Raw genomic sequence first — 71,552 nt, 5'->3', positions numbered from 1 at the left:
AGTCACTTAACACAATCTTCTATCCAGGATGGTTCAAATATTTCTGCTACCATAGAATTTATCACCTTATAAAATGGCCCATTCCACTTTTGGAAAACTTCATACTAGAGATTTCTTTCTTAAATGGGGTCAAAATCCATATCCCTGTAACTTCTGCCCTCCCTATATGTGTACACATGATGAACATCACAGTTCTACCACCAGGAACTTCATCTGAGTGTCCATACCAGCTACTTTGTTTCCACTTAGACTTCTCTTTCCCACTAACCTGAGCACAGGCGAGGGGCCTGGGGCCTACAAGAGTTCACAGTCCTGCCTGGAGATTCTGTGACACAGCTAAGGCTGAGCCAGGCCTTCCTGTTGAGGTGTTCCAGTCAAGACTTCCTGTGTTCAAGTCTGGCAACTGATTCCTTAAAAATGTGCACACATCAGTTTGCAGAAGAGAGGTCCTTGGTCTTTTTATTTGCATTTTGTTGTTGTCTCATTGCTTTATTCTATTTTTGCACTGCATGCTTCCCAAGAGATTCTAGACTATTTCTTCCCCAGCAGAGCAGAGATTACTCAGACTCTGCACAAATGGTTCAGAACATAAAAAAATTGCCCTCACCCATACCCCCAAATAACCCCAAGTTCCAATGATAGAAATCCCCAAATGGCTTACTTTAGTTGACCCTTCAAAAGCAGTTGAGTAAAAGAGGAACCTAGAAGCACTAAAAATCAAAGAAGTCCTCCCAAATGGTCTAGAAGAGAGGATGCTGTTAACATATTCAGTAAGAGGGCCGGCACTGTGGCTCACTCCACCTGCGGCGCCACCGGCATCCCATATGGGCGCCAGTTATAGTCCCGGTTGCTCCTCTTGCAGTCCAGCTCTCTGTTGTGGCCCAGGAGAGCAGTGGAGGATGGCCCAAGTGCTTGGGCCCTGCGCTCGCATGGAAGACCAGGAGGAAGCACCTGGTTCCTGGCTTCGAATTGGCACAGCGCTGGCCGTAGCAGCCATTAGGGGAGTGAACCAATGAAAGAAAGACCTTTCTCTCTTCTCTGTCTCTCTCTCTCACTGTCTATAACTCTACCTGCCAAAAAAAAAAAAAAACAAACATATTCAGTAAAAAAGTGCATCTAGCTCTCCACATGGGCTAGTGGAGACTTCCCAGGCGAGACATTAAGTGCTAGTTACAGCTCCAGGACTGTCCAACAAGTGCTCACTGAAGGGTGGAGTTGGTGCTGGGGCAACAAAGGTGCTTGAAGCATAGTGTTTACCCTCCAGCCACTGGCAGGGAGGCACATATGAATTAATAGTCAATGCTGATTTCATCATCATTTAAAAAATCATCTATTATTTTTCACTTTATGTTTCTGTGTGGGAGCAAACTGTTGAAATCTTTACTTAATGTATGCTAAACTGATCTTCTGTATATAAAGAGAATAGAAAATGAATCCTCATGTGAATGGAAGGGGAGAGGGAGTGGGAAAGGGGAGGGTTGTGGGTGGGAGGGATGTTATGGGGGGGAAGCCATTGTCATCCATAACAGTACTTTGGAAATTTATATTCATTAAATAAAAGTTAAAAAAAAAAAAAAAAGAAATTAACAGTCAATTACTAACATCCCTAGAGGGCTCCACTGAGCACTACAGTGGGTGTGTTTCAAAGGAACCAGCAGATCAGTCTTGGAGATGGAGCGGCGACAGCAAAGCAACTCCTGAGTAACTAAATAAGGGGAGCCAGGCTTCCTTGGGTTGGGGATGGGGAGGATTCTTACCAAACTAGCCTGGGTCCAGCAGGGTATCTGGTATTGTGTGAACAGTTATCTTCTCTACCAGCAACAAATCTGGCACTCGATTCATTTCATCAACTTTAGCATACAGTCAGAAATAATGCTCCCACTGGTGCAGAACTGTCTTCCTTTCACACAATCACCAGCCTGTACCTTTACCAGCAACTCCCCTTTACATCCAGTACAGTGCTGGAGCTACGGTTGGCTGTACCTACACATGCACAACACATATTTATTTAGAATTACTTTAAGCACATATGTTTATGCAAATATACATTGGTATGATATTATGTATATTTTACATGTTAATATTCGAAAATACATAAATATACATTTATATAAGGCATATTGCTAGTTGTGTATACTTACATAATATTTTGTGTAACAATGCTTGTATATTTGTATAAATATTTATGGGTGTGTGTGTGTGTGTGTGTATATATATATATAGTGACATTTCTGGAAGGATACATACCAATTTTTTGCCTTGGGAGGGTACTAATGGAGACCTTGCAACTAATGTAGAGAAGAACACATGTATTTCATTTTATAGCCATTATATATTTTAAATTTTACTCTATTGCTTTTAGAACAACAAAGCATTTTTATAAATAACTGGTTATACTAAGGACACCAACATCTATCTTCCCTTTCTAGGTGAGCTCCAAAGGGCAAACAGAGTTAAAAGACCTTGTTCCAATCTGGGCTCATTTGGGTCCCTTACCTTAGACTGTTCAAGTTAATGTGGTTTTTCCACAGTTACTGATAGGAGTTAACTCATCCCAAATGAGATGATGTGTGTGACTATGTGGCCGTGCTTTGTAGACTCAAACTCCTACCTGTAGGTACATAGCACAGGCTTGTTGGAGAGTGCTCATAACTGCCCAACCTGACTCAAGTCACCTGGATCCTGGTCCACTTCACTAGTCTTTTATTGAAAAGAAATGAGAGGAGATTGCAGTACAGCCTAAGGTAGGAGAAAGTAGGGCAGGAAGCCTCTGGAATCTGGGTCTCCTGTGGAGAGAGGCTTCTCTCTGCCATGAGACCTGAGCTGCCATAACTTTCCTCTGTTCTTAGCTGATGAATGAATAGTGGCATAGCGGGTAAAGGCACTGCCTGAGATGCTGGCATCCCATATGGGCACCAGTTCAAGTACTTGCTGCTCCACTTCCAATCCAGCTCCCTGCTAATGTACCTAGGAAAGCAGTGGAGAATGGCCCAAATGCTTGGGCCCCTGCCCTCACGTGGGAGACCCAGATGAACTCCTGGCTCCTGGCTCCTGGCTTCAGCCTGGCCCAGCCCCTGCTTTTGCAGCCTTTTGGGGAGTGAACCAGCAGATGTAAGATCTTTATGTATTTCTTTCTGTCTCTGTCTCTGTCTGTCTCTCTCTGTCTCTCCGTAACTCTGCCTTTCAAATAAATAAAAAATCTTATCTTTTTTTTAAAAAAATGAATAAAAAATAGAACTGCTGGGCAAGGTCCAGTTATAAATGGCATTGTGGAGTGAGCCAAGGATTGTAGAATCTGCCCAGTGACCTGTAAGGGGCAAGGGAAGATGAGAATGAGTTCTTTTGATTTTCTATTTCTTGTGAAGGAAAAGGTGTAGGGTATGGTTGCTTACTTTTAATGGGTTAATAATTTATTCATAATAAGAACCTTTATTGCCTACTTACTTCATTGTGAAATAGAATTTGCCATTTATATTCTATTTTTTGAAAATAATTGATTGGTCACTCATTGTAATTAGGCATAAAATAAGGAAATAAACAGATTTACTTGCAATCAAAATCCCAAGTGTGATAAGCTGGTGAAAGCTATTGATTTCTCTCCTATAAAATTATAAATACAGGGATAGGCATTTAAATGCTACTTGGGTTAAAATCCTGCTTGGGATGCCTGAATCTCATATCAGAGTGCCTGATTGGAGTCCTGGCTATGCCACTTCTGATCTAGCTTCCTGCTAATGTGTGCTTTGGAGGACAGTGGATGATTGCTGAAGTACTTGGATTCCTGCCAAAAATATTTGTGGGAGACTCTCATGGAGTTCCAGGCTCTTGGCTTTGGCCTGGCCAGTCCCTGGCTGTTGCAAGCATTTGGGAAGTAAACAGCAGATGGAAGATCTCTGCCTATCTCTCTGCTTTTCAAACAAAATGAAAAATAAATTAATAATTTTAAAATATAGAAATACAAAGAGGCCAGCGCCGTGGCTCACTAGGCTAATCCTCTGCCTTGTGGCGCTGGCACACCGGGTTCTAGTCCCGGTCGGGGCGCAGGATTCTGTCCCAGTTGCCCCTCTTCCAGGCCAGCTCTCTGCTGTGGCCAGGGAGTGCAGTGGAGGATGGCCAAGTACTTGGGCCCTGCACCCCATGGGAGACCAGGATAAGTACCTGGCTCCTGCCATTGGATCAGCGCGGTGCGCCGCAGCGCACCGGCCGTGGCGGCTATTGGAGGGTGAACCAACGGCAAAGGAAGACCTTTCTCTCTGTCTCTCTCTCTCTCACTGTCCACTCTGCCTGTAAAAAAGAAAGAAAGAAAGAAAGAAAGAAAGAAAGAAAGAAAGAAAGAAAGAAAGAAAGAAAGAAAGAAAGAAAGAAAGAAAGAAAGACAAAATATTGCATATAACTTGTAGAACTCTAACAAATTCCTGAGTTCAAAGGCTATATAGACATTCGAATGACAGTTTTGTTTTGACAGTTTTGGGGGTTTTCAAGGAAATTATGTGCAGTCATTGGGATTCACCTAAAACCTTATATCAAGGTCAAAAGAATGAATTCAAAATCTTATTTCAAAGTCTGAGATCATCTCCCTAATGCAGAGTGAAATTTTGAGTTGTCACAAAGTCTTCTTGAGCAAAAGAAATCTATGGCGAAGTAGAGTGGACCTTATTTAATCTAGGTCATTAAACTAGTTTAGGATACCCAAATAGGAAGTAAAAGAAGAGAATAATCCTATAAAATAAAGTGAAAACAATTCCACCAAATGTCAAATTTTCAAAGACTTTTCCCACTGCTGCCACAGTAAATGTTGAAATGAGTCCATACATAGAGACGTCTCCATTTTTAAGGCTTGCCAGCTTTCAGAGTATAGTGTGGTGCCTTTATTGGTTTATTAGCCTAAGAAACTCTGAAATTGATCCTTTCACACATGGAATGGGTATAAAACCTTTTAGAAATGCATTCACTATGCTTTCTTACGTGACCCTCAGGAGGTGGAGGGAGTAGCTTGGAACTTTTTGTGCAGGAGAGGAAAGAAAAAAATTCGTTGTCAGCGTCTGAAAAACCAAAATCAAAACAGGAATTTGTTGTTATTGAGGTGATGCGACCTGGTTTCAGTGAAAACTAAAACAGTTTTCCTAAACACCGTTACCCTGTTTGCACCGGAAGAGTCCGCTCTGTGACTTGATCAGGAAGCCTGGAGCAAAAGAAGGAGAATTCATTAGAAAGTTGGAGGAATGTGGAAAGAAGTTGTGAAATGGTGTGAACGGAGGAGGAGAGGCTGGGGTCCCAGAGGGGCCCCGTGTGCTAGATGACCTGAGCATCCCCCACCTGTCTGTGACCATGGGTGGAGACGGGCTTGCAGTACACGCTGAGCTACTGAGCGCTGAGGCAGACAGTCTGAGCTAACCCTCTTCAGCTGCCCTTGGCAGGCTGACAGCACAGTGCTCAGAAGCTCCCACTGGCAGGCAAAGGGCTGCACAAAAAGATGCTGATGGCATTGACTGTCCAACTGGGCAGAAACTGCTGGACTGGAGCAAAAATGCTCTGAAGCCAAGTTGCAGGCAACCTTCAGAGGCCAAGCCCCCAGGGAGAAGCCGTGCCATCAGACCACCAGGAGAGAGCACACACCAGCCCCAGCAGCCTCGGACCTCAGGAGCAGGCACCAACGACATACCTCCAGCAGCAGCAGCATAGCCAGATCTCAGAGGACACCAGCCGGGTTCATGGCCAGGGGTGCCCTGTCTGCCCGTCACTGTATCACCAGAGCATCTCTCTCATGCAACCCAAAAAGGAGAGAATTCTGAGAGTCTGAGCATTTCCCCAAGGACTGAATCACACAAAGAAACCCTTAAATGAGCTCAGATTAATGATATGATATTTAAACAGATTGAATCTTAAACCAAAAGGATGCTTTTTTTTTTTTTTTTTTGTTAGGCAGAGTGGACAGTGAGAGAGAGAGACAGAGAGAAAGGTCTTCCTGTGCCCTTGGTTCACCCTCCAATGGCCGCCGCGGTCCGATGGCAGGAGCCAGGTGCTTCTCCTGGTCTCCCATGGGGTGCAGGGCCCAAGCACCTGGGCCATCCTCCACTGCACTCCCTGGCCACAGCAGAGAGCTCTTTTTTTTTTAAGATTTTATTTATTTATTTGAGAAGTAGAGCTACAGAGAGGGAGAGACAGAGAGAAAAGTATTCCACCTGCTGGTTTAATCCCAAAGTGGTCCCAATGGCTGGAGCTGAGCTAATCTGAAGCCAGGAGCCAGGAGCTTCCTCTGGGCCACCCATGCGGGTGCAGGGGCCCAAGGACTTAGGCCATCTTCCACTGCTTTCCCAGGCCATAGCAGAGAGCTGGATCAGAAGAACAGCAGAACACAAACCAGAGCCTGTATGGGATGCTGACCCCATAAGGAGAGGCTTAGCCCACTACGCCAAAAGGATACTCTTAAAATAACGAGTTATTCTTTGATGCGTCTAAATGTCCCCTCCCTTCCTGCAGAATGGGGACTCGCCAGGAGGAGGGTGAAATCTGCAGTAAGAAACAAAGAAGCTACATTTTCTTTGCACGTGTAAGTGTACCATAAGTGAACTGGGCACCCTGCTATATTTTTTGTTACACAATTCTACCACAAATTTCAAATTGCATCTTTTTTTTTTTTTTTTTTTTTTTTTTTGACAGGCAGAGTTAGACAGTGAGAGAGAGACAGAGAGAAAGGTCTTCCTTCCATTGGTTCACCCTCCAATGGCCGGCACGGCCAGTGCACTGTGCCAATCCGAAGCCAGGAGCCAGGTGCCTCCTCCTGGTCTCTCATGCAGGTACAGGGCCCAAGGACTTGGGCCATCCTCCACTGCACTCCCGGGCCACAGCAGAGAGCTGGACTGGAAGAGGAGCAACCGGGACAGAATCCGGCGCCCCGACCAGGACTAGAACCCAGGGTGCCGGCGCCACAGGTGGAGGATTAGCCTAGTGAGCCGCGGCGCCAGCCCAAATTAAATTTTTTAAAAATTTGTTTATATGCGAGGCAGACAGACAAGGGGCCGAAGCCAGGAGCTGAGAAGTCACCACTGCCTCTCAGCGTGTGCATCAGCCGGAAGCTGTTGTAGGGAGCCAGAGCCGGGAATCTCACCCAGGCACTCCATGATGAGATGCATGGGTCTTCACTGCTAAGCTAAATGCCTTCCCGCAAAATCCAGCTCTAAACTGGCAAGGTTTATAATTTTAAATAAAATGGGAAAATGTCATTTTTAATGTTTACTAAATCGTTGACCTTTTTATTATCACATATGTTGTGTGTGGGAATATGTGGGTGACACACATGGATGTGTGTATGTGTGTGATATACACATGGATACATCTTAATATTTTCTATTTCCTTTTTTTGTTACATTTCCTGTGTGCTGAGTAGGCTATTTATTCTTCTTAGTGATGCAATGGGTTAACAAGATAATGTATCAGGAAGGAAATCTTTTAAGGTAGAGGGACCTTGACACTACCTTTTGTTTCAGTTTGATTAAACAGATGGAATTCCACGCAGTGGAAAGTTGTGAAGGCGGCCACCTGTAGCACATGCACCAGCAGTGAGCAAAGTGGTGGGAAGTCAGTGAAGAGAGAGGCGGCAGGATGACTTCTAGCTTCTAACCCTGGACCAACAATCTGTGCTGTGAGGAGCCTTCCTGTTCAAAATCCAGGTTCTTACCCCTCAGAACAAGTGCCATTTTCTCTTGTGACATGCTAAGGTTCCTAACCATCAGAGAAAGGAGTGGGTGAGTGCCTGGAAAACGACTCCTACACCCCCTGAGCATTTTTCTCAAACAGTAACTATTTTGTGAAGGTGAAGCAAGCACTGGGAACCTACAGTAAATGTAGGGGCTTTTTTTCTGAATAAAAGCGCCTGAAGTGCTTGATAAAGATTATTCTTCATTTTGTACAGAAACATTATGGAGATATCAAAAGTCAACCAAAAAATTTAAGCGTAATATTTTGGAAAGTTTGGCATGACCTAATTTGAGTTAACTGGAAATATTTCTAATTAAAGATAAATATGTTTGAAATGACAGATTGCTTCCAGGACACTTTCTTTCCAACTAAATCTTGTAATGTTGAAACGAGAATTAATGAAAAACAGTAATATGAAGATCCAAATTTAACTTGTGTCTTCACTTATGAAAAGGATGCAAATCTTGCCAGTTTAACCAGAATTTATTTTTTTCTGCTCTATTGTATTTTTATATTACACAGAATTGGAGAAATTACCAGAGTTACAGTAAATATTCTAACATCACATTAGGTTTAAATACATTATTTCAAGTGAGGGAAAAAGTCCCATTCAGTGAACAGGAAACAGGCTTAGCATGTGAAATGTGTTCCATTTACACATGAAACAGTCAAGAAGAGCATCCACCTCAAGTACAATGCAAAATTTTGATTTGGGGGCACTGAAAGCTTGTACCTCTATTGTTGTCTTTGACTCCCTATTGTTTCTTTTATTTGGAGGCCCAAGTAGCTGCAGCCATAGGAAAGGCTTGATGAGTGCCATCACACATCTCACCAGAATCAGCAAGCTATCAGCAACGGCAACCACTCACAAGGAAACCACTTCAAAAACATAGGTCAGTGCTCGCCAGGGGGCAGGCTGACAGCAAAGCACCAGGTAGAAGAAAAATCACTTCCAAATAGGGCGATGCTTAGGAAAAAATGCTGTCAAGGAAGGGAAGCCAAAAAACTCTATGGTCTGGGGGAAATGCAGAATTTATAGAACTGGCCACCTAGGTTCCAATCCCAGCTGGGGAAAGGCAGTTCTCTGCACCTCTGTCCTCTGGAGAAAGTGACAATATAGGTATATGTAGCTTATAAGATTGTTATGTGTATTAAGTAAAAAGAGGCGAGTTCTAAGACTTTAGGGAGACCAGTTAAATCCCTACTTAAAAGTGAGGAATACACACAAGCTGTTCTAATGCTTTGACATAGTCATCTGCTTGGCTCCAAGTGCACACATGATGTCCATGGGCCTCCCAGGCTGGGTGAGCATGCACCTGTACAGCCATTTAGTCCCCATCTCAGACAGTTTCTAGAAGCCTCTCATCTCTAGGTATTCTTACCCCACCCCTCATGATAATTCAGATAATCCAGATGAATCCTCTGAGCTGTGTCCATTTATGGTTATGTTCTGCTCATCCAGAGAAAACCAAATGTTTTTGAATCATTTCTAGATTTAGATTCAACAATAATTTCAGAATCCTCATGTTCCAGACTTTAATTCTCCTCACCTCCTTTTCACACTTAATAACCACAGAACAGTAAATACAGTAACTGTGAAAGGTTGCTATATACCAAGCACTGTGCTAGGCCCTTATGTATAATATCCTTCCAACAACTCAGAGACATGTGCATTTATTTCTTTGTAGCAAGAACCATCTCTTCTGAGACAGTGTCCTTAAAGAACTGGGACTCCTGTAGAAGTGGGCTTCCTGTATGTTCCTGTTCTGCAGGCCTGGAGCTTCCCCGCTGCAGGGTCCACTTAGGCCTTCACCTTCAGAACCCCATGAGTTATTCTGTTCCCCATGTACTATGGCTGTACTTTCCATGCATCTCCCCAAAGTCTGGCATGACAGAATCCCGTTGGCCCAATTCCAGGCCTTCCTGTCATCACAGAGGGTCATCTGACCCCTCTTAGCCAAGAGCTCCTAGGCAAGGCCTTGCAAAATCCTCTTGACTCTCTTATCCCTAACCATGCATTTTTCATTCAAATGACATTATTGATTACACACCTCTCTACCACAGTTGAATCTCTCTCTCTACCAAATCCTTCACATAAAATAATCTCTCTCAAGCTCATCCCAATGTTTAGATATCATGGTCGAGGTGTTGACTGAGGTTCAGAGATGTCAAAGAGCTTTACCTAAGATGATTCAGCTAGTTAAAGCTGGGAAAAGGACCTAGATCTTCTGACTTCAAGTTCATAACTTGCTATGATGTTCTGCTGCCTAATCTTGTCAATTCTTAATTCCTCATTCATTTCTAGGAATGACAGAAAGTGTCCTTTCTTATCTCATTTAAATACTTACTTAGGTGCAGGCTAAACGCCTCATATCAGAGCAACTAGATTTGCTAACTGGTTTGCTGCAACTTCCTAACCTCCTGCTAATGCAGTCCTAAGAGGCAGCAGGTGATGGCTCAAGGAGCTGGCTTCCTGCCTCCCAAGTAGCAGACTCAAACTGAGTCCCTGGTTTCCAGCTTCAGCCCTGTTCCAGTCCTGTTGTGGGCATTTGGGGAGTGAACCAATGGATAAGTGCTTTCTCTTTTTGCTCCTTTCTCCCCATCCCCCTCCATCACTTTGCCTCTCAAAAGAATAAATGGAATTTTTCTTTCACAAAAATTAATTAATGGGGGCCAGCACTGTGGTGTAGCAGATTAAGCACTGCCTGCATCCCCAGCATCCCATGTGGGCACCAGTTTGAGTCTCAGCTGCTCCTCTTCTGATCCAGCTCCCTGCTAATGCTCCTCGGGAAGCAGAGAAGGATGGCTGAAGCACTTGGGCCCCTGTACCCATGTGGTAGACCCAAATGAAGCTCCTGACACCTGGCTTCAGCCTGGCCCAGTCCTGGCTGTTGTGGCCATTTGGGGAGTGAACCAGTGGGTAGAAGATCTCTCTCTTTCTCTCTTTCTCTTTCTCTCTCTCTCTCTAATTCTACCTTTCAAATAAATCTTTTTTAAAAATACTAAATAAATCACTTCTGTGGAAAAATGTGTATTCATAAATAGTAACAGCAAATTTTCAAATGTTGAATGCTAAGGAACATCAAGTACTTAAAACATTTTAAAAGGAATGATTCACTATCATTACTAAGAAACTGTACAATGGGGATGATTCACTGTGGACAGTTTAAACAATACTTTGAAACAACTATGTACAAATCATAAATTGTTTTAAAAAATGAGAGAGAGAGAAAAGAAAAACCCTCTGTGGTTACTTTTCTTACAACTGAATATCATTTTACTAGAAAAGGGGTTGGCCAACAATTGATTCATCTTGGATGGATGCCATTTTTTGTTTCACATTTTTTTTTAAAAAAACCTATGGTTCATTTGAACAATTTCTTGTCCCCTTTTCCTTCTTCTCTGCTCTTTCTCATCCCTTTACTCTTTCTCTACCTCCTCCTCCCTTCTCTTATTGTTGCTTTTTTGAGGGAGTGTTAAATTTAGTTTGTACAAAGAAATCACATATTGTGCTACAAAATTAATATCAGAAAAATTTTATATTTCACTTCACTTGTTCTTTCTGCTTGCCTACAAATAGTTCCTATTATTTTTCTCCAAGGGAGATAAACATATTAGAATTATCTGCCCCTGAGGAAGAATGGGAATAGGAATGTTATGATGAGATGTCATGAACTCAGTCTTCAGGGAAATTTCCAAACTTGTGTGGGATGGCAGATTGATCAGGATTCTCCAAAGAAACAGAATCCACAGGAGACGGATGACAGATAGTTGGAGAGAGAGAGACAGAGAGAGGGAGAAGGAGAGAAAGAGTTTAAAGGGTTGACTCACACGCAATTGTAGAGGTTGGAAGGGTCAACATCTGCAAGATAGCATGAAAGCCAGACACGCAGGGAAGATGCAAGGCTGCAGTTCCAGTCTGAAGGCAGCCTACTGGCAGAATAACATCTTCTTCGGGAAAAATCGGTCTGTTTCTATTAAAGCCTTTAAGTTGATTGGATGAGGCACGCTCACGTTATTGAGGGTAATCTGTTTTACTAAAATGTTTGCTGACAAGTTTTCTTCTTAAGAGTTTTTTTTTAAACAGTATAGAAACATCTAGAATACTGTTTGAATGAAGATGTAGGTACCCTGGTCTAGCCAAATTGACACATGAAATTGACCATCATAGATGGCCAGTTAGTCCCTGTAAGAGGTCATTGCCACATATCCCATTTTCAACCTTGTCAGAATAAGTAGCCTAGTCCCATAGTAAACTGTGCCAAACACACCTCTCTCCTCTCTCTGGCTTAGCCAAGATTTTTTAAGGTCTTTTACAAACTAAAACCTAGTCCCTTACATTGGAGGGATTTAGAAAGGAAATTGTTGCCTCCCAATGGTCTCCATTGTGAAACAGTTGGTTTTGTGCTTCTTGCAATGTTAGCCACTGAAGTGCAACCAGCTTGTGTGGTTTTGTGGGTAAGGGCTGGCCCATATGCCAAAGCCCATGATTCCAATCACTGTCCGTTAGTGTCACAACTTGGCCAGAGCAGCCTTCTTGCTCTTGTCTGGGATTAACCAGTCCCCCAGCACTTTAAGCCACTCTAGTTTCAAACTGGGGCACAATAGAAATGTCCAGTCCCTAGAAATCCATAGCAAAGACCCATCTGTCCATTATACCCATAATTTTCTTGAATCACCATTACCGAGGGGCTCATGTGGCTCCTCCCTGGGTCACCTGAGAAGGTAGGTCATGCACTCTGATGTTCTTGGGTTTTCTCATCTCTGCTTTCATATTTGCGAAGTATCTACTCAGTTAGGCTTTTAAGGGAGGTACAAAGACCTGCCCATCAGTCCCATACTCATCTCTGCCCACTGCTTCTGGGCCTTCTCCTTCCCTCTGTTCCTCTAATGGAAAAAGGAGTCTTGAGCTTTTTTATATTCTCCATGACACTTTACTTAGGTGGCCCTGAATTGCACAAAATTGGAATAATTGGTTCACTGTATATTTCTTTTTTTTTTTTTTTTTTTTATTTTTTGACAGGCAGAGTGGACAGTGAGAGAGAGAGACAGAGAGAAAGGTCTTCCTTTGCCGTTGGTTCACCCTCCAATGGCCATCGCGCTGATCCGATGGCAGGAGCCAGGAGCCAGGTGCTTTTCCTGGTCTCCCATGGGGTGCAGGGCCCAAGCACCTGGGCCATCCTCCACTGCACTCCCTGGCCACAGCAGAGAGCTGGCCTGGAAGAGGGGCAACCGGGACAGAATCCGGCGCCCCAACCGGGACTAGAACCCGGTGTGCCGGCGCCGCAAGGCGGAGGATTAGCCTAGTGAGCCGCGGCACCGGCCGGTTCACTGTATATTTCATAAACTGGTTTCATGCATGTCCACCTTTTACTTTCAGTTGCTCATTTATTGAATAAGTCATAATGAGCATCACGAAACCACTACCAGACCCAGGAACTAAAACATTGCCAACGACTTACACCTACCATTGTGCTTTCCTCTATCCTGCTTCTCTCCTCTCCCCTACAGGTAATTATGATTCTGAACGTCCACTATCCTCCTTTCTCTCTCTCTCTCTCTCTCTCTCTCTCTTTCTCTTTCTCACACACACACACACACATACACATACACATACACATACACATACACACACACACAGCTTTTTCACACATATAGGCTTAGGTGTACTAAAGCCAATGCACACAAGTTCAACAAAGCCATTTCCACATTGGTGATATCATGACAGTGACTTGAAATCAGCCATGATGGGAGGCTGTACAGCAGGAAATTAGCAGGAAGTATGATACCACAGAGCCTCTCCCCCAGAGACCAGTTATTAACCATTTACCAGCACACCACTGTATGAATGTTCCTAAACAAAGCATGGTTGCCTCTTTGGTTGACCTGCTATATTCTCACTACTTAGATAATGCCCAGTGCATAGTAGACACAAATTCATTTAACATGTGAATGAATATCCTTCTGTATTCCTAGGTCAGCAAGTCCCATGACCAAATGGAAGGCATCTTCCCTGCCTCCAGAAAAAATTCTATCATTTGAAATGAAGGAAATTCCATCTCTTTCAATAAAGTCTAGGTTTAGCAATTATTGTCTGCCATCTGGAACTCACATTAGATGTTACAAGCTGAATATTAGTGCTCTGTTCTCTTTGCATTCTCACAGAAGCCATTCTTTTTTTAAAAACTTTTATTTAATAAATATAAATTTCCAAAGTACAGCTTTTGGATTACACTGGCTTTTCCCCCCATAACCTCCCTCCCACCTATAACCATCCCATCTCCCACTCCCTCTCCCATCCATTCACATCAAGATTCATTTTTTTTTTTTTTGACAGGCAGAGTGGACAGTGAGAGAGAGAGACAGAGAGAAAGGTCTTCCTTTTGCCGCTGGTTCACCCTCCAATGGCCGCCGCTGCAGCCGGCGCACCGCGCTGATCCTGGCAGGAGCCAGGATCCAGGTGCTTTTCCTGGTCTCCCATGGGGTGCAGGGCCCAAGCACCTGGGCCATCCTCCACTGCACTCCCTGGCCATAGCAGAGAGCTGGCCTGGAAGAGGGGCAACCGGGACAGAATCCGGCGCCCCAACCGGGACTAGAACCCGGTGTGCCGGCGCCGCAAGGTGGAGGATTAGCCTATTGAGCCACGGCGCCGGCTCAAGATTCATTTTCAATTATCTTTATATACAGAAGATCAATTTAGTATATACTAAGTAAAGATTTCAACAGTTTGCACCCACACAGAAACACAAAGTGTAAAGTACTGTTTGAGTACTAGTTATACCGTTAATTTGCATAGTACAACACATTAAGGACAGAGAACCTACATGGGGAGTAAGTGCACAGTGACTCCTATTGTTGATTTAACAATTGACACTCTTGTTTATGCTGCAGGAGCCATTCTAAACCTGTTCGGTGATAGATGCCTCTGGAAAAAGTAAGAAAGGAGGAGTGTACTAGAGAATGTAAAATGAAAAATATTTCAAAACTGTTTTCCAAGGGTGACTCATGCAAGCAAGTGTAGATTCAGAGGAGCCTAAGGTACAGTGAAAGAAGCCAAAGAGGAGAGAATATGTCTTGGAGTAAGGTCTTAGAGTCATTCAATTCCATAAAGGAGAGGGGTCTGTTACTGTAAGCAGGACCAGTCATACTTCTCTCCAAGTGCAAGGCCTTAGTATACTTGCAAGAGGAATTAAGAAGATGTTCTTTGAATTTTTAGCAGGTTGTCTAAAAACTCAGAACACAGATGCCACAACTGCGTCCTTATTCCTCCACCTCTCCTCACTATTTCCCAACTGGTCAGCATCCATTCTCTCTTCGTGTACTTTTTCATTCTCCCCTTTCTCCTCTGTCCTTCTCTTTTTTGGCTTCTCTCTTCTCCAGACAGTCCACATAGAATACGGCAGATTGCTGAGTGTGTAAGAAATGAAAATTAATGAAATGGACCAATGCTGCAACTCAGAGCATTTTATGACCCTAGGAGCTGAAACACTGACTCCTTTGGGTGGGCACAGCTGTGTCTATGATTCTTTGTATTTGTTTCTAGAAAATTGTATATTGGCCTTTTTTTATGGAAAAGGATGAATCCTGACATGTATGCACCTTTAAATGACTCTACAAACTTACTTTTAAAGGCCGGCGCCGCGGCTCACTAGGCTAATCCTCCGCCTAGCGGCGCCGGCACACCGGGTTCTAGTCCCGGTCGGGGCGCCGGATTCTGTCCCGGTTGCCCCTCTTCCAGGCCAGCTCTCTGCTGTGGCCAGGGAGTGCAGTGGAGGATGGCCCAGGTGCTTGGGCCCTGCACCCCATGGGAGACCAGGAAAAGCACCTGGCTCCTGGCTCCTGCCATCGGATCAGCGCGGTGCGCCGGCCGCAGCGCGCCGGCCGCGGCGGCCATTGGAGGGTGAACCAACGGCAAAGGAAGACCTTTCTCTCTGTCTCTCTCTCTCACTGTCCACTCTGCCTGTCAAAAAAAAAAAAAAAAAAACTTACTTTTAAAAAAAAAGATTTTACATATTTTTATTTGAAAAGAGAGAGGAGAGGCAGAGAGAGATTCACTCCCCCAGTTGGCCTCAACAGCCAGAGCTGTGCCGATCTAAAGTCAGGAGCTTCTTCCAGGTCTCCCACACAGGTGCAGTGGCCCAAGGACTTGGGCCATCTTCTGCTTTCCCAGGCCACATCAGAGAGCAGGATTGGAAGTGTAGCAGCCAGGACTCGAACTGGTGCCCATATGGGATACCAGCACTGCAGGCCACAGCTTTACCCACTACACCACAGCACCAGCCCCAAAACTTACTTTTTCTAATACCACCTTCCCTCTACACCCCTCCCAAGTAGCAGAAACAAATCTGTGTTTATCAAATATTATTATTTCACTTTCTTCTTCCCAGGCACTTGGAATATATGAGGGACTTCAAAAAGTTTGTGGAAATGGAATTCAATACAAAAGTATTAGTTCAATTCAATTTTAGAAACTAACCCTAGAATACCAAACCACAGTAAATTGTGTATTATAAAAATTTTAGAGAATCATGTGTTTTTGAGTTGGGAAGTCATCTGATGTGTTTGATGACAGCAGTTTCTTAAGAACAATAAATTGGGCCTGGCACTATAGTATAGAGGGTTAAGCCGCCATGTGCAATGCCAACATCCCATATGGGCACTGGTTCAAGTCCTGACTGTTCCACTTATGATCCAGCTCCCTGCTAATGGCCTGGGAAAAGCAGCAGAAGATGGCCCAAGTGCTTAGGCCCCTGCCACCCACATGGAAGGCCTGGAAAAAGCTCCTGGCTCCTGCCTTTGGGCTGGCCCAACCCTGGCCATTGTGGCCATCTCTCTCTCTTTCTTTGTCTCTCCCTCTGTCTCTGTAACTCTGTATTTCAAATAAATAAATAAATCTTTAAAAAAAGAATAATAACTCGGTAGCAGCTTGCAGAATAGTTTGATACAGGGGAAAACTGGGTATAAGAAAATTGTAATAATACAAGAATGCAATGATGAGTGATGGTGGTAGAGGTGGTAGACAGAATGAAAAGGAATTGACACATACTCAGTCACAGGAGCCAGGAAGAACTGACAGATCTACGTGTCTGATCTGATATGGGGTGATGAGGAGAAAACAAAGATGCCTTAAAGATTTGAAATTTGGCTGGTGCCGTGGCTCAATAGGCTAGTCCTCCATCTGCAGCACCGGCACACCAGGTTCTAGTCCCGGTTGGGGCACCGGTTCTGTCCCGGTTGCTCCTCTTCCAGTCCAGCTCTCTGCTATGGCCAGGGAGTGCAGTGGAGGATGGCCCAAGTGCTTGGGCCCTGCACCCCATGGGAGACCAGGAGAAGCACCTGGCTCCTGGCTTTGGATCGACATAGCTCTGACTGTAGTGGCCATTTAGGGGGTGAACCAATAAAAGGAAGACCTTTCTCTCTCTTTCTCACTGTTTAATTCTATCTGTCAAATTAAAAAAATTTCTAAAAAAAAAAAAAAGTTGTATGATCCTTTTGCCTTTTAAATTAAGAAAAACAAAGATCCAAATTACTCAACTAAGAGATCAGAATTCACATATGTCTATTCCTCAGAAATTTGTTTTCTTTCATTTGTCCTGATACACACACACACAAACACACATATGAGAGATTTTAATTTTTTCAAGTTCTCTATAAACCCTTTGGAAAAGTGAGTAAAGTGTACACACACTGTCTCATTGGTTTCTTGTTCCTTCTGGAGAGACCTGAAGGGTGGCTAGATTTTCAGCAATAATATACATCCATGAGAAGGAGGTAGGAAAACAGCACAGGGTAGCCCTGAGAGTTTCAGAACACAGAGAAGTGCAGTTTGAAAATGTCTTTGAAGTTAAAATGTTGCTCACCATGCAAAAAGGAAGACCCTGTAATCCCCAGGTGGACAGCTCAACACTTGGCCACCCTTAAATTTACAAATGTCACCATGTGTCTTCTTATGCAAAGCCAGATGTAGACTGTTAGGAAAAGAGTTGCAGATTGGTGCCTCCTTACACAGGGCACCATAAATGTTAGGGAAAGAGGCGCTGAATAGAGAGGAGGCAGTGTATGAGTTTATAGCCAGACCGAATTTATTCAGAGAAAATAAATTCGTTGAGGTGGGTGACCAACTGCCCTTTGCACATTGATGGAACACGTGGCAGAAGGCCCCGACCCCCAAGGGCCGGGCCTTTTTATGTTTTAGGAGGGCTAGGGATGGGAGTGGGGCTAGCGGGCAGCAAGTGCAGGGGAATTCCTGGAATGGTCTCTCAAGTGTTGGAGCAATTGGTCTTTCAGGTGGTGTGGAGGGTAGCGGATGGTTATGAAGGCAATAGGGTGTGAGACCCAATTGAGATTCAAAGGCAAGGTATACATTCCAGTGTTTATCTATCTCTTGGGTAATGAGCAAGAATGGCTGAGGCTTATGTCTTTGTTCCATCACAGACCACATATATTTGGTCTCTGCCCCTGGTTCCTGGCACAAAGCTTCTTAAACCCTTGTCGGGACATGTATTTGGCATGGTTGTTAGGCTGCCACTTGGGACACCCACACTTGCATCACATACTGGAGTGCCTGGTTTTGAGTCCTGCTGTACTCCCAATTCCAGCTGCCTGCTGATGTATTCTGGGAGGCAACAAGAGTTGGCTCAAGTACTTGGGTTCCTGCCATCCATGTGAGAGACCCAAACTGAGCTGTTGGCTGCTGACTTAAGCTTGGCACAGCCCTTGCTATTGTGGACATTTGTGGAATGGATCAAGTGGATGGGAAATCTGTGTCTTTCCTTTCTTTCTAATTATTTTTAAAGGCAGAGTTAAAGAGAGTAAAGGAAATGCAGAGAGGGAGAGTCAGTCTTCCATCTGCTGGTTCATTCCCCAAATGGCCACAACAGCCAGGCTGGACAAGACTGAAGCTAGGAGCCATGAGCTTCTTCTGGGTCTCCCATATGGGTACAGGGACCCAAGCACTTGGGCCATCTTGTACTGCTTTCCCAAGCACATTAGCAGGGAGCTGGATCAGAAGTGGAGCAGCCAAGTCTTGAACCAGCACCCATATGGAATGCCGGCATCACAGGAAGCAGCTTACCAGCTATGCCACAACACCAGCCCCTAAAAATCTGTCTTTTGTGTCTCTTCTCTCATTCTCTCTCTGCCTTTCAAAAGTAATTAATGATTTACTAAAACCTAGTAACTTCTTGAGTGATGAGAGTATCTTTTATGACAACATTTAGTCTTATAAGGGTCTCTTAAGAGCTTCTATAACCCTTAGAACCTCTGGAATGATAAGAGGGTTTTTGTTGTGTTGTATTGTGTTTGTTATGTTAGTGAGATGACTAGGGGCTGGAAACCTCAGGATGGGGTGGTTGCCAGAAGAAACCACCACGTGGTTAGAGGGTTGGAATTACCACTCCCTCACCACCCCCTCACTCCCACCACCACCACACACATAAACCACACCTCCAGGGAAGGGAGAAGGGGTTGATATTGGATTCATTCACCCCAGCCACGACTGAATCCACCATGCCTGCATGCTGGAGTCTCCACAGGCTCTGAGAAACAGGTTTAGAAGAGTCCTGGGTGCTGAACAACAGCAGTTCTGGGAGGCCGGCACTGTCACCACGTCTGAAGGCGGGCCAGTGCAGTGGGAGTGAGCCCTCGCCTGTGCGGTCCACCCCGTTCCAGGTGGTCAGGGTCCAGACTGCTTTGTAGAGCACCCGGTTTGGAAACTGTTGCAGAGAGAGAAAGAGGGAGAATTGGGAAATTCCTTAACATGAGGGCAAAATCCATACTTTTGACATCAGAAGAGAAGTGACAAGTAGCAGAGAACAAGTTTTCCTTTTAGTCCCTGAGTTGTGCGGATGCCCACTGCATTCAATCATGGACGTTCTTCCCAAGGTTCACAGTGAGTAGTGATGAGACATTCAAAAAGAAAGAAAGGAGAGGGGAAGGGGGAGGGGAAGGAGGGTAGGAGAGGGGAGGGGAGGGAGGAGGGAGAGAGATCCATGACCCACAGAAAGGAAGACAGAAACAGAAGGTGGGCAGTCTTTCTGGGACATTCCTGCTTATACACCATTCCCCAAATGCCAGGAGCTCCCTTGGGCGTCTCTTCCCTCTGGTTCAGTGCTAGTAGGCCTGCAGCAGGGTGCTCAAAGCTGGCTTTGCTGTTCCCTCTCTTAGGCTCTGTTAAACTGTTGCTATTAGCCTTGATTCAGAGCGATGGTACAGAGAGGGTGTGTAGTGCCCAGGCCCTGTCGGGATACAGGTTCATTCCAGCTCCCAGGCGCAGGGTTGCTCTGTGAGTGTTCGGCTTTCCCAGCCGGAAGAGTGGGAGCGGCTGGGAGCAATCGTCCTGGCTGCCACAGACAGCATGCATCCCTCATGAACCCTCACAGGCGCCACCCACTTAAGCCGCCCCCACCACGGTGCCTCGTGACTCCCCAGTCTCCTTAGCCACAGCCTGCTTTTTACACATCAGAATCCAAATCCTTGGGCCGGTCAGGGGTCAGCAGCCTTTCTTATTAACAAGAAACTGGCTGACCCTGTGGCCATCGGGGGCAAATGAGTAATGATTAGGAATACCGACCTCCTCCCTTCCTGGCTATGCTGCCATGATTTAAACCATCTAGACGCAGAGAAGAATCTAGCGCATTTGTTAAACCCTAAAGAGAAAAACTGAGTTGGAAATTCTAATTATGCCTATATTTAATAACAAATTTTGTAATATGAAAATCTCAGCTCACTGCCGAGATTACTGTACTGTAATTTTTATATCAAGAGAAAAATGTGGGTGAACTTTCTGGAAAGCCTCTGAAATAAATAATTCTTTTTTTTAACAGGCAGAGTGGACAGTGAGAGAGACAGAAAGGTCTTCCTTTTCCATTGGTTCACCCTCCAATGGCCGCTGCGGCCGGTGTGCTGCGGCCGGCGCAGTGCGCTGATCCGAAGCCAGGAGCCAGGTGCTTCTCCTGGTCGCCCATGTGGGTGCAGGGCCCAAGCACTTGGGCCATCCTCCACTGCACTCCCTGGCCACAGCAGAGAGCTGGCCTGGAAGAAGAGCAACCGGGACTAGAACCCAGGGTGCTGGCGCCGCAGGCGGAAGATTAGCCTAGTGAGCCTCAGCACCAGCCTGAAATAATTTTTAAAGACAGAGAGAGAGAGAGAGAGAGAGAGAGAGAGGGAGAGAGAGAGAGAGGGGAGCCCAGACTAGACGTGATGATGACAGACAACAGGAGAGCAGAGCCCAGCCAACAACCAAAACCAACCCTCGGAAAAGTGCTCAAGTGCCTTTGATTCGCAGGACCAGCGGAGGGACCTCTGGCTGGGTCCAGTGCAAGTTAACAACCCACAATATTGCAGACTGATAAAATGGTGGTTGTTGGAAACCGCTGTGTTTTCAGGTGGTTTCTCAACAGCAACAGATAATCAATACAAACTTAACCTGATTGTTGAGTCTAGAAAGAGGCTGAGGGTGCACAGCTGCAGTACTTCCTTTCTAGAATCTGTGCTCATTGCCTTTGCCTCCTGCAGACCATAATCTTGCAGCGTGTCTCTGTTGGTGCCTGGATATGCATCTTTTCCTGCGGTTTAAGGGCCAGGAGTCAAAGTCAATATTTAGCTGAGGTCAAGGCCAAAACCAGATGTTGCCAAAAAGAGAAAACTTCTAGGAATCAGTTATCAATCTGAGAAAGAGTAAAACTGTTTATATCATTACAATAAATTTAATTTTAGTAGTCCTATTTTGAAATTTGATTGGTGAAACTAAAACATGTTTTAAGTACTTCATTTGCTTCTAAAAATGTATTCTATTTTCCATGTCAGAATTGAAATTTATCAAGATTTTGAATGTTTTCCATGTTCTTCTCATTAAACTTTAAGATGATGACCATGATCATTTCATGCATCATGACATGATATGAAAATTTCCAAATGGGACTTTTTATTGAAAACATGTCATATCTTTGTGTGAAATTTATCCTTGACGTTTCTGTTACTCATTTTTTGTGTGTGTGAATTTAGTGTTCCTGATCATTAGAGGGAGTTTTTGTTCTAACAATGCCCATTTTTCCTATGTAGTACTTAAAAAAGGCGGGGGAGGGGGGAGGCACATTCTTCTTGCTCTGTTTTATGGCCTCCTTTTATCTGCACCTTCTCTCTAAGCCTCTGTCTCTTGTTCCTTCCTAATCAGTTCTGATGCAGCTCCCACTGTTCTGCCTGGGTGTGGGTTCCTGGTGGGTGGGAAGGTAGGAGGGTGGTGCCCTAATCTCACCTGCACCTTGAGGGCAAACTCTCCCTAGCTTTGCTGCTGCCCTAGCCTCTCCATCAGTCTCTGTTGACCATTCTGGTATCTCCTGTTGTCAGGTCATTAGCCATCCCTCTACTTTCTCTTGCACAGATGCTGATAATGGGCAGGCCTTGGGGCTCTTAGTGGTTTAGATTTTGAATTTGTTGGGTGTCTTGTCACCTAATTTTGTTGTAAATGTTACCTATTTTTCTTTGTTTTATTTTTATTTGAGAATGAGAGAGATAAAGAGACAAAGAGAGCTCTTATACATACTAGTTCACTCCCCAAATGCCTACAACATCTGGGGCTGGGCCAGGGTCAGGGCAGGAGCTCCAAACTCATCCTAGGTTTCCCATGTGAGCGGCAGGGACCCAATTACTTGAGTCTTGTTAAGTCTGCCTTAACAGAAAACTGGAATCAGGAACTGGAACTGGGAGTCGAACCGAGGCACTCAGATATAGGACAAGGGCATCTTAGCCCTCAGGCTAAATGCCCACTCCTCTGTAAGTTTTTGAGTTCCACTCTTTTTTTAATGTGGGGATAAAGGAATATCTAAAAGCTTTGCCATCTCCACCACTGAAATTTTCCTGGAATTTGAAAGGAAGTTTTAACACAAGTTCAACGTAGACAACTTGCTCATAATTTGAAAGGTCAGTGATGAATCTAAATAGCATCTTTTTCACACCTCTTCTTTGTAGGACTACTGTTGTTAAACTGATCAGCTATGATGGTAACTTGTGGTATCATGTGAAATCAGACCACTCATTGCTATAATCTGAGTGTGAATTTGGCTCCCAAACCATGCAGATGTTTAAAGCTCAAAGGTACTGAGGAAGAAAATTAATCCAATTATGATGTTCAAGAAGTGGGTTGGTGAGAAGTCCTGAGGTCGTTGGGCACTCGTCCTTGGAAGGCAATTCTTGTGAGAGAGTAGGTTCTATAAGGCTCAGTTGGGCCCAGCCATATTCTCTGTGCTTTCTGTCCTGCGTGTTCCTTGCCCCACACCTGCTCTGCCGTCCTCCAGCCTCATCAGATACCAGTTGAATGGGCTGCCCAGTGCTGTTCTGTGAACCACCGAAAGAGTGGACCAAAGTAAAAGCTCTTTAATTTATAAGCAGCATTGGCCCGATCTCTAGTTGTAGTAATGAAAAGCTGACTAATGCACCCATAAATCCCGGGATGTAGAAAGTGCTGAGGAAGTGGGTGTCTGTTAGTTACCTCCTTTGGCAAAACACCAAGGCCAAGATCAAACTTTGGTGCACTCTATAACATCAGTGATACGTGTGGTCTGATTGACCTGCTTCTAGGAGGATAAACTGAATTCTGCACTTCAGCATTAGAAAGCCTACCTGCACATAGACAGAAACCAAACTGCTGAGTTTTCTTTTAAGAAGCTCAAGTTTTACCTCCAAATGCCAGCTTACTCCTTGATATCCATTTTTTATTACTTCAGAACTTGGACTGGGAAAAATTTTGTTACTTAAAAAAAGGGGGGGGGGGCTGGCGCTGTGGCGCAGTGGGTTAATGCCCTGGCCTGAAGCGCCGGCATCCCATATGGGCGCTGCTTCTAGTCCCAGCTGCTCCTCTTCCGATCTAGCTCTCTGCTATGGCCTGGGAAAGCAGTAGAGGATGGCCCAAGTCCTTGGGCCCCTGCACCCACGTGGGAGACCCAGAAGAAGCTCCTGGCTCCTGGCTTCTGGCTTCAGATAAGCGCAGCTCAGGCTGTTGCAGCCAAATAGGGAGTGAACCATCGGATGGAAGACCTCTCTCTCTCTCTCTCTCTGCCTCTCCTCTCTCTGTGTAACTCTGACTTTCGAATAAATAAATAAATCTTTTTTTAAAAAAACTAGGTGTAAAGTATTTGGCGAGCACCTTGCACAACTGGGCGAGCTCACTTTAGCTTTGGTGGGGCATATTCAGTGTTGCAGATAGTGAATTGTGCCCCACCAAAGTGGTATGTCCTGATGCCGGCACCGCAGATAATAAGCTTATATAGAAATAGGGTTGTTGCAGACATAACTGGATAAGATGAAGTCATAAGAGCAGGGTGGAAGCCTATCCAATGTGACTCATGTCCTTATGAGAAGATGGCCATGAAGACAAGAACGGGGAGGGAACAACATGTGATGAGAAAGGCAGAGACTGGAGTTATGCAGCTGCAAGATAAGGAGTGTCACCGATGCCAGCAGATCACCAGAAGTTAAGAAGAGCGAGCAAAGATTCCTTGGCAGATGTTAGAGGGAACACTGTTCTGCTGACACCTTGATTTGGGACTTCTAGCCTCCAGAACTGTGAGAGAACTAGTTTCTGTTGCTTTAAGCAGCCCAGCTGGTGGTATTTTGTTATGGCCACCCTAGGAAACTTTTGGATGTGGTTGTGTTCTCCTGCCAAGGGTTCGTGTCATTAGAGGCTTGGTCCCCAGGGCGGTCCCCAGTAGGGAGGTTGGGGATTTGGAAGGTAGGGTGTGGGGAGGCCCTCAGCTGGTTAGCCCTCAGAAGGTAGTTCTCATGGAACACCATGGTGGTTCCCATGAGACAGAGGCTTGTAATAAAAGCCCGAGTTTGGTCCCATTCAGCGTTCTCTCTTCTCCTGATCCAAGGTGCAGCCCCGTGCATGCTTCCCCACTGCCATCCACCTTTCACCACGCACTGATAAAGCTAAATGATGGCCATCAAGCCTGCAGTGTGCTGTTGGGATTTTCAGCCTCCCAAATTGTGAGCTAAATAAGACTTTTCTGTCTCTAAAATTAGCAGCCTTGGATGTTTTGCTGTGATGACGCCAAGTTGACTAATAGACTCAGTCAGGTCTATGGGGGTGGGGGCGTATTCTGGTTAGCTCAAGCTGTCATCACCGTAGACTGGGTGACTTAACCAGCAGAAACCATATGCTGGCAGATCAGTTCCCAGCAAGGGCCCTATTCCTGGCTTTCGGTTGCCTGACCTTTCCACGTTTTCTCACAGGGCAGAGGTGTTAAGTAGGAAGTTAGAAATTCACCTCTCTGGGTGAGAGGGGCCTAAGGAAAACAGAAGACCCTCATAATGTCCTCTTAACCCAGATACTTCCCTAAAGCTCCTCTAAATACCATCGCATTGGGAATCCGGGCTTCAGCCTAAGAATTCTGAGGCGGCTGACAGTGTCTGGGATGATGTGCGCTGCAGACTGCGCATGCGCATGTTGCCTATGCTAATTAGCGCTGTAGGGAAGAAGGAAGCAGGGTAAATACACCTAGGGTTTGGTTGCTGCCTCTCCCAGCTCTTGCAGACCGAACTTTGATTTGGGTGGGGGCGAGAGGCTGGCTCCTCTTCCACCTTGACGCGTAGACTCTGATGAACCTGAACTCACTGTGGTCAGTGCATTTCCCTTCTCAATAATTGGTTTTGTAAAGGGCATGTAAACCAGTTCTGGCCAGTTAAACAAGAGCCAGAGGCCGGCGGTGGGGCTCACTAGGCTAATCCTCTGCCTGTGGCGCCAGCACACCAGGTTCTAGTCCCAGTCGGGGCGCCAGATTCTGTCCCGGTTGCCCCTCTTCCAGTCCAGCTCTCTGCTGTGGCCAGGGAGTGCAGTGGAGGATGGCCCAAGTCCTTGGGCCCTGCACCCACATGGGAGACCAGGAGAAGCACCTGGCTCCTGCCATCGGATCAGCGCAGCACCGGCCGCAGCGCGACGGCTGCAGCGGCCATTGGAGGGTGAACCAACGGAAAAGGAAGACCTTTCTCTCTCTCTCTCTCTCTCTCTTTCTCTCTCTCACTGTCCACTCTGCCTGTCAAAAAAAAAAAAAAAAAAAAAAAGAGCCAGGGAAATTCTAGGAAAAGTTACTTTCCTACTTAAAGGGGAGACAACGTGTGTTCTTCTACTTTGATGGTGTTAAATTTGGACATGACACGAGGAACAGCTTTTGCCGTCTTGTGACAGTGAGAAATACAGTCACAAGAACAGGCCAACATGTACAGGAGGATGAAAAAATGAGAACTTGGGTCCTCGACGATGTTGAAACTTTGAGTTAACCAAACTTGAAGCCATTTCACTTCTATGTTCTCTCAATATAAGGGAGTATGTTTCCCTGATTGTATAAACTAATTAAGGGTTTTTGTTTCTTGCAATAGGGAACATGCCGCATAATAAAATGGAAGTGAGTTTAAGGATAGTGTTGGAGAAATGGAAATTAAAAAGCAAGGTCTCCTGCCAACCAAGACAAATTCTTCACAAAAGTAGAATGAAAAAAAAAACCAGTTTTAATAGTGAATAAGCATTAAGCCAGATATGATTTACAACCCAGGCGATCCACCAAGAAACTGCAAAAACAAATAAATCTCACTCTTTCATTTAGCCAGGCAGGTACAACTCACTACGCACATGTTCCCAAGATAAACAAGGACTAGTGCTCAAGTAGGCAGGCTTGACAACACCATTTGTCAAACATAATTATCTGAAATTCACCTGGCATTTAGGATGAACATCTGTGTTAGCTAATTGATTTTACACCAAGGGAAAGCAAACTTATCTCTTTATGGCAGGACGCACTTTTCTGCCATTTGGAATGAGGCACTTTGGGCTAAAGTTAGGCTCCTGCTATCCCATAGGGACCAAGAGATGGAGGCTCTATCTTTCCACTGTTCTGGATGATTGCATTTCAAAAAGATGACTTCCAGGTGCCTGAAGAAGCATTCCTGGGTTGTAAAACTGGCAAGAGGCTTATTTAGCTTTTAAAAAGATTTACATATATGTCAAAAGGGGCAGAGAAGAAAGCATAGCTGTGTTTTCTTAAGTACATGCTCCAGGAAAAAGCCTGGGTGAGGATGATCTCTTTGCCTTTTCTGCACTGGGAAACATGAACTATTTTTTTCTTATTTTTAATTTGTATTCACGCTTCCAACAAACACCATGTTTGATTTTATGTTTATATTCTTGGAGTTTTTCTCTCTGAGTTTTCATGTGGATTCATGCAATGGCTACATTCAATTGAAATAACGTGAAGTCTCCTTTTAATGCTACTAGTTCCTGAAAGAGCATACAGTAAAACGGTTCACTGAGCCTGTTCTCAGGGGCTTCCAAGGGGATTTTTGAACACTGATTCCTCGTGGTTGCAAAAATGCTGTGAAAAGTAGCTAATTTCCATCACCATTCCCACACATGTATTTTGTGAAATCCTCCATCAAAGAGTTTCATGACTGTGACTCACAGCTTTCCTCTCTTCTTCCATAGAAATAGAATTTCTAAAAAGATGTATTTTTTTTTTAGGGGACAGCACTGTGGCATAGTGGGCTAAGCCTCTGCCTGCAGTGTTGGCATCCCATATGGATGCCCGTTCATGTCCTGGCTGCTCCTCTTCTGATCCAGCTCTCAACTATGGCCTGGAAAAACAGTAGATGATGGTCCAAGTGCCTGGGCCCATGCACCCACATGGGAGACCTGGCAGAAGCTCCTAGCTCTGTATCAGCCCAGCTCCTGCAGTTGCGGCCATTAGGGGAGTGAACCAGCGGATGGAAGACCTTTCTCTCTTTCTCTTCTTCTCTTTAACACTGCCTCTAAAATAAATGAATAAATAAATCTTTAAAACAACAATTTTTTTATTGAAAGAGCAAAGTGGGAGTGAAGGGTCTTCCATCTGCTGGTTCACTTCCTAAATGGCTGCAACAGCTGGGGCTGGGCCAGGCCAAAGCCAATAGCCAGGAACTCCATCTGGGTTACCCACTTAGGTGTCAGAGGCCCAAGCAGATGGGCCCTCTTCTGCTGCCTTCTGAGGTGCATTAGCAGGGAGTTGGATCAGAAGTGGAGCAACCAGGTCTCGAACTGGCACTCATATGGGATGTCTTCCATCCACTGGTTCACTCCCCTAATGGCCGCAACTGCAGGCAACAGCTTAACCTGCTGCACCACAATGCTGGCCCCAGAAACAAAACTTTTTAAAAAAGGTTTATTTTATGTATTTGAAAGGTAGAGTTACAGAGAGAGAGAGAGAGATCTTCCACCTGCTGGCCACAATGGTAGGGGCTGGGCCAGGCTGAAGCCAGGAACAAAGAGCTTCTTTCAGGTCTCCCACATGGGTGCAGGGGCCCAAGTACTCGGCCATCCTCCACTGCTTTCCCAGGCACATTAGCAGGGAGCTGGGTCAGAAGCGGAGCAGCTAGGGCTTGAACTGGTGCTCATATAGGTTGAAGGCATCATGGGTAGCAGTTTAACCCATTATGCCGCAACACCAGCCCCAGAAATAGATTTTTTAAATAAGCATGTTGCTGCACCTTTTTAGCCCTGTCTTTCAGCTAGGTATGTTCATGGGACTAAGTTCTGATCAATAGAATGCAAGCAAAAGGAATTTTGTAACTTTTAGGAAGGTCCTCGAAGAGAAATCAGATTCTTCTCTTGTCACTCCCTCCTTCCTGTTGGATAGAATGTGGATTTAAAGGCTGGACTAGAGCAACCTTGTGGGATCATGAGGTGATCCTTACAATGGAATTCTGAGTCCATGATACCCTAAAGAGCCCATGTAGCTCTGGACAATCTCTGGAGTTTAACTAAGAAATAAACTTTCATCTAGTTTAAGACATTGATAGTTTATGTTTTTCTTGTCACTCCTGGTTGATAGAATAATCAAACTCATTTGGGAAATTTTGCATATGTTATCCCCTGCACTACTTGGGAGGAAGATTTTCAGCAAAATAACCTTTTGATTTTGTTTAAGCCTGTGTTCCCACAGTGTTTTCTTTTCTAGTAATACATTATAAGGAGAGCTGATGTTTTCACGAAGAACATACAATTTCTCCCCAACCCACATGACTCTGTAGTTGGGACAGATCCCTGTAACATAAGACAGATTAACAAAATAAAAGCAATGGACCAGTGTTGTGGCACACTGGGTTAAGCTACAGCCTATGATACCAGCATCCCATGTGAGCACCAGTTTGAATCTTGGCTACTCAGATACAATTCAGCTCCCTGCAAATGTACTGGGAAACCAGCAGAAGATGGCCCAAGTGCTTGGGTCCTTGCCACCTACATGGGAGACCTGGATGAAACTCCTGGCTCCTGGCTTTAACGTTGCCTAGCCCTGGCTATTGTGGACATTTGTGTGTGTGTGTGTGTGTGTGTGTAACTTTACCTTTCAAATAAATAAATAAATCTTCAAAAAAAAAAGAGCAAAAGAAGTAAATTCATCAATGTGTGCAGTGCATATCACATGAGAGAAACTTCAGTGGAAGGTATCTCACAGTGGTGGCTTAGAACTTGACCATGAACATTTGTAGAGAAATTACAGGACAAAGGAAAGAGGCTTAATTTTCTGCTATGGGTTGGATACTAGTTTAGATATTGTATGTCCACCAAAGACCCATATGTTAAAGGCTTGATCCTTAAGTCATGTGCTAATGGTATTAAAGGGGTAGAAATTTAATCCAATGATGATATCTATAAGCAAGGTCTTTGGGAAGTAAGTAGGTTGGATTTGTCTGTTGGTCTGGAACCCCTATGATCAAATCATGGTGTCTTTACGAGGGGAGACATAGACAGACACACATTTCCTCTTGTCACGTGTGATGCTTTGTGCCCTAGCCAGATACCCAACCAAGAGGCCATGCGAGCTTAGACTGTGAAATGTCCAGAATCATGAGGCAAATTAAACCTTTTCTCTTTATAAGATTAGCTCCTCTTGGGTATTTTGTTATAGTGATAAAAAACTAATACAGCTTTCAGAGGCAGAAAACCATGGGAAGGTGGTTATATGGGAAGAAACAAATGGGGTAAGGTTTGTTGATACATTCCTTGGGTGTGATCTCTGGGCTGGAAGTCTGGATCTCTGGGCTGGAGGGTTTATCACCTGTCTTTATGCAGAAAAGCAGAGGATGGGGAGAACTTTACCTCCATTTTCTGCTTCTTAATTACCTGTAACCCAAAAAAAAAATTTCTCTGTCAAAGAGGTATATTTTGGAGTAACATATTCTAGTTCCTTTCAAAGTCCATCTTAGACACAAAGTGGAGTCCAATTGCAGACTTTCTGTAACCATACAACTTTGCTAGTGCTATAGACTGAATGTGACCATGAATATGTGAAGCACTTCCGGATAGAAAATGCTCAGGAACTGATTTTATTATCATTCCTAGCAACAGCTGATAGCCTTCCTGTAATAATCAGATGTTGTGAGTAATTGTTACACAATTTTTTAAAAGGTAAAATCATGACTTATAAACAAATATGAAATTAGTACATATCGAAAATTTATTTAACTCGTTAATAAATGAGGGAACTGGTAAGATGACACAACCAGTAAAACCACAGCACAGCAGGCTATCAGGAATGTTGAAATGAAATGAATTTGCACACAAGTGGCATGCTAGTCAGAGCCACAAGGCCTTAGCCAGTTGTATTCCATCGCTGAAAACTTAGACCCCTGTAGAGACAGACAGTTTGGAAGGGTGTGCTAGATAGAATGCCCAGTGATTTTTTTGTCATTTATGTGTCTTTCACAATTTTTCCTTATACATAGAAACAAGTTTCCTTATTAGTGGAATGAGACATTTGGGCTAATGACTTCTGAGACTCCTTCGGTTCCAACATACTATTACTGTTTCCTTGACTGTTATTGGTTTGTGTGTGCCCAAAACTCATGCCAAAGCTATTATAATCATTTTTATTAGTTGAAAACAGCCATAGCTATGAATCTTATCTTATTGCTCTCTCAGTATAAAAGTAAAATCAAAACCTCTCTTCCAGTTACTTTTCAGGTTGGCACCGGGGTAGGGGGTGTGGGTCCAAGGAGAGTGGTGCACATGCCTGTACACATGTACATGTAAGTGGAAGCAGAACCTGAGCAGAGGGACTCCACGCATATTTGTTTTCCTACCTTCAGAAGACCCTGGTAACTTGGTTACTGTGATAAGCCAGGAAAATCTGGTGCAGATTTTGTGGATGGTCCAGTTTGGGGAAGCAATGAATCAGCATTTCCTTAATTCTTCCAGACTTTTTCCTGCAGGGCAAGCACGGAAGATCTTTTCAATATTTCCTTGTGACAGTGGAAGTTGTTCTGGTAGCGTCAGTACAGGACGGTTCTCTGGGTAGCCTTGCACTGACTCAGTTCTTCCCCTTTTCTCGTAGTTCTCAAACATAACTGTAGAATGTGCTGCAAATACAACATTCTGAGCTAAGGGGGAGCTAGCCAGAACAGCTGTGTGTTCCAGTCCTCCAGAACAGGACACCCTCAATGCTTTAGCCTATGAGTCCTGTGACTTTGAGGTGTAGAACCTGGGACAAGCTGCTTTTTGGGGTCCCTCAGCAGCATTGTAAGTGGGGCACAAGCAGTTGAGACTCTATCCATCCTGGGCCACTTTCTTGGGCCTTGGGAACTAGCTTGCAATGAGTCCTCTTCTGTTGTCTCCTGCTGTCGATCTGTCACTTGTGAGGAAGGGGTGTTCTGCCTCATGGGACTCGGATAAGGGTGTAGGCAGTGCTCAGTGAAGCTGCTTCACTGTTGGGGTGTCAGAAATCGGTGCTAGAGTTATCAGGGCCAATGCTAGGTAGCAGAGAAGAATAGGAAGTAACTGAAAGGTGATTTTTAAAAGGTTTTTAAAATTTTATTTTTATTGTTTTTTTTTTTTTTTTTGAAAGGTAAAGAGAGACAAAGAGAAGGATCTCCCATCTTCTGGTTTACTCCCCAAATGCCTATAACACCCAGGACTGGGTCAAGCTGAAGCCAGGAGCCCATAAATCAATCCAGGTCCCCTACATGGATGGCAGGGAGTACTTGAGACATCACCTGCTGCTCCCAGGGGATGCATTAGCAGGAAGCTGGAATGGAGACAAGAGCCAGGATTCTAACCCAGGCACTCTGATGTGGGATGTGACTATCTCAAGTGGCGTCTTAACCACAGTGGCAAACACCTGTCCCACTGGTATTTTTGAGAATAAATATTCTGTTTGGTAGATTCTATCAGGTAAAACCCTGCTCAGTTTAGAAGTCAGCATCAAAACTTCTTTTTTATTTAAATTTGTTTATTCTCATTTGAATGATCTCATTTTAACTTAAAGGATATTCTTGATGGTAAAACATAAAAACAATCACATTTCTTTGTTTCAATACTTCTTTTCTTTCATCCTAGTCATTTCTGTAGAAACAGAGACTGAAATGACTGAGTAGTATTGGGGAGGATTTCTGGTAATCAGACACCTACACATGTGCTGCAGGAAGTACAGAGTCCATACCTGATACCCCAGTGACTTGCGACTTGATGAGTCATATAAGAATTTAGGACTATTGCTGCCGAATGCTGAAGATTTACATTCCAAATATATTTTTCTTGCACCAATATCATAGCTTATGGGTTGAAGGGGGAATATTAAAGATCTAGATTTTATATGCACACACACACACATACACACAGTTATGTCTTTCTACATAACTATGTATATGCACAAAGGTGGTTGCAAGTCAGGTGCAGGAGATGGACCTGGAGAAGGGAGGGCTTTGAGAGAACAAAGAGTGATTAAACCTCTAGGGTGGGAGCCAAGTGGCAGGCATTCACTCATCTTATCAATGAAATAACCCTGAGAAGTGGGCACTAGTGGCACCATTTTACAGATGAAGAAAATGCAATTCGATAGAAGTAGGTAGCAGAGCCCAGTTTTGAATCAAGTTAAGCCTGATTCTAAAACTAATAGGATATATTGTGTGAGTTCCCTGCTGTCTCTCGAATTGTAGCTTGGACCCCAAACTCAAGCCACAAACAAGTGAACACCCCCGTATTTAAAATCAGAGGGCCGCCAGAACCTGGAACCAGCCATATTCTCTCGGGGCATTGAGCAGCAGAGTTAATGCCCCCACAGGTCCTGTGCTTTTCCTGCCTCTGCTTCCCCTGCACTAAGAAGACTGAGTGGGAAAGAGGCACAGCCCTTTCCTCCCCAGAGCTGATGGAAAACAGACAAACAATTGAGATACTCTTGAGTTGGAGGCCAGCATTTTTATCCTCATAAGAATGGACATGTGGCTCAGCCCCCAAGTGACCTGAGCAGGGGAGAGATTTAGGGGAGAGAGGCATGATGAGGTCTCGGAACCACTCTGACCTTAACATATCAATTTCTGTTAGAAGACAGACCTCATAGACACCCACTGACCTAACCATTCACTGAAAGGTGAGGACTGGGGCTATCGCTGGGGCAGTGTCTGCAGTGTGTGTGTGTGTGTGTTTTATTGGAAACAGGGTGTTGGCAAGGAACACCAGCACTACAGGGCCATCTACAACAGATGGCCAAAGCTGCAAAGGGTAGCCAGTGCCTAAGGAGCTGCCCAGCGTATGCCCCTCCTTGGAAAAGGGAGTTGAGGCCTCTTCACCAGCCTGTGTAGACCTTGAACAGAAATGCAGTCATGGCCTGCACATCTAAAAGGGAGGAGGAGAAGATAGATACAGAGCAACACACAGCAGCCTGAGGCTGGGAACCATGTTTGATAATAAGGCTCAGTTACCAATGCTAGAATTGGATTGTTCTAATAATCACAGGAGGCTGAAAACTTGTGAACTAGTGAAGGCATTGTTAAAGAAGCCAGTACTGGAGGAAGCGGTCAGGTGGTCATCATTTAGCACAGCTACCAGGATAGTTATAGGAAAATATTGAAGTTTTCTATTTATACCCCATCAACAAAGGTAAGCATAGTCAGCAAGCCACTTACTTACATCGTTCTTTCTTTTAGGTAATCCTGACAAGATAATGAAGCAGAGGCCTATCTACAGCCCAACATGACCCTCGTTCAGGCCTTCCCGATGAACTGGGCCTCCTAAAAGCTGCTAGAAGAGAAGGGGCACCGAATTACCTCCCCAGGTGTTCCTGCTTCTGTTGTGCAGCCACGTCCCATCAACTCAACTTGCTGGGAAAGTTCCGGCTGACTCAGTCTGTCGCCTCAGTCTGAGCTGGAGAAAGAGAGCCCCAACAACTTCTGTAGCACCACTGAAAATCATCTCAGATCCAGGGGGGGCTTGAATCTGTAAGTGGCAGAGGTAAGCGTTGTGTCATTGCAAAGCATGTCACTCCAAAGCTCACCCTGTTTCTCTTACCCTGATCCCAAAGCCCACATACTCAGACACCTGAATCTACCTGAAGGAGTAGATCTAATGTAAGTTCACTGGGCCAGTAATCCCTGGGGTAGATTCTATCACTGGCTTCAATTGCAAGCCAGCCTGGAACTTGCCCATCAAGTCAGCCCCTTCCTGTGTCCTGACAGTTGTTCCCAATATTGTTATAGACCTTGCAATTCTTCCTAGTAATGGAGCAAAGCATATTTCCCCATGCCTTGACTCTTGAGTTCAACCATTGATCTTGGTCAGTAAGATGAAGTGCAAATGACCATGTACCATGATGAGTCTACACCTGAAGATGCCTTCAGTTTGCCCCTTGCCCTTTTGCACATCAGGTATCCCAATGTTGCTCCCCCTCTTCCTGGATTCTAGAATGAACAAGTGGGAAGCAAACCTGAGTCCAAGTCACTGTGATCAGTCAAACCCAGCCAGATACAGAACTAGACACAGTGCTGCCCAGGTGAGCCTGGCCTATACCAGTCAGTTCACTGATACATGAACCATACAGTGTTCAAGGTTCATAATGCACTAACTGATACAGCTATTGCTCTGGTACAGTAAATAAATGTGGTAGGAAATTTTTAAAGATTTATTTTATTTATTTGAAAGGCAGAATTAAATAGAAAGGAAGAGGTCTTCCATTCAGTGGTTCACTCCGCAAATGGCCATAACAGCAGGAGCTGGAGTTGGGCTAGGCCAAAGCCAGGAGCCAAGAGCTCCATCCAGGAATCCCACATGGAAGGCAGTGGCCCAAGTACTTTGGCCATCTTCTGCTGCAAGGAGCTAGATCAGAAACAGAGCAGCCAGAATCTGAATGGGCACTCCAGTATGGGATGTCAGCGTTGCAAGCAGCAGCTTAACCTACTGTGCCACAATGCCAGTCCCAAATGTGGTAGAATATAACTAGAACATTCAATACAATTATTTCCAGAATAATTTTCCCTTGTATTGCATTTACCAACTTAACAGGGGATGAAATTATTCCCAGTTTGTACCATTTGCTAAAATACATGCATTTCATGGCACAGAATAAAAAGAAAATGGGTCTCCCTTCTCAGTCCCTGGAGCTCTGGGAGGACCACTCATACAAATAGTGTGCTGTTCCCAGCAAACATACAAAAGCCCTTTTAACCCCGTGCTATACCTGGATGAGACCACTAATGCCACGGCGCACGAGGGAGCAGCAGCATCTGATTGGGTCTCCTTCCCCAGGAGGGCAGGATCAGTGCTCTGAAAGGCTGCAGGGACCTTCCAGGGCCTCTGAACGCCCACACACGGTTTGTCTTTATACACTTGGAGTCTATTTTGCAGTCTCTCCCTCCCCCTCCCTCCTGACTTCTAAGACATCAGTGTTTGACAGCTTTAATCAATATTATCACTTCCGATTTGCAGAGCTATCATCACACTAAACTGCCGTTAGGGTTTTAGAAGCAATCCTAGATTTAGTCTGCGTTTGTCTCTGGGGAAGAAGAATCTCACAGCTTGGCATTAGTTACTCTTCTACTAACATGTATTGTATAATATTTCTATGAAATTACAAAAGGAACTGAACGATACCATGAAGTCTCATCTATTTTGAGACAAAGAAGAAAACAATCCTTATTGCTCAACCAGCATTGCCTTACAGCAGAATTCCATGTTTGCAAAAACAGAAGGAAATCTCACCATGTTCTCATAAAATGAGTTCTTACAGAATACTGAAAATCGTATATTCTGGGATTTAAACTATGCCTTGCAGATTAATAAATCCGTGCTTAATGTCTCGTTTAGCTAGTGATACTGGATGCAGCGTTGATCAAAATGCTGGAGGCACCAGTGGTCACTGGCTTTTGGACTCCCTTCTGTTCATCATCCCTTTGTGAAAATTCTTCCTGTGCTCCAACTGAGAGAGACTGGGCACATCTTGAATACAACCTCCTTTCATGTTTTCAAGGTGAGTCTTCCTTTTCATAGTGGCTCAACTCTTGGATGAATCTAGAGATTCACAGATTCTTCACAGAGAGAAATGATCATGTTTTGTTAAAAGAGTTGATTTTGGAGAAACTAAGAGAGGTAGTAGAAACCATGAGCGTGTGTTCCAGTTCTTTAAAGATTGCATTAAAATACATTAATGTGGGGTGGGTATTTGACATAGAATTTAAGATGCCACGTGGGATTCCTGCATTCCATATCAGAGGGTGTAGGTTCAAGTTCTGGCTTTGCTCCTGATTCCAGCTTCCTACTAAGGCACATTGTGGGAGGCAGCAGAAGATGCTAAAGTATTTGGGTTCCCACCATCCAGATGGGAGTCCCAGATTGATTTCTGGGTTCCTGGCTTCAGCCTGGCCCAGCTCGGTAGTTGTGGGCATTTGGAGAAGGAACCAATGGATACGAGATCTCTCTCTCTCTGTGTCTCTCTCTCTGTCTCTGCCTTTCTAAATGAATGAATGAATTTGTTTTAAAACTGCATTAACTTGAGGGCAGTGTTTTGGCATAGCAGGGTAAGCCACTGCCTGCAATACCAACATCCCATATGTGCTCCAATCAGTGTCCTGGCTGCTCCACTTCCCATCCAGCTCCATGTTAACATGCCTGGGAAAGCAGCAGAGGATGGCCCAAGTGTTTGTTTCCCTGCCATCCATGTGGGAGACCTGGGTGGAGTTCAGTTTGGCCCAGCACCAGCCATTGTAGCCATTTGGAGAAAACCAGTAGGTGGAAGATTTCACTGTTTCTGTCTCTCCCTCTCTTTGTGGTAACTCTGCTTTTCAAATAAATAAATCAGTCTTCTTAAAAAATACATTAACTTATTATTCTCAATTCAGATATTGAAGATTTTCCTAGCTCTAGATTTGGGAGTCAAATTTATTGGTATAAACTCTGAATATCACCATTCTAAGAGAATTGATGTTCTTCAATAACATCACTATTTTAACTACCATTCTTTCACTAAGTTAAAATTTCATTAATTTTGTCTCATATTTTTTAAAGATTTATTTATTTGAAAGGCAGAGTTATAGAGAGCCAGAGACAGAAAGAGAGAGAGAGAGAGCGCTTCCATCCTCTGGTTCACTCCGTAAATGGCTGCAACAGCTGAGGCTGGGTCAAGCCAAAACTAAGAGCCCAGAACTCCATCCTGTTCTCCCATGTGGGCAGCAGATGTCCAAATACTTGGGCCATCTTCCATTGCTTTCTCAGGCTCATTAGCAGGGAGCAGGATGGTAAGTGGAGCAGCTGGGACTCAAACCAGTACCCTCATGGGATGCTGGCATCACAGGCAGTGGCTTAACCCATGGTGCCACAACACTGTCCCCTTCTTTTCTTGTATTGCAGCAGTGAGGGATGTGTATGGGCACTACTCACAGTCACTCCACAAGTTTTCCAATCAGAAAGTCACCTTTCTCCGGAGCTGAGAATAAAGGTCAGTCCAAAGGTCAAGCTGATGTTCCCATGTGGTTCCTAGACACCAGTTCGCAATCTTCCAAGATGTCCATCCTCCTAAGCTTTGTAGGTGGGGATGGCATCCTGGCCCTAGCACCATGCAGCTTTCACCCAACATGCATGGTTTATTTTAGAAATCATGGCAAGACTATAGCATAGTGATAGCTTCCAAATTATAGTAAAGTCTCATAACATTTTGGATATAATATAAAGAAACTGTATATCATATAAAGAAATTGTCACTATGAGAGTAAATGACACATAAGCAAGGTGATAGATACATTAATTAGCTTGACTTAGTCATGCTAGTTCTATACAGATATCAAATACCATATTATACCCCATAATATATAAAATGGTGATTTGTCAGTCAAAACTGATACTGATGGCCGGTGCCGCGGCTCACTAGGCTAATCCTCCGCCTGTGGCACCGGCACCCGGGGTTCTAGTCCTGGTCGGGGCGCCAGATTCTGCCCCGGTTGCTCCTCTTCCAGTCCAGCTCTCTGCTGTGGCCCAGGAGTGCAGTGGAGGATGGCCCAGGTCCTTGGGCCCTGCACCCACATGGGAGACCAGGAGGAGGCACCTGGCTCCTGGCTTCGAATCGGCGCAGCGCGCCAGCCATGGCAGCCACTAGGGGGGTGAACCAATGGAAAGGAGGACCTTTCTCTCTCTCTCTCTCTCTCTCTCTCTCACTGTCTAACTCTGCCTGTGAAAAAAAAAAAAAAAAACTAATACTGATAGTAATTTCTCCAAAAAGTTAAAAAGCAATAAAAAAGAGAAGCTATCAATTAGTAAATATTTCTGTTTTAAACTAAGACTTTCTTTTTACTATCGGCAAAGTTAACAAGAACACTTAAAGGCTTTTGGGAGATCCAAGGATGAAAAAGCATGCACCCAAGGAAGCAAAACACCACCAGGAAATGCAGACACAGTCTGTTTCATGAGTCTGTATGTGTGTGCAGTCTTCTAAAAAGTGGATGAAAATGCATTTTATGAAAAAACTATGAATTTTCAAAAAATTTTGACATCAAAATAAGTTTGTTTTTTAATCCCATTTTCCAATGCAGTCCCTAGAAGGCTGCGATGATGGACGGCTTGAGTAGTTGAGTCCCTGCCACCCACATAGGAGACTCGGATTGAGTTACTGGACCCTGGCCTCAGCCTGGTCTATCCTCAGCTGTTTCAGACATTTGGGGAGTGAACCAGCAGATAGGACCATCTCTCTTGCTCTCTTTTTCTTTCTCTCTCTCACTCTCTCTCTCTCAAATAAATAAATACATAATTTTTAAAAGAAAATTTGGAGACCAATTTTGCCTAATTTGTGCCTTTGGTCTGTTTGTATAGGACATTCCCTTCAGGGCTTATAACTGCAGACTTTACTTAGGTTTGTGAGTATATTTTTTAACTTAAAATTTTTTTTCCAAGAGGTAGAGAGACAGGGAGAGAAAGGAGAGCTCCTATCCACTGGTTCTCTCCCCAAAAATGGCTGTAATGGCTCTGGTTGTTCCAGGGCCGAATGTAAGGACAGAAACTCCATCCAGATCTTCTACATGGGAGACAGGAACCCAATTAACTTCCGCTGTCACCACTGCCACCCAGGATCTGCATTAGCAGGAAGCTATCAGGAGCCCAAGCCAGGAACTGAACCCAGGTACTCCAATATCAGCATCTTTACTACCTGGTTAAACTCTTGCCCTCATTTAGCATTTCTTAAAAACTTGCTGTAAATTGTGGGAAATGAAGTAAAGAAATTTGTAAATGAGCACTAAGAAATAATAAACGAGAGCTAGAAAGAGATTAAAGACAACCATGTGGCAATAATATAAATAAGGGGTTTCACTCTCACTGGGTAACTACCGTAATTGTCTATCTCACTCTGACTCTGATAAAGAAGTTGATGAATGACATAGATTCTAACAGTTACTGAATGACTTTGAAAGAAGTGACCTAATAGTGAGCACCATAAGAATAGTGTCTCAATCTAATTGCTAGCGCTATAAAGGATGCACGTTTGCTGTTTTATATGCACATTTTTTTTTTCATGGCTCGAGGGTCCTTTTTCTCTAGTGTAGCTCCTAGACAGTATTAATGAAAATGTGACCGATCCACAGTCAAACAGCTTGATATTTGAGGGTATTTCAAAAAGCCTCTGGAAAACAGAATTAACTGATAAGCTTATTTTGCTGCAAAAATTTTTGAAAGGCATACATGCAAGTATAGAAATGTTCAACATTTTATTTGTTTTCCTTTATAGGCTGCAACAGCCTTAAGCCTAAGTTTTTAAATGGGCATGATACATATTGCCACACAAGGTAGCATTCCCCTAAAGGGGGTTGGTGGGTAGGGAGCCATTGTATGGAGCTAAATTTCCATGCCACAGATGACTTATTTGACTTTCCAATGTGGCTTACAATTGTACTTGACAATAAAGAAATGCTCTACAAATTCACAGTCTTTGAAATTAATTCATAAAGGTCTAAGAGGGGAGAAACAGAGAAGCTCTTGGATTTCCCTGGGTTGACCCTTCAAGTTTCTTTTTCGTCAGTGAGCGCAGGCAGCCTGCACTTCTGGGACAGTGTATACTGGTTCATCGGGGACACGCGAGTTGTTAATCACTTTTCCAGCTCCTGCTGGGATACACAGGCCTCATGTCACAATGGAAAGAACAGGTGATGGGCAGACTGACACATGTGGAAAGTGGAAAGGAGCAGGGGATAGCAACAGGGAAATAAACTCCTGACGACGCAAGTGCAAAATTCCCTAATTAAGAACAATGCAGCATTTGGGTAAAAAAAAAATACATGAAGGTATTAGTTGGTACTTTTCCATTGATTTTTTTTAAAGGTCTTGACCTCCTAAAGAAAAATTTCCGAGTAAAAGGGGTTTTCCTCACCACTCAGTTCCTTCTGCTGCTGGGTCCTGCACTGAATCAATGATCCTATATTTGGTGCTCAGACGGTTGCCATGGAAACGAGAGCAGCAAATGCTTTCTGCTTTCTGGCTTGGCTGTGAGATCCATGATTGAGCTGTCAAAGAGCCTCCGTAAATCAGGTTTTACCTGATAAGTAAGAGTTTCCAGGAAAATGGTGACACATATAGGAAGGAAAATAGAGTTTAACTCACTCTTTAAAAAATCCCTTTTGGTTCACAGACTGTCTTCATGATCGAAACACTTTTTTAAAAAAATCACTTTTCCTAATCAGACTCTTCATTCTCATACAAGTACCTCCGCTGGAAGATAAAACTGCCCCGTGTTGTCATGAGAAGGAATCACGTTAGCAAAGGAAAACAAGGCTCCTCAGTGGTGAAGAAATGAGAAAACAAAATACAAAATGGCAGATGGATTGTGAAATGATTGAGAGGGAGAGGATCGGGTGTCATTAAATACACTGTTAGGGGCCGGCGCCGTGACGCACTAGGTTAATCCTCTGCCTATGGCACCAGGATCCCATATGGGCGCCAGGTTCTAGTCCCGGTTGCTTCTCTTCCAGTCCAGCTCTCTGCTGTGGCCCTGGAAGGCAGTGGAGGATGGCCCAAGTGCTTGGGCCCTTCACCCGCATGGGAGACCAGGAAGAAGTACCTGGCTTCTGGCTTCGGATTGGCGCAGCGCCGGCCGTAGCAGCCATTTGGGGAGTGAACCAGAGCTGGACTGGAAGAGGAGCAACCAGGACAGGATCCAGCACCCCAAACAGGACTAGAACCTAGGGTGCCAGCACCGCAGGCGGAGGATTAGCCTAATGAGCCACGGCGCCAGCCTCTCTCTCACTGTCTATAACTCTACCTGTCAAATAAATAAAAAATATATACACTGTTATTCATGTAGCATTCTGTAGAGCAGTTGTAGTGAATGAACTCTGCAGAATGCATCAATGTAAAGAAATTTCAAAAATAGAACATCAAGGACAAAATCAAGCTGTAAAAATATGCTCACACATGCTACCATAGAAAATCTGAAATGGGCACAGTGGGTTAAGCCACTACCTGGGGTGCCCACATCTCAATTGTAGTGAAGGCTTGAACCCCAGAACCTCCTCTTCTGATCCAGCTTCCTTTGAATGTGCCTGGGAAGCAGCAGACAATGAATGTCTCAAGTGCTTGGGCCCCTGCCACCCAGGTGGGAAACCCAGATGGAGTTCCTGGCTCCTGGCTTTAGCCCCACCCAACGCAGGCTGTTGTGGACTTTTGGTGAGCGCCTGCTCTCTCTCTCTCCCTCTCTCTTTCTCTCTGCCTTCCAAGTACATGAAAATAAGTAAATACATTTTAAAATAAATAAAATTTGAAACACATGAAAAAATAGTTTATAATGTTTTGGAAACATACTTGGCTAGACAAAAATAAGCATTATGTAACACATGCTCACCACGGTAATGTGTGTCTATCATGTTTGACACAGTTGAGGCAACAGAATTTTGGCTGTGTTAATTAAGTAGGATTACCCACATCACATTGAATTCTTCACATTTCATGAAAAAAAAGTTAATCAGGAATTAAAGGGGAATAGCAAATTATTTTGAGGAATAATGATTAAATACACAACTTACACATAATTTCATACTACTTATTTACTAAAAATACAGTTGGAGGGATGATACAAGGAGTATTCACACACACACACGCACACACACACAGGCACGCACACACGCACACACAATCACTACATACTTAGCCAGCATGGGTAAGAAAATGTTTTCTCCCTGGGTACAAATCAGAGTGCTGTCCTCTCTCATTGTCCAGGTTTCACTGCTTTTCTGGTATCTCCCACACAACTTCCATCCTCAGAGATCAGAGCTGTGATCTCTATTTGGGGGAGGAAAAGAAAGCTGAGCCGCCTCCTGCTTATCTGATTGTTCAAAATTCGTTAAAAGTCCTAACTTGATAGGTAGGACTCCTAGAAATGTTCTCTCCCACAACGGGCTCTGTATTCTCTGGCCGGATGCCTCTGGGCTGTTTCCCCGCTAGGTTGATGGAAAGGATGACTCCAGTCCTTTGGGCAGAAGAGGGACTTTTCCGTTGGCTGAGCAACAAGAACAGGCGATTTCTCATGTTTTTCTTTGAAACACTCCTCAGGACACAGCAGGTCCAAGGTATTTAGCAAGTGGTACCCTGGGGTTGATGCTAACCTTCATAGGCCTCTACATCATTACTTTTATGTGGCTTAACATTTGATTAACCAGTATTTATTTGTAAGAGGAATTAAAGACTTTCATGTATTTTTTTTTAAGATTTTATTTATTTGACAGGTAGAGTTACAGACAGTGAGAGGAAGAGACAGAGAAAGGTCTTCCCTCCGTTGGTTCACTTCCCAAATGACCGCAACGGAGCCAGGAGCCTCCTCCTGGTCTCCCATGCGGGTGCAGGGGCCAAGCACTTGGGCCATCCTCCACTGCTTTCCCAGGCCACAGCAGAGAGCTGGACTGGAAGAGGAGCAGCTGGGACTAGAACCCTTGCCCACATGGGATGCCAGCACCACAGGCGGAGGAGGATTAACCTACTACACCACAGCATCGGCCCCCATATATTTCTTTTTTTTTTTTTTTACAGGCAGAGTTAGACAGTAAGAGAGAAAGGTCTTCCTTCTGTTGGTTCACCCCCAAATGGCTGCTATGGCCGGCACGTTGCAGCCGGCGCACTGCACCCATCTGAAGCCAGGAGCCAGGTGCTTCCTCCTGGTCTCCCAAGCGGGTGCAGGGCCCAAGCACTTGGGCCATCCTCCACTGCCCTCCAGGGCCACAGCAGAGAGCTGGACTGGAAGAGGAGCAACTGGGACAGAATCCGGTGCCCCAGCTGGGACTAGAACCCGGGGTGCCGGTGCCACAGGTGGAGGATTAGCCAAGTGAGCCACAGCACCGGCACCCATGTATTTCTAATAGACAAAGAAATAATGCAATGTGGAACATCTACATATTTTTTTCTTCAGCTTAGAATCAATGAAAAGAACCTTGTCTGTCCTAGGATATAACTTATTTTGACTATATAACTTTCTTTGACACATAGAACTCAATTTGAGAGAAATTGACATAAACAACTATTTCTTTTGTTTATGTCAGCTTTTCCCAAATTGAGTTCTATAGAAAACTATAGTAAACTCTTTTGGTATGTGAGAAGAAAGAAGTATTCCATCGTCAAGTAAACTGGTATGTTTGGGGTTATACAAAGTCAAATAATTTCTTTTTCTTTTAAAGATTTTATTTATTTGAGAGATAAAGTTACAGAGAGGGAGAGACAGAGAAAGGTCTTGCATCTGCTGATTCACTCCCCAAATGGACTCAATGGGGCTGTGCCAGGCCAAAGTCAGGAGCCAGAAACTTCGTCCAGATCTCCCATGCGGGTGCAGGGGCCCAAGCACGTGGGCCAATTCTGCTACTTTCCCAGGCCATAAGCAGCGAGCTGGATCGGAAGAGGAACAGCCATCACTAACAACTAGGTTACTTTTCTGTGAAACAATTCATTTCCCACTTCACATATAGAAAAATGACACCCATCTTCAAAATTGGATTCAAGAGAAAATTATTTTTATCATCAAGCAACATGTTTTTCCCTGATAATTTAGTGGCTACTTTTCAGAGCATTAAATTTGGTTTTAACTCTTGACTTTTCATTAAGATAAGTAAATGATTACAAATAAGTGGATTAAGGAATAGCATACATTCTTTGCATTTTTCTCCAAACTGTACTAGATGAATCACACCTTTAACTCTGGTCTCCAAACACTTCACAATTTATATCAAATTGTCGAAACAAGCATAAATCAAATACACACTCATTTACCAGCCAGAGACAAGACCTCGACGCCCTCTAGTGGCATAAATGCCACGTTCCATGCTATGGGGTTGACACTCCCAGATTCCAGTGGGTATGATGAAGTGATAGGAGCTCTTATTAAGGAGAGAATAAAACTCTTCTCTCTGACAATTCTACTCCCTCCTTAATTCACTCAATAAATAGTTGAACTTGTTTTGCAAAAATAGGTTAAAATGAACTATGACCGAGAAACCAAGAAAAAAAATATTTGAGGCAACGTGGTCATAAATAAAATATCAAGCGTCAGCATTACCACTGTGCAGGCTTAGTCTCTTGTCTTCCAAGCATCTGTCTGTCTTCACTGCCTACTCTGGGCTACATTCCAACTCCCTACTGCTGAACTGACAAGGAATTAAATCTGTTTTTTCATTTAAAAAGAAAAAAGTTTTATGCATTGTGACACAGAGGGTTAAGCCACTGTCTGCAATGCTGACATTCCACATGAGTGCTGGTTCAAACCCCCGCTGCTCTGTTTCCAACCCAGCTCCCTGCTAATGCGCCTGGGAAGGCAGCGGAAGATGGCCGAAGTCTTTGGGCCCTTGTCACCCATGTGGGAGACTTCCTGGCTTCTGGATTCCGCCTGGCCCAGACCTGGCTGTTGTGGCCATTTGGGGTGCGAAGCAGAGGATGATAGAATCTCTTTCTCTCTCTCTCTCTCTCTCTCTCTCTCTCCCCCCCCCTTCTCTGTCTCCCTCTCTTCCTTTCTCCCTCTCTCTTTCTCCCTTTGTAACTTTGCCTTTCAATTAAATAAATAAATCTTTTTAAATGAATAAACAGTTTTATATTTTCTTTAGTTTCATTTTTCCAAATTTATTACTTTCCTTAAATATTACTTCATTCACTTATCCAAGAAACAACAAAATTACTTGCTTTTCTTTCCCTGAGAATGTGGGCTGTCAGCCTCTCTTACCTACAGGTAATTGAACTTCTGTTCCGGAGCTTGATGAGAGACGGCAGAGTGTAGTGATTAAGAGCCCAGAGGCTGTAGCCAGCAGACCTGGCTTCAAAGCCCAGAAGACCCATCTACTGTCCCTGTGATGAGCGAGTCATTTACATCTGCTCAGTTTTCTCATCATAAATTCAGAACAATAATAACAATAGGCATAGGGCATAAATAAGGAAATGCACGGGAAGGAGGTAGAACCATGCCTAACACACAGTAAGCACCCAGCAACTGTCACTTATATTACTACTTCATTAGAGAGAAGAGAAAGCAGACAGACACCATGAATTAATTAATCCAACATCTCTTTCCAAAACCAAATGCAGCTGCTCTTGAGTCAGGCCTCTACCATTCCTGGTTTAAATGATTGCAATGGCCTCCCAATTTGGTCTATCAGCAGCAGTCTGTCCCTGTTCCAGTCTCTGTCATCAGGTTTATTTTCCTACAAAGGATGTTGACATTTTTGGTTCAGGTCACGATGAACTAACCTTCTTGCTGAAAACCACTACACAGGCTAACACATAAAACAGCTATGCGGAGGACCTGGAAAGTACCCAATTTGAGCAGGATGAGGAAAGATGGCTCCAATCCCTGAGAGAGAAGCAGCCCAGGAGGTGAGTCCCACGCACTATGGCTTGCCCAGCTGAGGGAACTTTCAGATTCCCGAAACAAGGCAAACAGGCCCAAGCAGCAATCCTAATATGCTGAGGAGGAACAGACTGGAGCCGAGTGCTGCCCAAGCCGTGAGGGCTTGAGAGGAACAGAGGAGAGAGCAGGGAATCAAGGTGAAGGGAGAGGAAAACCTGTCCGCGTCTACTGCCCTTTCAGGCCACTGGCTAACTATGCCCAGGGGGCGATGCCACAAAACCCAACAGAAAATAAGATCTAGGAGAACAAGTTGAGCAAAAAGTGTGATTAAGCAGCCATCCATGCTGCAAACACAGAAATTTGAGTTCAAGACCAGGCATGATGCAGAGGGTGGGGGTGGCGTGATGGCAGGATTTCAGTTGAGAAATGTCATAGGCGTAAGGACAAATCCCAAACAGAAAAGCCTTAATAGTGAGTAAAACCATCCCTCAAAAGAATCCAAATGATCCTCCTGTACTCGTATTTTATCTCCTTGTGGAAAGAAAGCCTTATTTGTAAGAATATAACAGGATTCATAGACTCTCCAATTTTTTTTAATCTATAGTATCTGGCTAAAAAATAGACCCAACTAACGAAAAGCCGCAATTTTAAGAGGATGACGAGAGATAATTAAGATACTGAATTCATAAAGGAGGGGTTTGACTATAAAGATAATCATTGTGTTCAATAAAATCAGGGAAAATATTGATAATTTCAACAAGACAGTAAACTATGTCTAGCACAGGGAAAAAGGAAATACAGAAGATGGGAGTAGACCTGCCACAGCAGTGCAGATCACCACCTGGAAACTGGGATCTCCTATCACAGTGCCCAGGTTCAGGTACCATCTCCACTTCTGATTCCAGCTTTCTGCTAATGCACACCTGGGATGCCGCTGGTGATGGCTCAAGTCCCTGGGTTCCTGGCACCTTTGTGGAAAACTTGGAATGAGCTCCAGACTCCTGGTTTACACCTGGCTCGCACCTGGCTCAGCTGAGCTGTTGTAGGCATTTTGGGAGTGAACCAGTGGATGGAAGATTCCCTCTCTCTCTTTCAAATAAATAAAATTTTTTGAAAAAAAGAAAATACAAAGGCTGTGTGGGAGACATATGAAGAACAGTGATAAAGTCTAACATGTTTGTAAATGGAATCTTAGAAATAGAGAGGATGTGATAGTTCAAAAACAACATTTGAAGACACACCAACTAAAAATGTTGCAAAGTTACTTAAAGACATCAAACCACAAAATCAAGACACTGAGACTTGTGTAGAATAAAGCATAAAGAAAACCACACCTGAGGACATCAAATAGTTAAGTTGCTAATAAACCAAGACAAACAGACAAATCTTAAAAGCGTTTATGGTGGAGGTGGGGTGAGAAACACCACACATGACCACCAAAGAGGCATGGAAATCAGAACATAATGGAATGACCTCAAAATGATCCATGAAATGAAAGCCTTCCTACCTTCCCAACTAGAATTCTATACCTAGTAAAAATATGATTCAGAAAGAAGGCAAAAATTGAGGCCTTTTCAGACAAACAAAAGCTGAGAGCTTTTATCACTCGCAGATCTTCACCACAACAAAAACTAAAGCGTTCTTCAGGCTGAAAAACATGCCTCTGGGAGGGAGCACAGACCTGCCTAAAGGGATGAAGGGTAACAGAAAGGACAACATGTTATGCTCAATTGGATATGGAGTACTTTATAAAGATTACGTTTTATTGGCATTTACGTAAATATAGAAGTAAAATATAGACAGCAGTACAAGAGATGAGAGACAAGTGGAGAAAAACTATTGTTAAAGTCTTCCAATTATAGGAAGTTGCCAAAAGTAGTTGAAGATGAGCTGTAATAATTTGAAGTTACATGTTGTATTCTACTGGTGCTTAACTAACCACCCCAAAACGGACTAGTCTAAAACACTGCTGCATTTATTTTGCTCAAGGATCTATAATTTAGGGAGGACTCAATGCGGACAGTTTGTCTCTACCCTACCTAGCAGCAGCTAGGATGGATCAAAGGCTGGGTGCTGGAACCCTGAAAGGTTAGCTTGCTAGGGGCTGATAGGGTGCACAGGGGAAGCCACTGCTTGCAATCTCAGCATCGCATTGCTGGTTTGAATCCCAGGTGCTCTGCTTCCAATCCAGCTTGATACTCTGCCTGAGGAGGCAATGGAGAATGTCCCAAGTACTTGGATCTCTGCTACCCATGTGGAAGACCAGGATGGAGTTCCTGGCTCCGGGCTTCCCCCTGGCCTAGTCCTGGCTGTTGCAGCCATTTGGGGGAGTGAACCAGAGGATGAAAGTCTCTCCCCACCTCTGTCTTTTAGGCTGAGAAATCATGGATCAAGGCACCAGCATTTGATCTGGGGAAGGCCTTGTTACTGCTTTCTCCCATAAGAAGAAAGTAGAAGGGTAAGAGTCACCACATAAAATCAAAAAATAAAAGGAACTTGGGATGGGCATTTGGTAGTTAAGACACTACCTGGGACACCCATATTCTATATCAGAGTTTTAGAGACCAAGTCCTGGCTCCACTTCAATTTCCAGCTTCTTGTTAATGCACACTCCTGGAGGCAGCAGGTGATGACTCAAGTTCTTAGGTCCCTGCCACCATGTGGGAGACCTGGATTGAGTTCAGGTCTCAATGCCTGTTGTTGTAGACACTTGGATAATGAGCCAGTGGATAGATTTCTCTATGTCTATGTCTTCCTGCTTTTCAAATAAATAAAAATAAAATTTAAAAATAAAGAAATAAGTAAAAAGGCCTTGATCTCATTAAGGAGACAGCATCCCTAATGACCTAATTACCTCCAAAAGTTTCTACCTCTTAATGCTATCACATTGACAAGACCTGAATTTTGGAGGGGACACATTCAAACTACAGCAATAATAAGAAGCTTAGCAAATAATATTTATTCACTATTTGTTTTATTTAATATTTTATGTATTTGAAAAGATGATTAAAACAAATGCTCATATTTAATTGCACAAAAGGATAATAATAGAGAAAGTGATGGTTTGCTTCTTAAAATCATTTGGATATGAGGCCAACTTCATCAAGGTCATCAAAATTTTTGAAGTCTTAGAATCTGAGGCTCTAAAATAGCAGAATGAATACTGCTCTTGGATTCATGGTTCAAAGAAGTTATTACACTGCTTCTGATGCTACAGATTTAACAACAGTTAGTAGATATGTGCAATTTCACATGGACTAGACATCAAGAGACCAATTTGTGTGCATATAAACTAAAATTTGAAAATGAATATATTGAGATATTAAATTATTGAACTATATAACAAATACAAATTTGTTGACAACTTTGCAGAGAAGGCAATGGTATTAATAAAGAGCAGTCTTTTTCATCATTCTCAAAAATTCTTCCTCATTAATTCCTCCATCTCTATCATTATCAGCTTCATCAAACATTTCCTGTAAAACAAAATGTACATATTTAGAATCTGTTTTTTTTTTTATTAATGAGCAGTGAGTATTTAGCCTAGCAGTTAATATGTCCAGATCTCATGTCAGAGTGCCTGGGTTCAATTCATGACTCTGGATCCTAATTCTAGCTTCTCATCAATATGGACCCTGGGTGGCAGTGGTGATGGCTCAGATAATTGGGTCCCTGACACCCATGTGGGACACCTGGGTTATGTTCCTGGCACCTGCTCTGACCCCGCCACAGCCCCAGCCATTGTAGGCATTTGGGCAGTGAACCAACATTTGAGAAATTGCTCTCTCCTTCCTTCTCTCTCTCAAATAAATTTTAAAAATTTTTAATGAATAATGATATACATTAACATTTAAATATAAAATCAAACCAAGTTTTATCTTATGAGTACATATAAGCTAAATTTAAAATTATGTTATATAAATTATAAGAATAAAGAAAATTTACCTTAAGCTCATCATCTGTTAAATTTTCCCCTAATTCCTTGGCAACTCTCTTGATAGTGTTTAGTGTTATGCACCCAGTATTATCATCATCAAATAATTTGAAAGCCTTCAACATTTCTTCTTTATCATCTTTTTTACTCTTTAAATCAAAAACAGTTGTCATTAGTCTTTCATTTGTTTAATCTATCAAGATGGACTTATAATGTCTTTGAGGTCAAGAGTAACCAGGAAGCTGAATTCTTGTTTTATTTATTGCTTAGACTTTTAGCAATTATTCCAGTGCACTCACATTTGCCCTTCAAGCTATTTAAACACCAGGTTTATTGAAATAGGAAACACACAGAATAGTTAAGAGAATGAATACAAGTCAACACAGCAGACTCATAGAATGACAATCACTTTAACACTCTGACCTCTGAATCAGCCCTTAAGGCTTCCTGGTCTGGCTGAAAAGCCCATGAGAGCATTTCAGGCACAGAAAGTCAAGACACTGTAGCAAAAAAAATATTCTACATGAAGGATCTCTGTGAGTGAGACCCCGGTAGAAAAAAAGTGGCCATCAAAGAAAGATGTACTTTTCTCTAAAGGGAGGAGAGAACTTCCACTTTGCTTATGGCCTTGTCCAAATAAGGAGTTTGTGGACTCAAAAGGCTTCCATAGCCTAGGCAGCTCATGTCAAGAGCCTCGGGTGGTCACTGACGTCATACATAAGAGTATTAATGTTAAATTAATAACAGGAGTCACTGCACTAACTCCCCATGCAGGACCTCTGTTTTACTGAGTTGTATTATGAGAATTAAAACTAGTTCTCAAACAGTTTTGTTTGTGTGTGTGTATGTGTGTGTGTGTGAAAATTGTTGAAATCTTTATTTAGTATAGAGTTGGTCTTCTGTGTACAAAGTTCATTGAAAATGAATCTTAATGGAGAATGGGACTGGCAAGGGGAGAGGAAGGAGATGGAGGAGTTGGAGTGTGGGAGGAAGGGCAAGTATGCTGGGAAGAATAACTATATTCCTCAAGTTTTACTTGTTAAATTTGTATCCTTAAAAATAAATTTAAAAAAATAATAATTAAAAAAAAGAGAGAGAATGCATCCCTTGTGAGTCCTAGTAATTCAGATCTATTACCAAAAATGGTAAGCTCCAAGAGAACAGGAAGGTTGTCCTACTCAATGTTCCTTAGAAAAGGACCTGGCAAAAATAGGTGCTTAATATATGTGTGTTGAACAGAAGGCTTCAAAATCCAGGCTCCATTCTCTCTATCATGCCATATAATCTCCATATGTCCTGAAAACCCCTTCCTCCACACCAGACTTCTCATTACATCTTTAATCTTGCTATTCCTGTCTATGTAAATCTCACTCATCCATAAAGACAGAGTTCCAATTCCTCCTCAGTGAGACCTGATTGCCCCAGCTCCAAAATATAGAAAGCTATTATAGCTTATATTACTTTGAAAATCATAACAATACCATTTTTACACTCATAATGGCAAAAAAGTCTTCAAAACCAATGGTGTCAATTCCTCCCTTGATGAGCTCAGATATTTGTTTAATTTCTTCTGCTTTTAGTTCAAATCCTAAGGTCTGAATTGCAATCTGAAATAAGAAGGAAATAAATTTTAATAAATCTTTGTAACTACCTACTAATTAATAGCCTATCTCTCTTTTTATCCACAGACTGAGCATAAACCTAGACAACCAGGTCAGCAGTCCTAGGTTCCAATCCTACTGTGCCACAAGGTATATCATTGTTACACCCTGGGCTTTGACCTACTCCTTTATAAAACACAACTAAAATGCATAACAAGATATTATTTCGTTTATCCAAGGCAAGTCTAGGGCTAAAGATCTTTTATTTCAAACTTTCAGAAGATGACTATTAAAGCTTTAATGATTGCCACAAATAAATAATATGATTTTTACATGCTTTAGAATTGGAATTAAGAACCTTAAGTTGCTTCATATCTATGGTTCCAGACCCATCAGCATCAAATAAATCAAAGACATCTTTAATCAGTTGCTTTTGAATTTCATTCAATTCAATTTCTGCTGCTCTTCTCTTCCATTCATCCGAAAATGTGCCATAGCCGGATGCCTGTAATATACATGCATACAGGTGAAAGAAACTATACAACCAGACAAAGTTACCAGAACCAGAATAATTGATAATGGTCTAAACTCTAACAGATAAATATATTCAAGTATGCCACTTCCTACTAAATCATCCTGTACAATCTTCTTCGTCTTCCCTTGTGAATTTTGAGAATTATTAATGTCTTGGTGGAATGCCTGTTTCTTTTTCACCACTTAGGCTTTTCTGTAAAATTAAGGCCTTTTTGAGAGGGATAAAAGGCAAAGGAATACTTGCTAGAACAGTGGATGCTGTCATGTCAGAATACAGAAAGCCTTGCTTGGTACATCTGAAAAACAGTTGTCTAAGGAATATTTACTTTCATATATGCCTGTTTGTATCATTACAAAATGTTCTTATTTTGTTGATATGCTTCATTGGAACACAGTATCCTTCCTTTCTTCTACCAAGCTGTCCCAAACTACATGGGCCAAAAAGTGAAAACCACGTTTTCCCAGGGAAAAGTTATCCCATGGATCAGGATAAGAGTGTTGGGCTGCTAGTGTTGTAGTATAGCAGGTTAAGACACTGTCTGCCATGCTGGCAGCCCATATAGCATGGGTTTGAGTCCCAGCTGCTCCACTTCCCATCCAGCTCCCTGCTAGTGTACCTGGGAAAGCAGCAGACGATAGCCCAAGTGCTTGGTTCCCTGTCACCCATGTGGGAGACCCCAATGGAGTTCCGGGCTCCTAGCCTTTGGGCCATTTGTGGAGTGAACCAGCACATGGAGGTTGTCTAAATAAATAAATAAATAAATAAATTCAAGGGGAAAAAAGGATGTTGGGCCAACTATACTATCCACCTGATTTTTGGAAGGTGGAACTCAAATTCCTGCTATTTGCTATTTTCAAGCAAGCAAGGGCACAGAGTTATCCCTTGAATTCTTCTGCCACCTTATTTCCGTATCTTGTCTCCAGCTTGAGGTTAAGGATCCGTGGTGGACTCTGCGTTTCTCTGTGGGTCTGAGTTGCCAGTTCTACCTGTATTAAGAGTTAGTCATGGCAGCTGCGCACTCGCAGTTCCTGGACTGCAGGTACTGCTGGTGTGAGCTTCTGCTGAACAGTTCCAGTCGCAGCCACCCGAATCCTCACCTTCCCAACAGCAGGCGAGCCAGGAGCACCCCTGGCCAGTTTGTCAGTGTTCTACGGCCTGAGGTTCCTGCAGGCCCCGTCTGGTCTGCACCCCAGAGCCTTCAACAGTTTTGAAGCATCTTATTCTCTTATTCAGTTCCTCTCTGGCTAAAGAGCGGTTCCTGAACCTACTGTAGAGTGTTGATACTGTAGCGGTTGACGGGATTGATGGAGGAAAATATTAACCTGAGAGCCCCCTTATGTGTCAAGAGTTACGGAAAATGCTCTTCCATTTGCTGGCATAAGGTGGGGGGTACCGTGAAACGCAAGCTTTTAAAACATTTCATGAACTAAACAAAATCCCTTCCTTGCTGTTGGGGGGAAAGGGCTTCCATCTCAGTCCTAGCTCCAACCGCAGCAGGAGGCTATAGCTTTGCACTCACCATGTCCTCAGCCTGCACCTTTGGACAGAGCCTCCGGCCTCACCCACCCGCAGCACTAACCACAACCTCCGTCTCCCACTCTAGGAAGCCGTTGCTAAGGCCGCTGTCACGAACTCTCCTGCAGCCCCGCCCACCAGGCCCTGCTGATTGACATCCATTTTACCCAATAAAAAGCAAAGATGGCCTTGAGGCCCGCCCCCTCTCTCTACCAATAGCGACTCCAGCCCTTCCCGGCCCGCCCCGGAGCGGAGCGGAAAGTTCCCCTGCCGGGTTTCCTAGCGACGGCCAACCACGCCGCCAGGTCGCCCCCTTCGCACATGCGCAAACTGCCTCCGGGAAAGGGCGCGCCTTCATGCCGGCGTTTTGGTGTCCCTGACCCATTCAGGACAGCGTCTGCAGTGTGGCAGGCCAACCACTTTATCACCTCGTTGGAATGGAGCAGGAGCGAGGTTAGTAGCGAGGTGCTTTCGCCAAGTCACTGGCTAAGACGTGCGGAGTCCCTGTTTGCTTTTCTGGCCTCCTCGGGCCTGGGAGTACTGGGCCAGGGTCCGTCCGAGAGCAATAGAGGTGGAAGGGACTGCGCTTTCTTTGCGTCGCTAGATATTCCTCAGCCTCCACAGTGCCTGGGGCTTAGCCGTTGTCCTCTTCCCTGGTTCAGGGATTCTGGCATGGGAGGCTCCCAAATGTGTGACTAGGAGGGGTGTGGAGCCGTGGTGTGACTGAAGGAAGTGGGTGTGGGATAAGATGGATCTCAGGATGCACGAGAAGCATCACTGCACAGGAAGGAGCTTTACCTGTGCTGTAGTGTGGTCAGGGTGGGGCTTCCGCTCCACTGGTTAGAGCCGCGACACCCGGTAATAATCTAGGATAATATCTAGGACACTGGTAATAATCTAGGATAATATTAAATCCAGGTGTTCTTAATCTATTTAATGCTTTCTACAAGTCGTGCTCGAAGCCAGCTAGTGGGTGAATTTGAAAGAAATCAAATATAGATCATAACACTGAGGGAGCAAGCATTTGGCATACAGTTAAGACTCCCACGTCCTATATCAGTGAGCCTGTGATCCAGTCACACCTCGGCTTCTGATCCCAGCTTCTGCTAATGTCCATCCTGGGAGGAAGCAAGGATGGCTCACGTGTTGGATCCCTGCCCTACATTTGGAAGACCTGCATTGAGTTCCCAGCTCCTGGCTTCAGCCTGGCCCTGCCCAGCTGATGGTGGACACATCTGGGGAGTTGAACTAGTGAGGGGAGATCTCTCTCTGCCTCTCTACTAATTAATTAATTAATTCGTTTTTTAAAGATTATAAATAAAAGATGAATAAAAATCAAGGAACCCACGGATTAGCTGGGGGAGTTAGACACAAGCATAGGGACTGGTGGCGCTGGCATCCCATATGGGTACTGGTTCCAATCCCGGCTACTACTCTTCTGTCCCAGCTCCCTGCTGATGGTCTGGGAAGGCAGCTGAAGATGGCCAAGTCCTGGGACCTGCACCCATGTGGGAGACCCAGAAGAAGCTCCTGACTCCTGGCTTCAGATAGACGCAGCTCTGGCCATCGCAGCCAATTGGGGAGTGAACCATCAGATGGAAGCCCTCTCTCTCTCTCTTTTTCTCTGCCTCTCCTCTCTCTGTGTAACGCTGGCTTTCAAATAAATAAATAAATCTCTTTAAAAAAAAAAAAAAAAAGAAAAAGTGCTTCAGGAGCACAGAAAGATAGGACTACTCCCTGGGCTATAGAAGACTCTGGAAAATGTGGCTCTGCCTTGGTTTGTAGAAGATAGATACCACCCATGGAGCTGAAGAAAGGAAAGTATATGCAAATCAGCATAGTATGTGCAAAGGTAAAAGAAATGATGTATTCTAAAATGGCAAGATCATGAGGTTTATAGGGAAAGGTGGAAGATGAGTCTTAAAAATCAAGGTAAGATTATAGAACAAGCTAAGGAGTGAAGACTCCGTGTTCCACGATAAATCTTTTGGCAGTGGGAGTACTCTGATTAGGTTTGTACTCTTTCAGAGAATTCTGACAACTGTGTGAAGGAGGAATTCTCTTTGAAAGCAGTTAAGGGGCCTCAAAAAAGGGAGTGCCAAATAGGAATCATGTCAACTACAAAGGTGGTTGAACTTTGTGTTCCAACTGAAGGAATACACACGATGACATCTCTTTTATCTTGTTTCGGTTTTGTACGTAAATTTGGAGTAATGTACAGATAAAACCAGTCATTCTTTTTTTTTTTTTAAAGATTTATTTATTTATTTGAAAGTCAGGGTTACACACAGAGAGAAGGAGAGGCAGAGACAGAGAGAGAGGTCTTCCATCTGCTGGTTCACGCCCCAATTGGCTGCAACCGCCAGAGCTGCACCGATCTGAAGCCAAAAGCCAGGAGCATCTTCCAGGTCTCCCACACGGGTGCAGGGACCCAAGGACTTGGGCCATCTTGTACTGCTTTCCCAGGCCACAGCAGAGAGCTGGATCAGAAGTGGAGCAGCCGGGACCCGAACCGGCGCCCATATGGGATGCCGGCACTGCAGGCAGGGGCTTTACTCACTATGCCATAGCGCCAGCCCCAAAACCAGTCATTCTTCATGCATTAAATATTTGTTGAGTGCCTGCAATGTGTCAGGCAATATTCTGTTTACCTGGGATACCTCAGTGACCAAAGTTTCCGTCCTGGAAATTATATTCCGACAGAGAAAGGTAGTCCATAGATAGTAAGCAAATAAACAAACTATGAAATATTATATAAGATGATAAGTTATATTAAAAAAAGCAGAGAAGATAAAGGAAATTTGGCATGTAAGTGGAAAAAGTAGTTGTGGTGTTCAATAGGGTGTTCAGGGTAGGCTTCATTGAAAGGGGAAATTTGGAAAAAATGTTTGAAGGTGATGAGACAATAGGTTCTTGGGTGAAGAGCATTCCAGAAAGAGGGAACCAGTAGAACAGAAACACCTTTAAGGCAGGGAACCAAAGAGATCAAGGAGTAGAGCAGTAAGAGACAGAGGCAGCGGGCGCAGATTATTAGGGCATCTTAAGGATTTCTTTTATTTTTTTATTTTTTTTATTTTTATTTTTTGACAGGCAGAGTGGACAGTGAGAGAGACAGAGAGAAAGGTCTTCCTTTTGCCGTTGGTTCACCCTCCAATGGCCGCCGCAGCCGGCGCGCTGCAGCTGGTGCACCGCGCTGATCCGATGGCAGGAGCCAGGTGCTTCTCCTGGTCTCCCATGGGGTGCAGGGCCCAAGCACTTGGGCCATCCTCCACTGCACTCCCGGGCCATAGCAGAGAGCTGGCCTGGAAGAGGGGCAACCGGGACGGAATCCGGCACCCTGACTGGGACTAGAACCCGGTGTGCCGGTGCCACAAGGCGGAGGATTAGCCTACTGAGCCACGGCGCCAGCATCCCCAAGTGTTTTTTTTTTTTTTTTTTTTTTTGACAGGCAGAGTGGACAGTGAGAGAGAGAGACAGAGAGAAAGGTCTTCCTTTTGCCGTTGGTTCACCCTCCAATGGCCGCCGCGGCCGGCGCGCTGCAGCTGGTGCACTGCGCTGATCCGATGGCAGGAGCCAGGAGGCAGGTGCTTTTCCTGGTCTCCCATGGGGTGCAGGGCCCAAGCACCTGGGCCGTCCTCCACTGCACTCCCTGGCCACAGCAGAGGGCTGGCCTGGAAGAGGGGCAACCGGGACAGAATCCGGCGCCCCGACCGGGACTAGAACCCGGTGTGCCGGCGCCGCTAGGCGGAGGATTAGCCTAGTGAGCCGCGGCGCCGGCCAACCCCAAGTGTTTTTAATCCATGCTTGGTTGAATCCCTGAGTACAGAACCCACGAATATGGAGGACCAACTTAGTTGGATAAAAGACTGGTATTCAGAGTATAAAGAACTGTTAACAAGTCAACAAAAAGACTAACAATCCCATCATAAGATGGGCATTTCTCTAAAGATAAACAAATAGTCAGTAAGCACATTAGAGGAAGGCCAACATCATTTGTCATTAGGAAACTGCAAGAAATCCAAACTGGAATCAGATATCTCTTCACATCCACTAGGTTGCCTGTAACTTTAGAAGAACAGAGTGTTGATTATAATGTGTTGAATAGTGTTCATTCACCCCCACAAAATTCATGTCCTCCTAGAATCTCAGAAGGTAATCTTATTTGAAAATTGGGTTTTTATGGATTTAAATAGTTAAGATGAGATACTGGATTAAGGTGAACCCTAAATTCAGTGATGAGTATTGCTGGATTATAAGAAGACCATGTAAAATAGAAGTAGAGATTGCAGTTACATAAACAAAAGCCAAGGTCTTCCAGGAACAGTTAGAAACTTGAAGAGGCAAGGAAGGATTCTTTCCTAGAGCCATTTGAGGGAGCGTGGCTTTTCCAGTATCTTGATTTCAGACTTCTAGACTCCAGAACTCTAGAGAGAATAAATGTATATTGTTTTAAGACACCAAGTACATTGTGATAATTTGGTATGGCAGCCCTAGAAAACTACTAAGGTAAAAATGTAGAGAAACTAAAACTCTTATACATTGGTTTGTTGGTTTTTTTTTTTTTATTTTATTTATGTGAAAGAGAGAGCTCTTCCATCCGCACATGGTATTCCTTCCCTAAAAGGCCTCAACAGCCAGGGTGGGCTGTGCTGAAGCCAGGAGCCTAGAATTCCATCTGAGTCTCCCACATGGGTGGCAAGAGCCCAGTCACTTGGGGATGGTGCTCATATGCACATGGTTTTCTAGGCACGTTGGTAGGGAACTGGACTGGAAGCAGAGCAGCCTACCAGTGCTTCAGTATAGGATGCCAGCGTTGCAAGCAGTGCCTTAACCCTCTGTGCCATGGCACCAGACCCACCTTTGTACATTGTTGATGGGAATGTTCAGCTGTATGGAAAACAGTCTATCACTTCCTTTAAAAGTTAAACCTATGGTATAGGAATTTGGTACAGTGGTTACAACATTACTCAGAATGCCTGCATCCCATACTGTAGTGCCTGATTCAAGTATGATTCTGCTTTTAATTCAGCTTCCTACTATTGCGCACTCTGGAAGGCAACAGTGATGACTCAAGTACCTGGGTCCCTGCCACACATGTGGGAGACCTAGGTTGAATTTCTAGCTGTTGGCTTTGGCCGGTCACTGACTTCATCTGGTTCAGCCTTGGCTGTTGCAGGAATTTGGGAAGTGAGCCAGCGGATCTCTGTATCTGTGCATCTCAAATAAAAATGAAAATAAATAAGAAATAAAAGTTAAACATACAATTATCATATGATTCAACAATTTCTTTTTTTTTTTAAAGAATTTATTTATTTTAGAGGTAGAGTTACAGACAGAGAGAGGGAGAGACAGACAGAGAGGTCTTCCATCTGTTGGTTCACTCCCCAGATGGCCTCAATGGCCAGAGCTAAGCTGATCTGAAGCCAGGAGCCAGGGCTTCTTCCTGGTCTCCCATGCAGGTACAGGGGCCCAAGCACTTGGACCATCTTCTGCTGCTTTCTCAGGCCGTAGCAGAGAGCTGGATCAGAAGAGGAGCAACTGGGACTAGAACTGGCAGCTATATGGGATTCCGGTGCTGCAGATGCAGGCTTAGCCTACTATGCCACAGCACTGGGCTGATCCAACAATTTCATTCCTAGGCCTTTACCCGAAAGAACTGAAAGCACATATGCAAATATATACACAAAGGTTCATAGAAACACTATTCACAATAACTAAAGGGTGGAAACAACCCAAATATCCATTAATGGAAGCCATTGATAAACGAAATGTAATCTATACAGAGGAAGCTTTACTCTAAAAAGGAATGAAGTACTGATATATACCATGGCCTGCATAGTGTGAAATATTATGCTAAGTGAAAGACACAAAAGGTCACATGTTATATAAACTATCAATAATAAAGAAAGCCAGATATTCAGAAAGCAGAGTAGTAGCTGCTAGGGGCCAAAGGAGAATGGAGTGGAGAGTAACAGCTTAATGGCTATGGGTTCCATTAGAGGTAGTAGTTGTACAACATTGTATGTGTACGAAATGCCACTAAATTATGCACTTGGTGCACCTCAGTTTTAAAATAGACATAAACCATATATTTTTTTTGAAAAAAAATATAGAATAATAAATGTTCTACTCAGGGACAAGCAAAACTTTGTTACATAAAATACAGAAAGTAATGACCATAAAGTAAAATTGTACAAAAAGATAAGTGCTAGGAAAAATGGGTTGCCAGACAGTATTAAAAGACTACCTGAGGCCGGCGCCGCGGCTCACTAGGCTAATCCTCCGCCTAGCGGCGCCGGCACACCGGGTTCTAGTCCCGGTCGGGGCGCCGGATTCTGTCCCGGTTGCCCCTCTTCCAGGCCAGCCCTCTGCTGTGGCCAGGGAGTGCAGTGGAGGATGGCCCAGGTGCTTGGGCCCTGCACCCCATGGGAGACCAGGAAAAGCACCTGGCTCCTGGCTCCTGCCATCGGATCAGCGCGGTGCGCTGGCCGCAGCGCGCCGGCCGCGGCGGCCATTGGAGGGTGAACCAACGGCAAAAGGAAGACCTTTCTCTCTGTCTCTCTCTCTCACTGTCCACTCTGCCTGTCAAAAAAAAAAAAAAAAAAATAAATAAAAAAAAAAAAAAAAAAAAAAAAAAAAAAAAAAAAAAAATGAAAAGACTACCTGAGGTTTGGGATCATAAACCTGGAATGATACCAAGGAGCATGCTCGTGTGATGTTTTTGTCCATTTTCTTCTCTACCAGGGAAGGCATGAAGTAAACAGAGTTGTGTTTCATCCAGATTTAGTTTGGATATAAGTATGGGGCAAGGGATTTGGGTAATCTTAGAGTAGGAAGAGAGGTTTAAACTATTTGTTTATTTGAAAGGAAGATCAACAGAGAGAGGACTAGACAGGGACTGAAATCTTCCATCTGTTGGTTCACTCCCCAAATGGCCACAACAAAGGGCCAGGCCAAAGCCAGGGGCCAGGAACTCCATCCTGGTCTCCCACGTGGGTGACAGGAACACAAGTACTTGGACCATCATCATTGTCTTCCAAGTGTATTTGCACTGGAAGCTTAGCAGCTGGGACTCGAACTACATGGCAAGTGGTGGTTTAATCCACTGCACCACAATGCCAGCCCCAAGAAGTTTATGTTATCTACAATATTTAAATAGCATGGAGCTTATACCTCATGAGGCAGATAATTTTTTTAAAAGATTTATTTCTTTACTCGAGAGGCAGAGTTACAGAGAGGTCTTTCATCCAGTGGTTCACTCCCCAACTGGCCGCAATGGCCAGAGCTGGGCCAATCTGAAGCCAGGAACCAGGTGCTTCTTCTGGGTCTCCCACACTGGTTCAGGAGTCCAACTACTTTGATCATCTACTACTTTCTCAGGCCATCAGCAGGGAGCTAGATCAGAAATGGAGCAGCCGGGATTTGAACCAGCACCTATATGGGATGCTGGTGCGAGAGACAAATGCTTAACCTACTTTGCCACAGCGCCTGCCACCCACATAGGAGACCAAGAAGAAGCTCCTCTCTCCTGGTTTTGGCCTGACCCAACCTTGGCTGTTGTAGCCATTTGGAGAGGGAACCAGCAGATGGAAGATTGATCTCTCTGTCTCTCTCCTTCTCTCTCTGTATCTCTGCCTTCCAAATAAATAAATAAATCTCAAAAAACCAAAAAGTCCAATTAAGTATTAAATCCAATAGTACTGCTTTTTTCTTTTGAAATTTATTCAATAATGAAAATCTATCCTTTCCCTCCCATCCCTTCTTCATATTTCTCATTTAAATAACTATAGAATATTTTTTTAAAAAAAAAGATTTATTTGTTTGAAAAGCAGAATTACAGAGAGAAAAGGAGAGACAGAGAGATCTTCATGTGCTGGTTCACTCTCCAAATGGCTGTAATGGTCAGGCCAAAGCCAAGAGCCAGGAGCTTCATCCAGGCCTCCCATATGGGTTCAGGGTCCCAAGGACTTGAGCAACTGTTTGCTGCTTTCCCAGGTGCATTAGCAGGGAGCTGGATCAGAAATGGAGCAGCTGGGACTTGAACCAGTGCCCACATGGGATGCCAGTGTCACAGTTGGCAGCTTAACCCTCTGTGCCATAGCAGCAGCCCCTATAAAAGATTCTTAATTGGCCTCTCCCCCTCCAATGTGGTGCTCATTCATTCATTCCCCTACACTGATATCAGAGTGGTAATGTATCCAAACATTGTTATTATTATTTTAAAAAGTACTCAAAAAACACTGTGTACCTGGCACTGCTCTAAGCAGTATACCCATTCCTCAAAATAATCCATGAAATAGAATTTTTTATTATCCCCAGTGGAAACTGAAGGGCAGAGTAGTTAAATAACTGCTGAAAGCTACAAAGGTAGTAAGCTGTAGAGCCAAGTTCAAACCCAGACTTCTAGATTAAGAAGTATATCACATTGTTTCTAGCCTTCACTTATAGCAGTTCTATGGCTCCCCTTCCAAGATCAAGGTTAACCTTCCTGACATGACACAAAATATCTTTCATGATCCAACTTCTCTCCTCTTCCAGAGCTTCATCTCTTACTACATTCTCCCACTACATTCATTATATTCCCATGAAAACAAACCATGTGGTATTACTCCCAAACCACTGTGTTTTTTCACATAGATGTGAATTTACTACTATCTCCTTCAATTTGCTGACCCTTTAAGGTATTCTTCAGTACTCATTCCAGGGATTGCCATCTGCGAACATTGCTTGTGGCCTGTGTGTTCCCACTCCCTTGTTGAACTAAGTTCCTCTTCCTGTTCCTCCTCTGGGGCCCCATTTCATTAATGTTATTCTGTATCATCGCATTGAACATATTTAATGGAATTTTATGTACCTCAGAGTCAAGGGCCATATGTTACATTTCTTTCTATATAGCATTTATAATCATGGATTATACTGAATAAAGTTCCACATTTTTATCTTACTTGCAGATGATTCATGGTGATGGCTTACAGGGTCATAAACACAAGAAGGCATGTGGGACTGCAACAACTCTCGTCACTAGCAGAAACAGGAAGAACTTTCCTAGGCCCAGTAAAAGCATCCAAGTTTGTTATAGATGAACAGTGTCATGAAAGTGTGCTAATCAGCTCAACAGTACGGCTCCTTGAAAGTTTGGATTTAAGCAGTGCAGTGGGACAACTTCTCAATGAAGCAGTTCAAGCACAGAATAGCACATATAGAACTGGAACCAGTACTCTTTTGTTTCTTGTTGGTGCATGGAGTCATGCTGTTGAAGAATGTCTCCATATAGGTGTCCCCATTCCCATAATAGTGTCAGTGATGGCAGAAGGTTTGAATTCTTGCTGTGAAGAGGTAGTTTCCCTTCAAGTACCTGTCCACAATATATTCGACCACATGGACAACACAAAGACATTTTCGGGAATTGAAACATTTAGTATTAGTTTGTCACCTTTTCTGCAGGTCCCCGCAGACACTGGTTTGGTACAGGAAAAGCACGACCTCAAAGGTGTTGCCTGTCAATCCCCAAGCATTTACAATCTTTCTGAGGCACCTGTGAAGTCACCTAAATTCTTCAAGACTCAAGCTAAGGTTGAAGATGATGAAGGCAAATCACAAGCTCTGAAAGACAGGCTGCTCGCACACACCTGCTGTAGAAAGTCAGTATTAATCCACAGTAGGCATTTTAATAGGACAGATCATCAGTGGACTCACAAACCAGATGGATCTGTAGAAGATGGTGCATCTACTCCTAAAGCTTACAGATGTGAAGGTCTGATGGAGTTGGCAGCGGGCTTGAGTCATGGAGATCACAGCAGCATGAAATTAGTAGAAGCAGCCCTGCGGCTGCAATTTCAGAATGCATGTAGGCAGCGAGACAACCCTACAGTGCCATTTATGTTTGACATTTCAAGAATCTTCACTTGTTGTCTGCCAGGTTTACCTGAAACTTTTTCATGTGTTTGTCCGGGATACATCACTCGTGTGTCTGTGTCAACTACTACCGTGATCAAAGCATTGCAAAATCAGCCAGTCCGACTAGTTCTCATTGAGGGTGACCTCACAGAGAATTATCGCCATGTAGGATTTAATAAGTCTGCAAATATTAAAACAGTCTTAGATAGCGTGAAGCTTCAAGAAGATAGCTCAGAAGAACTATGGATAAATCATGTATTACAGGTATTAATCCAATTTGATGTGAACCTCCTTCTGGTCCAAGGAAAGGTGTCTGAACAGTTAATTGAAAAGTGCATACACAATAAGCGGTTGGTAATTGGGTCAGTGAATGCCAAGGTGATGCAGGCTTTCGCAGAGGCTGCAGGAGCAGTCCAGGTGGCTTATATCACCCAAGTGAATGAAGACTGTGTGGGCGAGGGGGTCTCTGTGACCTTCTGGAGTAGTCCTGTGGATATTGTAGATGGGAGCAACAGAATGGCAGTTGTGTTAAAAACAGAAGGAATTAATTTGGTCACAGCAGTCCTCACTAGCCCAGTCACTGCACAGATGCAAGCCAAAGAAGATAGGTTCTGGACTTGTGCCTATCGTTTGTATTATGCGCTAAAAGAGGAAAAAGTATTCCTTGGAGGTGGTGCAGTCGAATTTTTATGTCTTAGTCATCTTCAAATTCTTGCAGAGCAATCTCTGAAAAAAGGAAACCATGCCTGGTCAGGTTGCCTTATTAATACCTCCTCTTGGTTAGCGTCGTCTCTGCCAATATATAGACCAACTGTGCTTAAATGCTTGGCAAGTGGATGGCACAAATACCTTTCAACTCTTGTATATAACTCTGCCAATTACTCATCACAATTAGAAGCCAGCTCATTCATTCAGCATCATCTACAGAATGCCAAAGATTCAGGCTCTCCTTCATCGTATGTCCTGAATGAGTATAGTAAGTTAAATAGTGGCATTTTTAATTCAGGTGTTTCAAATAAACTGGAGCAGATTCCAAGAGTTTATGACATCGTTACACCAAAGATTGAGGCATGGCGCCGAGCACTGGATTTAGTACTGTTAGTACTTCAGTCAGACAGTGAAATTATTACTGGACTTGGACACATGCAAATAAATCCACAGGAATTAGAGGGCTTTTTATTTTTGTAGTATTAAACTAATAGGAAATATAACATCTTGTGATTTTTAATGCTAATAATAAATGTACTTATTAATAGTCAAGTTATAGTGCCTAAAATAACAGTATTATCAGGAAGAGAACATTTGTTGTTGTAAATGTGCAGGCTCTGGGATTTTTATCCTACTTAGGAGCTAACAAGTTAGCCTATGACAATTTCATGGGGTGCAACAGAATACACAGGCACCTTGGTCAGAAACAAAGGGCTTTTATTATTCACAGCAAAGACGGTAGCCAGAGCTTCATATTGATTTGCATATACAATAAGTATACCAGGATGCTCAGAGCCCATAGTAGATAGCCTTTCTGACAGTTCATGTCCTTTTGTATTGGGCTGGGGTTGGCAGAAGACCCAGTGAGATAATCTAGGGAATAAAATCCCTGAAAATAAATGTAATCTTGACAGTAGAGATAATTGACCTCTGGGAAACAGAGAAAGAAAATCTTTCCAAGCAAACTTGATCTTGATAAGCAGAGAAAAGCTACATAGAAAAGGCTATACTTTTCAGTACTTCATCAATAATAGGCAAGAGCCCTGGCCCATTCCCTGCCTCCACAAGAGTCCCCTCTTAATAGTTCTATAGAAATCCCAATAATTTGAACAGGAGGAAAAGAGAAAAGCCACTTAATGACTTAGTAAAAGAAACAAAAAAGATTAAAGCAGACTGTCTTAGTCCTTTTGGGCTGCTATAACAAAATGCCACAGACTGGGTAATCTGTAAAGAATAGCTTTGGAGAATGGGAGTCCAAGATCAAGGTGCTGCTATTTGGTGTGGGTTTTCTTAGTCTTAGGTGGTAGAAAGCTGAAGTCCAAAAGAGTAAACTCACTACAGCAAGTCCTTTTTGTAGCAGCATTAATCCAGGCATATGAGCAAGAGACCTCATGATCTAAACATCTGCCACCTCCCAACACTGGTAATGTGGATTAAGCTTCCAACACATGAACTTTTGTAGGGACAAAAACATTTCAACCATAGCACAAACCAAACCATACTCCAGCAGACAATGAAAACACCAGAAAAAAAAAAATTGTAGGCAGACAGCAGGTGAAAATTCATGTTTTAGAGGTAGGCAGTTAACACAGCATCCACATCCCATATTGGAGTGCCTAGGTTTGAGTTTCTGCTCCATTCTCCATTCCAGCTTCCTGCTAATGCATACCCTGGGAGATACAGGTCACAGCTCAAGTACTTGGGTCCCTGCTGCACATGCAGGAGACCCAGATTGAGTTCTAGGCTCCTGGCTTCAGCCTAGCTCGCTTGCTCTCTCTGCCCCTTCCGCCTCTGTCTCTCTGCCTTTCAATTGTTTAAAAAAAAAAAAAAAACTGACTTTAAAATCATTTAAATGAAGTTTTCAAAAGAACAGCACAAGCCGGCGCTGCGGCTCACTAGGCTAATCCTCCACCTAGCGGCGCCGGCACACCAGGTTCTAGTCCCGGTTGGGGCGCCGGATTCTGTCCCAGTTGTCCCTCTTCCAGGCCAGCTCTCTGCTGTGGCCAGGGAGTGCAGTGGAGGATGGCCCAAGTGCTTGGGCCCTGCACCCCATGGGAGACCAGTATAAGTACCTGGCTCCTGGCTTCGGATCAGCGCGGTGCGCCGGCTGCAGCGCGCCGGCCGCGGTGGCCATTGGAGGGTGAACCAATGGCAAAAGGAAGACCTTTCTCTCTGTCTCACTGTCCACTCTGCCTGTCAAAAAATAAAAATAAAAAAAAGAACAGCACAAGTTAGAAATGAACCTCTTTTTAAAGGATTATTTAAATGACCAAACTTTACAAAGCATTACTTACTTTCCTATGAGAGGCATGCTCCAAAACTTCAGTCATTAAACTTAGGGGCAGTTCTTGGCCCACTAGTGTGCGCTGTTGTTTTCAAAACAGGCTGGTTTAGTGAGGAGGAAAGCAATGGTGGGTTAAAGGAGTCCAGGATCTCACAGGGCAGCAATAATTGATGCCAGCATCACATGGCAGGGTTTCCATGATCATAGCTTTGCAGGCCCACAGACTTTTGTCCAGATAGCAGAAAGTAATCATCAGGAGAACTAATACTAACCAAAGTTAGAACTGTTGTATAAGCCAGTATGCCGGTTTCATATTATATGTAACACAACCACCAGAATATGGGATGCCAGCATCATAGATGGAGGCTTAACCTGCTGGGCCACAAAGCCATCCCCTGGGGAGCTTTTAAGGACTACTTATACCCTGACTGGATTGGTAGATATTAAATCAATTAGTCTGAGGTCAGGATGGCAAGCATTGGTATTTATCTGCAGTTCCCCAGGAGAGTATATTTTATAGTCAGGGTGGAGAACCATAGGCATAGAGGGATGATTTTTCCCTTTCTCAGGCCCTCCATCCCTGAGTGCACTTTATGCACTCTATTGTCATGGGACTGGGGCCTAGGCATCTGTATATTTCTTAAGATTTATTTCTTTATTTGAAAGGCAGAGTTACAGAGACAGGGAGATCTTCTGTCTGCTGGCTCACTCCCCAAATGGCCACAAAGGTGGGGGCTGGACCAAGCCAAAGCAGGAGCATGGAACACCATCTGGATCTGCCCTGTGGGTGTCAGGGGCCCAGGGACTTGGGCCATCCTCTACTGCTTTCCTAGGCACATTATCAGGGAGCTGGATCGGAAGCAGGGCAGCTGGAAAACCAGCGCCCATATGGTTTGCCAGCACTGCAGGCAGCAACTTAACTTGCACTACAAAGCCCACCCAGTGTAGTTTTTAAAAAAGCTTTAGGCCAGTGCCGCGGCTCACTTGGCTAATCCTCCGCCTGTGGCGCCGGCACACCAGGTTCTAGTCCCGGTCGGGGCACCAAATTCTGTCCCAGTTGCTCCTCTTCCAGTCCAGCTCTCTGCTGTGGCCCGAGAGGACAGTGGAGGATGGCCCAAGTGCTTGGGCCCTGCACCCACATGGGAGACCAGGAGAAGCACCTGGCTCCTGGCTTCAGATCAGCGCAGTGCGCCAGCTGCAGCAGCCATTGAGGGGTGAACCAATGGAGAAGAAAGACCTTTCTGTCTCTCTCTCACTATCCACTCTGCCTGTCAAAAAATAATTAATTAATTAAATAAAGCTTTATTTTTATTTATTTTAAAGGCAGAGTTAGAGAAAGAGGGGTCTTCCATTTGCTTGTTCACTCCCAAATGGCCACAGTGGCGGGGGCTGGGCAACTTTGCAGAAATCTGAAAAATCATGCAACTAGACCCTGCTTGAGGAGGATGATATAGGAAAAGGGGTCAGAGATGAAAATTAGGAAATACAACAAATCTGTGTGTATGGTTTTATATGAAGCAACTTTAGTTCCTCAGACACCAGGAATGATCAGCCTTCACTCAGCAATCATCCTAAGAAGGCTTGCACCGTGCAAATTGTCAGTCATAAAACAGCTACCATCAGAGAGCACTTCCTCACGCCAGGCACGATGCAGACTGTGTTACAGGCGTTGGCACCTTCCACCTTTACAGTGGTCCTAGGAGATGGGCTCTTATTGTCTTCAGTGTACAGACAAACTAAGGCCCAGAGGTTAAGTCCCTTGCCCAAGCAAGTGAGGTGGACAGTCTGGCAGGAAACTCAGGAGGACCCACTGAAGAGGGGCAGCTAACAGATAAGACAAGCTATTGGGGTGCAAAAGGAACATATTGGACTTTCTATTTTTTTTTTTATTTATTTGACAGGTAGAGTTATAGACAGTGAGAGAGAGAGAAAGGTCTTCATTCCGTTGGTTCACTCCCCAAATGGCCACTATGGCTGACGCTGCGCTGATCCGAAGCCAGGAGCCAGGTGCTTCTTCCTGGTCTCCCATGCAGGTGCAGTGGCCCAAGCACTTGAGCCATCCTCCACTGCCCTCCCAGGCGACAGCAGAGAGCTGGACTGGAAGAGAAGCAACCGGGACTAGAACCTGGAGTCCATATGGGATGCCGGTGCCGCAGGCAGAGGATTAACCCAGTGAGCCACGGCGCTGGCCCTTCTATTTATTTTTAACTTCTGTTTTAATTTTCATGTTATATAAATTACTTATCCTATTACTTTGGTAGGATATTTATTTTCTAATTTCTAAATAACAAATGTGCATATGTTTTAGCACATGTTCTAAAACACTGAAGACTTTTTTTTTAGATTTATTTACTATTAATTTAAAGGCAGAGTTACAGAGAGAGGGATATTCCATCTGCTAGTTTACTTTCCTTTTTTTTTTTTTTTTTTTTTTGACAGGCAGAGTGGACAGTGAGAGAGAGAGACAGAGAGAAAGGTCTTCCTTTGCCGTTGGTTCACCCTCCAATGGCCCCCATGGCCGGCGTGCTGCGGCTGGCGCATTGCCCTGATCTGAAGCCAGGAGCCAGGTACTTATCCTGGTCTCCCATGGGGTGCAGGGCCCAAGGACCTGGGCCATCCTCCACTGCCCTCCCGGACCACAGCAGAGAGCTGGCCTGGAAGAGGGGCAACTGGGACAGAATCTGGCGCCCCGACTGGGACTAGAACCCCTTGTGCTGGCGTTGCAGGCGGAGGATTAGCCTATTGAGCCACGGTGCTGGCCATGGTTTACTTTCCAAATGGCTGCCGAGGCTGCACCAGGCTAAAACCAGTAGCCAGAAGCTTCATCCAGGTCTTCCATGTGGGTGGTAGAGGCCCAAGCACTTGGGCCATTTCCTGCTGTTTTCCCGGGCATTCGCAGGGAGCTGGATCAGAAGTGGAGCAGCTGGCATTTGAACTGGCACCCATATGGGATGCCAGCATCACAGGAGGTGGCTTAACCTGCTATGCCACAACACTGGTCCCCAAAGACCTCCTTCTTTAGAACTCATCTATACACAAATAACAAACACAATTACACAAATTCTGCATGTGGCAGAGTAAATACTGTTTTGATAGTATATGGTGTAATCTAAGGGGAAATATTCAATTCAAGGTGAAAATACATGAATTTGCTTTGCTCTACCTTCTACAAGTAAAAGTAAACTTCAAATTTAAAAGACAGATTTCAGTGTTGTGGTACAGTTGGCTGAGCTGCCACTTGAGACACCCATGTCCCTTATCTTGAGTGCCTAGGGTTGAGTGCTAGCTCTGCCTTCCAATCCAACATCCTGCTAACACCCTGGGAGGCAACAGGTGATGGCTCAAGTTCTTGGGTCCCTGCCACCCGCATGGGAGACCTGGGTGGAATTCCTGGCTCCTTGCTTTGGCTTGGACGTTTGGGAAGTGAACCAACAGATGGGAAAATCAATCTTTACATATCCATTCATCCTCTCTTTGCCTTTCAAATAAATTTTAAAAAAAATAAACTGGCTGGCGCTGCGGCTCAATAGGCTAATCCTCTGCCTGCGGCGCCAGCATCCCGGGTTCTAGTCCCAGTCGGGGTGCCGGATTCTGTCCTGGTTGCTCCTCTTCCAGTCCAGCTCTCTGCTGTGGCCTGGGTACGGCAATGGAGGATGACCCAAGTGCTTGGGCCCTGCACCCGTGTGGGAGACCAGGAGGAAGCACCTGGCTCCTGGCTTCAGATCAGCAGCACCAGCTGCAGCACATCAGCCGTAGCAGCCATTTGGGGATGAACCAACAGAAGGAAGACCTTTCTCTCTCTCTCTCTCTCACTGTCTAACTCTGCCTGTCAAAATAAATAAATAAAATAAAAATGTTTTAAAATAGACTTTAAAAAAATTTAAAGAAATACTTAAAGGCTTTGAGATACTTTCCAAATGTCTTTCTTTAAAATGCCAATTTTAAAAATTATTTTTACATGTATTTTTATTTTTATTCCTTGTCACTTAGTGGTGTAGTATTGTGGAAATTTTCAAATCACTTGGGTCTTTAGATTAGAAAATGTATTCACTGTTTTAGACTGAGCCTTGGAATCACAAAAACCCATGCTCCGCAAGCAGCAGACATGCCACATCGGCTGTTCAGTGTGTGACTTGCAGCCTCCTAGATGATGCTGTGCAAGCTCTGGCTTTGTGTCTGACTTCATCCTGGACCAATGTTCTTGCACATCTGCCAGGTCTACTCTTCCTGAGTGCTTTTGTTTATCACCTCATAACCAGCCCCATTCTTTTTGTCTACCTGTTCTCACTTCCAGCCTGGGATTTTTTTTTTAACACATTCATACTTTAATTCTTTTTATTATTCTCCAAGAACTTATTTAGAAGCACTTCTCAGTCTCCCCTTTCCCCACATACCAAAGTAACTCTTATTAATATTTAGGGTATGTTTGGCTCTCGCTCCTCCCGTCCTCTTTCCGCCATCTTTCCGTGCCGCCGCGATGGTGCGCATGAACGTCCTGGCCGATGCTCTCAAGAGCATAAACAATGCCGAGAAGAGAGGCAAGCGCCAGGTTCTCATCAGGCCGTGCTCCAAAGTCATCATCAGGTTTCTGACTGTGATGATGAAGCATGGTTACATTGGCGAGTTTGAAATCATTGACGATCACAGAGCTGGGAAGATCGTGGTGAACCTCACCGGCAGGTTAAACAAGTGCGGAGTGATCAGCCCCAGATTTGACGTGCAGTTGAAAGATCTAGAAAAATGGCAGAATAACCTGCTTCCATCCCGCCAGTTTGGTTTCATTGTACTGACAACCTCAGCTGGCATCATGGACCATGAAGAAGCACAACGAAAACATCGTCGATCCTGGGATTCTTTTTCTAGGGATGTAACACAGGCTTACAAATAAAAGCTCGATGGACTCTGGTGCCAAAAAAAAAAAAAAAAATTTAGGGTATGTTTATCCAAAGCTGCCTCTGTGTATGTGGATATAGATATGCTTTTTTTTAAATCCAAAAGAGATCATACCAAACATACTATCATATCATCCACTGATATCAATTAGGGTATTAAAAAATTTCCCCATTATTATGAGAATCCAGTAAAATAATTTCAATGGCATCCCATTTTTCCAGCACCTAACTTATAATTTACTTAGCCCATATGCTATCAAACATTTAGGTCAATTGCAGCATGGGAACTATTGTAAACAAGGCTGTCGTGAGTGTATTTGTAATGGAATCTTTCCTTCTACTCATGATTATTTCCTTTGGATAAATTTTTAGAAATGGACACTGGATCAATGGATAGATGGACATTTTTAAGCTTT

At 44.0% G+C, this 71,552-nt stretch overlaps 2 protein-coding genes and 1 pseudogene across 3 annotated transcripts; 2 read left to right on the top strand and 1 right to left on the bottom strand.

Moving 5' to 3' along the window:
• Nucleotides 1-48,724: 48,724 nt before the first annotated feature.
• On the bottom strand, nt 48,725-53,488 carry LOC100344427 (centrin-4). 2 transcript variants are annotated; one of them, XM_008267935.5, is made up of 5 exons: nt 53,360-53,488; nt 51,664-51,810; nt 51,186-51,311; nt 49,716-49,853; nt 48,725-49,246 (listed from the first exon to the last, which is right to left on the bottom strand). In XM_008267935.5, the coding sequence occupies exons 1-5, from the start codon at nt 53,360-53,362 to the stop codon at nt 49,157-49,159; spliced, it is 504 nt and encodes a 167-aa protein (XP_008266157.2). In that variant the 5' UTR covers nt 53,363-53,488; the 3' UTR covers nt 48,725-49,156. The 2 variants fall into 2 exon arrangements, with proteins under 2 accessions (XP_008266157.2, XP_089158667.1); XM_089302541.1 differs by lacking the exon at nt 49,716-49,853.
• A 113-nt stretch (nt 53,489-53,601) lies between these two features.
• On the top strand, nt 53,602-64,512 carry BBS12 (Bardet-Biedl syndrome 12). The gene is made up of 2 exons (XM_002717237.6): nt 53,602-53,808; nt 62,307-64,512. The coding sequence occupies exon 2, from the start codon at nt 62,314-62,316 to the stop codon at nt 64,438-64,440; it is 2,127 nt and encodes a 708-aa protein (XP_002717283.4). The 5' UTR covers nt 53,602-53,808; nt 62,307-62,313; the 3' UTR covers nt 64,441-64,512.
• A 6,142-nt stretch (nt 64,513-70,654) lies between these two features.
• LOC138843493 (small ribosomal subunit protein uS8 pseudogene) lies at nt 70,655-71,122 on the top strand (annotated as a pseudogene).
• Nucleotides 71,123-71,552: the final 430 nt, after the last annotated feature.

This window comes from Oryctolagus cuniculus, chromosome 8, assembly GCF_051225735.1.
Source record: "Oryctolagus cuniculus isolate XC-2025 breed Fujian yellow rabbit chromosome 8, ASM5122573v1, whole genome shotgun sequence".
Classification (NCBI taxonomy): Eukaryota; Metazoa; Chordata; class Mammalia; order Lagomorpha; family Leporidae; genus Oryctolagus; species Oryctolagus cuniculus.
The sequence above is the reverse complement of the archived record's forward strand: the minus strand, read 5'-3'. Positions and strand labels throughout refer to the sequence as shown.

Excerpts from the sequence above, each read along its gene's own strand:
- LOC100344427 (XM_008267935.5), bottom strand. Across the intron at positions 51,312-51,663 it reads TAGATATGAAGCAACTTAAG|ATTGCAATTCAGACCTTAGG; the intron begins GTTCTTAATTCC and ends TTCTTATTTCAG. Across the intron at positions 49,854-51,185 it reads CCATTATGAGTGTAAAAATG|AGTAAAAAAGATGATAAAGA; the intron begins GTATTGTTATGA and ends TTTGATTTAAAG.
- BBS12 (XM_002717237.6), top strand. The coding sequence starts at position 62,314 with ATGGTGATGGCTTACAGGGTCATAAACACAAGAAGGCATGTGGGACTG.